Source organism: Centroberyx affinis, unplaced genomic scaffold, assembly GCF_046629955.1.
Source record: "Centroberyx affinis isolate AG114_WGS23_722 - 3 ecotype Tasmania unplaced genomic scaffold, CSIRO-AGI_Caff_v1 ptg001263l_1, whole genome shotgun sequence".
Taxonomy (NCBI): domain Eukaryota; kingdom Metazoa; phylum Chordata; class Actinopteri; order Beryciformes; family Berycidae; genus Centroberyx; species Centroberyx affinis.
The window spans coordinates 2,877-74,965 of NW_027279774.1; the positions used below are offsets into that span (position 1 = coordinate 2,877).

Sequence of the window (72,089 nt, forward strand, 5' to 3'; positions counted from 1 at the left end):
TGTTGTCATCACTATATAAACGTGTTGAAAATAGCATGTTAATAGGCCTAGCACTGTATCTTTAATGCATGCTGTGTCATTTCAATTTTCCAGACATGTATGTTTAGCTACTCCCGGTGTTGGTACAATATCTCATGTCACCAGCAGCATCTTCTCAGTTTCAGCATGTGGCACACAGTTGATCCTTTTAAGACTGATTACACAGAGAAAAATCAAGGTTTGTGTTATTTATACACACACACACACACACACACACACACACACATCATCATCATCATCTAATAGAGAGAAGCTGGAGTCTGTTCTCGATAGCGTTTCATTCACAAGCCTTTTAAGATCAATGGGTCATTTCAGTGATCTGAATAGATGAATAAGAGTCTGGATGATGTACAGTATAAATAGATGACTCCCACTGAGCGCTCTTATTCTTAGACATCTTTGTGTGTGTGTGTGTGTGTGTGTGTGTGTGTGCTGCGGGTATGCTATGCAAGCTTTCAGGCTCCCTGCTGTGCTACCGGGGTTCACTGTGTCTCTGATGGTTTAAATAACAGCAGCTATTTTAGACCACACACACACACACACACACACACAACCAAACACACACACACAGACACAGACAATTACACTCAGGCACACAAACAAGCATGCGCACACACACACACACACACACACACACAGAAGCTGTTGGAATTGATGCCTTTTGATGACAGACAGCCCCACATGCCTGGAGGGTTGAGGTGAGTGTGTGTGTGTGTGTGTGTGTGTGGAGGGGGGAGGAGGGGGTCCAGGGGGGGATAGCTTACAGTAGGAGACGGGGTCGAAAGTTTATAATTCTCTCTCTCTCTTTGTCTCTTAAACACACTCACACACACACACACACACACCTCTCTCATGTAAAATCAGCCAATCAGAAAACACATAGAACTGGCGCTCATCAGCCAGTTGTGCTTAAGGAGCCAATTAAGCGGCTAATGAAGAGCCTTGAAAACAAGCCAGGCAGTCATTCTCGCCAGTCTCCTCCACTTTTAACAGTCGTAAACGGCCCTGCTTATTGTCTCTTCCATCTGCGCTCAGGTCAGCGTTTAGGATAGTACAACCGTATCCTGTGGAGCAGTGGTTCTTAACCTTTTTCATATCGAGGACCCCTAATTTAGTCCACATTAGGACCACGGACTCTTGGACCCAAATCTGAGATCAGATATGATTTTGTCCAGAATTCCCTAACTATCTGTATTGTAGGTAGAGAGATAACAGTGAAACTAGGATCAAAACAGTCATTCTAAAATTACAAAATAATGAGGTTTAACAATTCATTCAGTTTGCCGGGGACCCCCCGGAATGCCCTCGAGGACCCCTGGTGGTCCCCGGGACCCCACGTTGAGAACCGCTGCCGTGGAGAAGAAGAAAGGGAAGAAAGCCTTACCGGACTGGATGCAGGTCAGACTTAACGGTGACGTTTCACCATCTCGAGCAGCACACTATAGACCCAAAGAAAAAGGAGGGTTCTTCGAGGATTCTTTGGGTCAGGGTTACGTGGAACCATAACGACCTCAAACAAGCCTCTGATTTGCTAAAGCCCCCGGGAAAGTGGATCCGAATAGGCTTTGTTGTTCCCTGGTGTCAAAGTCGAGTATGTTTTTACCTATTCACTGAGGTTTGAAGGAGCAGAGAGGCCATTTGCTGGAGATAAACACCGGTTTTTTGGAGAGGTAGCTGAAGTGTCCTTAGCTTTCAATCCAGAATCCCTTATTTGGCAAGTGAACCTGTGATACATCGAATGTGAACAATCCCTAATGGATAGTCTCAGCTTCAGTAAGTGACTTCAGTGACGTTTAGTAGTCGGACGTCAAATTCAGTGGCTTCAGAGGTCTTGTTTGGTGAAATTCAAAGACTCAAAACTCCAAAACATGACATTGATCAAAGTTAGACATCATGGAGGACTCGTTTATTCCTCATGAGCTTGTCAAGTCGAAACTCATTCATTTCCAAACTGCTGCTGTATCGACACGAGAGGCTCCGGAGGCTTTTCCTCAGGATGTGAAACTGTCGATCCTATAGCGGTGGTTCTCAACGTGGGGTCCGGGGACCACCAGGGGTCCTTGAGAGAGTTCCAGGGGGGTCCCCAGTTGTTAAACTTCAGAATTATTTAATTTACAAGAAGTTACCACGATTAAAGAATGTAGAAGAATGACTGTTTTGATCATAGTTTCTCTGTTATCTCTCTACCTACAATACAGATAGTCATGGAATTCTGGACAAAATCATATCCGACAATAAAAATATTCTCAGATTTGAGTTTGAGAGACAAAATCTCATCAAATGGGGGTCCGCGGCCCTAATGTGGACGAAATTAGGGGTCCTTGATATGAAAAAAAATTGAGAATCACTGCTATAGGACAGAGAGAGGAATGATGGATTTGGATGCTACATTTTAATAATAAAAAAAAAAAAATTCACTCATTTTCAAACGCTAAACCTTTAGGGCCTTATTGTATTCTTCCCAAATCCGCAGACTTTCAAGGATTTTGAAAGACAGAGAGACAAGGAGGAAGAATGACAGAGACAGAATTGCTCGGTGTTCAGGAGTCACTTCACCACACAGAATCATGAAAACACTCCCATGCACACCTTCAAGGATGATAAGCTGTGTGTGAATATATATGAGGTTTATTTCCCCCGCAGCCCTGAAATATAAATCACGCCATTTGCCTGAGTGTGTGTGTGTGTGTGTGTGTGTAATGTGAGCAGTAAATCACCGTTTTTCAGACGCTACCCGACCTGTAAACCACAATAACCCTTTCCAACATTTGAATTTTTCCATGTACTTACCGTGTGAATTTGTTAGCTGTCAAACTTTGACATCATCTGCCCCGTGCTAAAGAACTGTAAGAAATGTACTCAAGTAGAGAAGAATATTAGGGCCATTGTAGGTGAATTTATTTAGGGGGTAATTTTCTGAGTAAAAATGCAGAAATTCTGACATTAGTTCGAATTTGCGAGGGAAAAAAACCTCAGAAATGTGTGAGAAAAAAAACCTCAGAAACTTGCTAGGAAAAACCCTGGAATTTATGAGATTAAAGTCAGAAATTAGCACAAAAACAAATCTGAAATTTGCTAGAAAAAGCTCAGAAATTTGTGAGAAAAAGCTCAGAAATTTGCTAGAAAAATCTCAGAAATTTGCTAGAAAAATCTCAGAAATTTGCTAGAAAAAGCTCAGAAATTTGTGAGAAAAAGCTCAGACATTTGCTAGAAAAAACATCGAAATTTAAGAGAAAATTTTCCGAAAATTGCTAGGAGAAAAAAATGAAATTTGCGAGAAAAAAATGAAATTTGCGAGAAAAAAACTCAAGACATATAAAGAAAAAACTCTGACTCTAATCTCAAAAAAAACATTTTTTTCTCACAAATTTCTGGGTCAGTCGGTTAGTCAGTTAGGTTTAGACTGACTGCTATCAAGTGACCTTTAGTGTAAAAGAAAGAAATCAAAGTCTACAGGTAATGTTTATTCCTTTGGGTGAATGGGTGAGCCAGAGTCAAATGGGGATATACTGCATATACTTTAGCCTAAGCGAGTCCACATTTAATCTTTCAGTTTTTATTATTATTATTATAACGGAGCGCAAAGATCAAGTGAAAATCCCTAGAACTCTACTTGGAAGCCAAAAAAATGAAATCCCATCAGGGGGGCATCGGGATCAATGTTCCCTCTAAGCTGACTGGTTTGGTGACCATGTTTAATAATATATCATACTGACCAAAATAATAAATCTCATCAGTCATCAGTCAGAAATATAGTGGACATAAGTTGGTTTGGAAGTTTTGGTGGTAGATGATGTTAGATCCAGAGACTTTGCCATATCTTAGGGTTTAGTGGATTGCGACCCTTGAGTACTACTAAGTAAATGAATATAGTGGAACATATATACATAGACTTAAAAGTATCAGTGTTTGTGTTTATTGAATATTCATATTCACATGTATGAACTGAGAACTGTGCTTGGACTCCACAGTCAAACCAACATAAAAAACACAAAAAAACCAAACTTCCTCTGTTTCTACCTTTGCCGCCTCTCTTCCCCTTTATCCCGTTATCTTCTCCCTGCTCTTCCTCCTCTCCTCCTCTTCCTCTCTCACCGTTTGAACAGATAGCCAGCGTGAAACAGAGACAACTAGGGTTAGACCGATATATGGGGGCCGATATATTACAAATCAGATCTGGTCCGGTCAGTGTGCTCCGCCTCTGATATGATGGATATGATGCAGTTTGATTGATTACATATTTATATTGTAGAACTGATCATTACTATGCAGGTTGTCTATGGGAAGCCCTTTACTTTAACTGTATGCGTGAATATGTATTATTATTATTTCAGTGGAGAGTTTTAGTGTTCCATGATGGACTAAATGTTGTTTTCCACGCTGATAAGAATAAAATTCAGGGTGGAACAACTGAATACTTTGAATTTTTTACGTGAAAATTGTCAAATTTAAAGATACAAATAAATAAAATATTGAATACTGGCTATCAGTGGCTTCCATCCAAAAATATCGGTAATCAGTCGAACCCTAGAAACAACCAAAAATCTCCCTAGCAACAACATAAAGCAGAGCTAACCAAATAGTTGACTTAAGGCTGGCCATCATTCATTCACACACACACACACACACACACACACACACACACACCCCACCATTACACAACCTCAAGCTATAGATATCCCTGTCCTGAAATAGACCTGAGCCACGCCATGAGTTAGAGCTCACATTACTGGGGGGGGGGGGGGGGGGGGGGGGGGGGATAGCAACTCTGTCATTAGAGAGAGAGAAAGAGATAGGAAGTAAAAACATCTGCTTCGATCTGTGTGTGTGTGTGTGTGTGTGTGTGTGTGTGTGTCCCCTGTCAGTCTTTGTGTCATCGTTTCATGTTGTTGAGTCGCACTGCTTTTTCCAACTCAAACTGTCGGTGGTCGACCCGCTCCAAGAAGTTCTTCCGCTCCACGTACCTAAACACACACACACACACACACACACAGAGAGAGAGAGAGAGAGAGAGAAGGAGAATATTAGACCTACTTTCATCATCATGAAGTACATACACACACACTGACTAAGGGCACAAAAAGAATACAGAAGGAGTGCTCTCTCTCTCTCTCACACACTTTTTCCCCACCACAAAGACCACAGGAAGTAGTTGCACAACCTTTCCTGTAGAGTGTGTATGTGTGTGTGTGTGTGTGTGTGTGTGTGGAGTGATTTGATTTGAGTACCTGATTTGGCCCCCGTCCCTCTGCTTGGTTTCAAGTTACTGCATGACAACGCTATGTTCGCTAAGTATGCCATCAGAGGGTGTGTGTGTGTGTGTGTGTGTGTGTGTGTGTGTGTGTGTGTGTGTGTGTGTGTGTTAAGCAACGGAATGACAATGAAGGAGCAACTGATAAAATGCATACAGCGTAGAAACATGTTATTTCCCCCGGGGGTAGCAGGTCCACCCCTCTCCGGCTCCATCGCCCTCCCGCCATCCATCCACACTTTACCGCCCATGATTAATGCAGTTTTCAGCTCATATGGGAATAATGCTGCCTTCCATGTGTTAGTCGGAAGTTGTGAAATTCACAGCTGGTCGGTCCTGATTACAACCTCGTTTTTTTTTTTTATGGCGTGGAAAAAACGGACGAGAACGTAACTTACATTCCCGCGCAACGGCTAGCGTCATGCTAACGGTAGTTGCAAGGTTATTATAGTTTTGCATTTTTCGTTATTTTTTATTTTTTATTTTTTATTTCGTTTTGACTTTTTGCTTTCAATTTCAGTTTAGTTTGAATTCGTTTTTAAAGCGGGTTTGATAGTTTAGTTTAGTTGTTATTTTTTGAAAATGCTTAGTTTTAGTTTCGTTTTGAATTAGTTTCAGAGTTAGTTTTAGTCTTTTTTTTTCGTAATATGGGGTATTCGTCAGGGGCGAGATTCAAAAAGGTTAAAAAACATTTTTTTAAAAATTGGAAGATTTCATATCCGCCCAAAATACTAGGCTTATGTATGAAATGAATTGAAAAAGACGAAAACTACAGACATTTTCTCTATAATTTTAGTTTATTTTAGTTAGTTTTGTAAACACACAATACAGTTTCAGTTAGTTATAATTTTTTTTGTAAAGCCTCGTTTTTATTTTTATTTCAGTTAACGAAAACGTTTTTTCACACCTCGTTTTCGTTATTTCGTTAGTTTTCGTTAACGATAATAACGGGTAGTTGGGAACGTTAGCTAGCTAGCTAGCGAGTGTGCCATGTTAGCAACCGTATGCGCATCTTCGCGACAGATTTACATGTTCTAGCATTTGCACAGGTGTTTTGATAGATTTAAGGTCAGGGAATGCTGGAAGTCAGACAGAAATGTATTTTGAAGATTATAAACTTTAAAAACAACACTACCGTTACAGAGTGCGCTGCCATATTGAAGTGACGTTATTTCTGTGATTTCTTCCCCCCTTTCTACCCTCTTCTTATCTTCCACCCCTTTAGCCTCTCTTTTCCCACTCTCTTGAACTGACAATGACTGAACCTCTCTTCCTAATATATCCTTCCCTCGCTCCATTCATCCCTCCCAGCCCAGATAAATCAGGGCTAAACGTGGGATCAGATATTTCGCCCCGTCTTGCAGCCTGTAACTTGTAGAAACCGAGACCGCTTCACTCTCTAATTCAACTGCTATATCTGCCTGCTTTCACCGCTGTCTGTGGTCTCTGTGTGTGTGTGGGACTGTGTTTTGCTTTGAGGCCTTGTAGTCAAGAGGGGGAAAAAAAAACTACAAAGCGTATGGTCTTGGTGTGTATTCCCAAACCAACAGTGGTAGGAACTCCCACTGGGGAAGAAGATAATGCCAAAATAATGAGTTCATTTGACTTTACAGCTTTAGCCAGCGCAATTACCTGCACATCCAACATCTCCACAGTAGTCTTCACGGTTGTGCTAGACAACTGTTGAATAAAATTAACTAGCTTCTGGCATTACTGCATGCCTTTTCCCCATTGGGAGCCTCTATTCACTTCCATCACATGGCGGCCATGTTAGGTCGTACTTGGGAGCGGGAACTCTACCCGGAAGACGTCGAAGCAGATGGAAACAAAGGCAAACTGAACTGCTGTTTGGATATAAAATCAAATCGACACCAAAAATGATATGGTGGAGAGATGATGTTAGTTCATAATGTTGTGATAAACTTATGTTAGCAGTCACTTTATGTTGTTAATGTTAAATTTAGCTCCAAAATGATCTCTAAACTATCTAAAACTATCTCTAATCATCTAAATCCAAGGCCTTAAAAGGTCTTGAATACAGTTAAAGCATTTCAGGACTTGAATTCAGATTTAGAAAATTGTAAAATTCTTGTTTTATTTCACTCTAACTGGCATTAAAAGGGTCTGAAAACCCTGAAATAAAAATTCAGTCATTATCTACTCAGCCCATTTCTGTTGAACCTCCATTGAAGTTGGTAGGACCACCAGACAGGGCGAGTTAGCGCTTGTTGTTCCATGGAAACCATGTTTTTACACTGGTGCTCCAAAAATAGCATAAAATGTCCATTTATGTCCAAACAGCTCGTGCTGCATAATGCAAAGGGTTTTGTAGCCCTGTGGGTCCACAGTCCAAATATTTACCTCATTATCTACTAGATTTTCCTCAGACAGTGCTCTGGTAGAGAGTGCACAAGCTGTTTGGAGAAATTTGTTGGACATTTTATGCTTTTTTTTTTGGAGCTCTAAAAAAGATGGCCCCATTAACGTCGTTAATAGTTTAGGAGAAGGCTGAGATGGAACTATGGGGGCTAACTTGCTGTGTGTTTGGTGGTCCTACCAACTTCAATGGAGTTTCAACTGACATGGGGCAAGTAGACAATGAACTATTCTTTAATATTTATAATATTTGCAGGTTTAACTGGATGAAATTTGCAGTTGTAGTGGACAACTAGTTAGTCACATAGCGCTAGCTAACAGAGAACAGCTAACAGAATTTGACTGTCAAAGAAGCACCACTATGGATATGAAGCATGGCGTTAGCATAATACTGATGATAAAGACTGTTTAATGTCGACAGTTAGTAGGGCTGGGCGATATGGACCAAAAATCATATCTCGGTATTTTTAGGCTGAATGGCGATACGCGATATATATCTCGGTATTTTCTACGAAGTGGGCTAAATGTTCAGTTGTAAGTAGGGCTGGGCGATATGGACAAAATCAAATATCACAATATTTTTGACCAAATACCTCGATATCGATATTGCGCCAATATTGTAGGGATGACTATTGGTGATTTCACAAAATATTTACACAATGAGATTTTTGATAAATAATCATCAGTAATGTGGATATAATGACTAAGTGGGTAAAGGCAAATAATAGAACAGCTAGAACAGTCTGGTAAGTTCAGAAAATGACATCACTTTACTGTAATGCAGCCTTTAAAACCAGCAAGACAACACTTATGCCATATCACAATATTACGATATCCAAAATCTAAGACGATATCTAGTCTGATATCACGATATCGATATAATATTGATATATCGCCCAGCCCTAACAGTTAGTAAGAATAAGACCTGGTTTCATTTGCAGATAAACAACATGAAGTAGATGGCTAACAGTAGCTAGCGTCATAGATCAATCCAGTTGCCATTTTCTCCAGCTTTGCTCATATCTCCACCATATAAAAGATAGATTTTTTTTTTTTTTTGTTTGGTTGAGTTTGTCTCCGTTTCCATCTGCTTCACTGTTTTCCAGGTAGGGTTTCCTTCCCTGAAAATGAGGCAAATCAAATATGGCTGCTGTGTAAATGAAGTGAATTGTAAATATGTAATGACTTAGAGAGCAGATGGGATAGAAGACTGAAGGAAAATAAGTCCAGGAATAAAACACACAGAGAGAGAGAGAGAGAGAGAGAGAGAGAGAGAGAGAGAGAATGGAGGGGTGGAGAGTTGATTATTTAATTTCAGCCTAACAGAGGACAATACATAATAAATTCATAGTATACTGTATGTAGTATACTATAAACCATACGCCCATAAATATGTTCTTGTGCGTGTATGAGTCTTTGTGTGGGAGAGAAGGGGAGAGAGGGAAAGAGAGAGGAGGAGGGATGGAGAGGAAAAAAAATTAATTACCAACAGAAGAGAAAGATAGAGGGAGAAAGAGAGGGGTGTGGAGATAGAGAGAGGGATGAAGGGGGAGAAGAGGAGGAGAGGAGAGAGAGGGAGGGAGGGAGGGATGGAGACGAGATTACAAGGTGGAGAATAATTTCACCCTCTCCTGACGATGCTAATTAAGCATGACATCATCGTTTGGTTGCCAGGGGCAACCCTGGGCCACACACTCAGACTGTTAACCCCGCCAACACACACACACACACACACACACACAATAACGCACAAACACAGTTCAAGTGTTACCAAAATAACATACTACAGTTTGATTGATATATGGGGCCGATATCATCCTTTTATTAAATATCGGATATCAGCCAATCAGTGTGGTCCAGCACTGATATGATGCAGTTTGATTGATTACTTATTTATTGTAGAATTGATCAATACTACACTACTATGGGAAGCTTCCAATTTCAAAATTTTGATCAGATTTCATATAAGCATGCATGAATATGCTATTATTACCACTATTGTTATCATTAATTAAAAAATGTCATTGTTATTAAAGAATTTTGAATCGTTATTATCCTGGGTTTCAATGGAGAGCTTTAGTGTCTCATGATCTGTCAAATTTAAAGATATTGAATATCGACACAAAATACCAGTTATTGTAGGCTTGGGCCGATATTCGGTAATATTGAATATTGCGATATTTCCTGAATATCGCGATATTGTCTGCGGTATCGAATTTCAAATGTCATCAAATATCATCAAATTTCTAGGCTTGCTCTCTTCTCTTTTGTGTTGTATTATTACTTATTGTTTACCTTTTGCATTTGGCTCCTTGTGGATTTTATGTATATGTAAATTATAATATCATTGCATTTGTTATAAATGGATTTATTTTATTTTACTGTAATTATCTTGTTTCAAGTATGTACCTCTGTTATTGTTGTTAAACTCAAACAAGTCGTGCTTTTGGTTGTAAATTGTGTGTTTTCATTTCAATAAACATTTGGTCGCAAAAAAAAAACAAAAAAACACACACACCCACACACCCACACACACACACACTATCTATCTCTTACCCCTCTCTCCCTCTGTTGTGGATGGCCAGCTCCTCGGTGATGCCCTCCTCGGACTTGAAGGCGTCCCAGTCCATCTTGGACTTCTCCAGCGTGCTCATCTTCTGTTTCTTCCCCCCGATGCGACCCAGGATGCTGGACATGCCGCCCGGCCGCTTGGCACTGGGGGGGGGGGGGGTGAGAACCAGCATTGCATTGAAAACACTTCAAACCAAGGTCATCAGTTCCAAGAAATCCATCAGAGAAAAAAAAAGTGCAACAATGCTTTTTCTCGCACTGATGATGGGGTAAAACCGGAAAACGGAGCGGAAAAACAGTGAAACGCACACAGAGGCAGAGGCTGGCACTTCCCCCGGGGGGCCGTGGAGAATGTATTCATACACGGCGCACTTCCAAGTAAGCAAAAACATGGAATTACGCATCGTGAAGGGATCAGAGAGGTGTTGCGGTGGGTTAGTATCGCGCGGCCCCGGCCACTTCGGCCACAATTTCGTTTCGGTTCGGTTTCTTGCTTTGTTGAAACAGGACGCAGCGGAGAGAGTAGGGTTGCAAAATTCCGGGAATTTTCAAAGTTGGAAACTTTCCATGGGAATTAACGGGAATTTATGGGAATTAACGGGAATTTATGGGAATAAACGGGAATAAACCAGGAATTTACAAAATTGAAGGTATGCTCTTAATAGGGGACTTAAATATAGTTGGGGAAAATATATTTTAGCATAATCCTGACTAAAACAACCAGATATCATGCAAGTACAGTTGAATATCTATGCTATTCCTCAATCACATGCACACATAGCACACTGCTTACTGCAGGGCTATTGAGACCACGCCCCCTACATGCACTGTGCATTCCTGTGCATTTTTGTTAATTTATGAATGGGTTGGGTCGGGGGGATGAGTAATATTTAACTCAACATTCATGTTTTTGTTCTTCAATGAAAGAATTGATTGTTCAATAAAATATTTAACACTTGATAAAGTTCTACTTACAAATAAATCTGTTTTAATTGTATTATTTTGGATGGATGTCTGCTTATAACAAAACAAATATTTATGCTTGGATATGATACCTTTCCATTAAATTACCCTCAATTCCCAGTTAATTCCCATAAATTCCCATAAATTCCCATTAATTCCCATAAATTCCCATTAATTCCCATTAATTCCCATGGAAAGTTTCCAATTTGGAATATTTCCAAAATTCCCCAGCTTAACTTCCCATGGAAATTTACCGGAAACTTTCCGGAAATTTACCGGAAATTTTCCACCCCTTTGCAACCCTAGGAGAGAGAGACGGGAAAGTTGGGAGAGAGAGAAAAAAGAGAGAGAGAGAGAGTAAGAGGGTTGAGGGGAAAGTGGGTACACCGAAATACATTTTCATCACAAAGTAACTCCGGAATGCGTGAGGGGGAGTTTTCCTTTAATGTCCACACACATGCATACAAAAAGCACACACACAAATCAATATCTCATTGGTACATACGAGACACCAAACACACACCCAGGCAACAAATAAACAAAGCAATTCAACATACACACACACACACACACACACACACCTCATGAAGCCTTTGATTAACGATCCTGTTTATATGGTGTTCCACTCCATTGACAGGCTGGTATGACAAGCTGCTAATGCAATGTCCCGTTTTAGACACACACACACACACACACACACACACACACACAAACAGGGTCATTCATCCATTGTATGGACAATAATAAATGCAATCAGTCAGGTGGGTTAATGTTGAAGGCTCACTTCTCTTTCACATATCGAGTGAATGAGATGCTGTTTTAAAGCTGACTGAGGCCAACATGGCCTGCAGGTAAGAGTGAATATATGATTGATTATCTCTCTCATATGCAGGGGATGTCAAAAGTCCACACGCCTATTCAAATATTATATGTTTATTGCCTCGAGGCCTGAAATTAAAACCCAGCAACCAGCAAAATCAAGGTAAAAACAAAAGGCTACTGACAATCTATTACAATGGAAAACTAAACTACACACATATAAAAGAGAGAGAACAGGATAGAGTAGAGTGGAATAGAAGAGAATAGAAACTACTGATCCCTGACTTTATGCATTTGTTTTTCCAATTCTTGTAATCTTAGAAGGTTGGTACTTTTGAATTTTCTTTTTCCTTTCATATCGTTTACTATTTTGTAAAAAAAAAATTCTGCTGTTATTGCTGCTCTCGTCCTGGACAGTTTAAGCGAGGCTGGGGTTACACTACACGACTGGACCAGATCATCCTAAAAGTTGTGTAGTGTGTCTGCAGCCTCGTGAGTAAAAACAAATTAGATAGTAGTATATAGAAAAGTATAAAGTACACACATTAAAGCACAGTAGAGTTGAAAAATGAAGCTTTAATCGCTGTGAACTGTGCTTTTGGACACATGTGGACACCTTCACCCTGTCTCACTCCACACACACACACACACACACACCTGCTGAGTGACCCATGGTATATAAATCCCATGATTCCATGCAGCCCACTGCCAGCTGTGAAACCGACACTGTTCCCACCACACTGAAGACTAAACAGAGAGAGGGGAGTTTGTGCTAGAACACGGGAGATGTAAAGAAATGGAGAGAAAGAATCTGAGAGTTGAAGAACATGATGAACAGAAACAACCATGAGAGAGAGAGAGAGAGAGAGAGAGATAGGGATTAAGATGCAGAGGAGACAGACTGAATCAATTATAGACACTTAAACAACCCCACCAGACCATAAGGAAATCAACAGTCCATGCTGCAAACTAGCAGACTGTTTAGTCAGTGTTGTTTGTTTGTATGTTGATGTGTACCATGACCAGCGTCTGTCCAGACTAGGGTTGGACCCGTATATGGGGCCGATATTTAGGTATTGTGTTTGCTGGAATTCTGTCTTTCTTTCTTTTTCTCTGCTAAAAGTGTCTGCGGGAGACTAAATAGGAGTAAAAGGGTCAAAATTAGGCCAAAACTTCTTAGGGTCTTTGCAAATGTTAGAGATAAAGTTGACTGCCCACTTCCTCCCTCAGTATTTCTTCAATTTCTTCTGTCACCAGACACACACACACACACCCACTCCATTATGTAATAGTTATGTTAACGTTAATATGTTATAACTGTTATGTGAGTCCGAGTCTGTGTTCAGGTCTGTCTTAATGATAATGACATTCTAAATTCTATGGACTCTGCTGCATTCTGTTTACATATGGTTTGTAACCTAAACATGATTAAAAAAAACCAAAAAAAAAAAACCGAATTGAATATTTGGAATTTGTATTAAGATACCCTATTTTTTATGCAGGAAACATCTTTGACTATATAATTGCTCATTCCTATTGCATTCCACTGCTTTAAGTTAGCTCACTCTATTCTTAGAAGTTTCAACCTATAGAGAGCAGTGCAGCAGCAATTGCTGGCCCATGTGATTTAGTATTGATTTATTTGTTAATGGAGAGCACAACAAAGTTGTATTAAGTGGTTTACACTGTCAATCATAGGCTGCAGTATCACAATACTTCTCCCTTTAGTTAGTTTCTCCTCAGTAAGCCTGTAACAGGAGTGCGGCTCAGTAGGTAAAGCTTCCTTGCATGTGGAAGATTGTAGGTTCAAATCTGGCCTTTCTGGTCCAATCAGTGTGGTCCAACTCTGATATGATGGAGGTTCCTCCCTGATCACAGCTAGTCAATATGTTTCATTATTATTACTATTACCATTTCTATCAGATGTCTGACCAGAGAAATCATTCCAGTGTGGTGTGGAGGACTTTACTCAGCAGTCTGTAAAACCTGCAGTGAAACCTGTCTCACTCTGCCTTAAGGAACTGCTAACACACCTGAAACTATTTAATTAGTCTGGCTTTCAATGAATTGGAAGTTTTGGGAATTATTTGGGATGAAAACAGCTGAATTTAAAACCTACAAACCCACGCACACACACACACCAGAGTATATGCATGCTAAATTAAGCCGGAACAAGGCAGAGAGGGGAAAAGAGACGAGGGAGACAGAGTAAAAGAAGACAGACAAGGAGAGAGGCCAAACAACACAAAGTCCAGTTAGTGAAGCTGATGGACTCGAACAAGACAAACTGCTTCCATAGATACTAATCTCTACCACAACATTTAAAGGGAAAACAGCAGTTTTTATAGGAAGTGGTTCCTGAAGGTGGTGACACCATTAGCTTGTTGGTCACTGCAACAAAGACAAGACAGAGATTGAAGCTCTCTTATACACCACTGTCCAGATCTTTCCTTTTTCCTTTTGATTCGGTTCTTTTGATTCTTCTTCTACTTGTAGTGAGGATGTTGCTCTCTTTCTCTCTCCTCCTCCCTCCCTTGCTCCTCTCTTCCTCCCCAATGCCAAAAGGAGAGACTATAGCGACTGATGTATTGCCAAGTTAGCGTGTGTGTGTCTGAACCTCTAACGCTCCAAGACTCACCATCCCTCTTTTTGATCATCAAAGGTATGGATGAGGAACGCAGATATAGGCCAGGTGTCATCACCCCCCCCCCCCCCCCCCCCCCGCCACCCAAACACACACACACACACCATAACGCTTAGGGTATTTTCAAACCTCTCGTCCTATCGCTTTAGTCCGAAATGTTGTTCCCATGTTGCATTTTCACAATGGCTTGCGCAGCAAAATTTCAAGCAAACCACAATTTATCAACTAAAGTCACATGGGAGCAGTCATTCTTCACTGGTGAGAAATTTGGTGCAGGAAAGGACTTTCTTCCAGGGTGAGACTTGTCCTTGACCCACAGTCGACAGCATGTTCATCCCATAATGCACGGCGCGTCCTGTAGCCAGGTGGGAACTCTCCAAAGGAAGCTCCAGGGTCGGTTTGGAAACGTCATGAGAAATCTCCCTCTCAACAAGGTCTCCAAGTAGCAATTGCTCATTCTTATTTTTTATTAGCATTATTACCTCCGCCAAGTTTTTGTTTTCGGTGCCTGTTTGTTTGTTTGTCTGTCAGCAGGATTACGGAAAAACTACTAGCCCAATTTTCACGAAACTTGGTGGAAGGGTGTAGCATGGGCCAAGGAAGAACCCATTAAATTTTGGAGTGGATCCGGATCCGACTCACGAACAAGCAATAATAGCACGAACCTTGGCGGAGGTCTGCGCTCTCCGAGTGCCCTCCTAGTTATAGCAATTATTTTCATGGTCGCCGGGAGGCTGGAGCATATCCCAGCATGCATTGGGCGGAAGACAGGGGTCACAGGGCTAAAGCCTGGCTCATGCTTCATGTAGAAATGAATGCAGCAGAGCGCGCACAGTCTAAATGAAGTAACTGCGGGGCAAAATGACGAGCCGCATTGGTCGTATTTGGGAGTCGTGCACCACCTGAAATCTGGATCGATGCGGACAGCGTCGCAGTTACATGAACAAGCCTCCGTCAAAGATAGGCTGAAGACGAAGACAAATTGGAACCACAGTGACCCATTCTGGTGTTTTCAGACATGCGGTCATTGTGAAAGCGTGAGACATGCGAATGTCAACGTTCACAGATGACGCATCCGTGTACGTACGAACCTCGTGCACGCCGAGCCGCGCAGAGAACATGAACCAGGACACAGATTCACAGCCAGACTCTCACATACCCCTTTTTAGACCAAAGCAGTTCGAGGGCCGGATGGGAGCCGGTGCCTAATCTCGAACCAGTTCTTTGCGTTTCGACAGCCAAAGAACCGGCTCTCGGCCAGGAAAACTGGTTCCAGAGTGGCACCGACACTTTGCTGGTCTAGAATAAAGAACCGCTTACGTCAGGGGCCGAGGGCGGGATTATTGTAACCGACCAAAACCAACAAGACCAAGGAGACCGCCATTGTTAAAAAAACAGAGCTTCATGGACATGGACATGGATGTGAAATCGTGTTTGGATGCCAATGAAGGCTCGCAAAGCCAGGAGCAACACTTGTAAAGAGACGTAGTCCGCCATTTTGGTTGTTGTGCTTGAAGTTGGCGCTAGTGTTGCTGGGAAAGCGGAGACGTATACAGACGTACACAGTGACGTAATGACGTGGCTCTCTAGCCAGCTCTAGCCCGGGGAAAAGCAAACCGGTTCTTAGAAGGTTCGCAAGTTGAACCAACTGCGAACCGGCACCAGCACCAGCCCAGCACCAGGTTCCAGTTGGTGGAAAGGGGGTAACATTCACACCTTTTGGTTATTAACAGTTTCCAATCCACCTTGCATGTCTGTGGACTGCGGGAGGAAACCCAGGCGAACATGCAAATTCAACACAGACAGGACAAGGAATCAAACCCACATCCTTCTTGCTGTGAAGCAGTAGTGCTAACCACCTAGACACCATGGTGCCCACAATCAAATTTCCATCCAAGAACATACTGTAAATAAATTAGTGAAGAAAGAGAGTAAGTAAGAAAGAAAGAAAGAACCTGTTTGCCTACCACCCCCACTACGTTTCTGTGTATTTTCTTTAAGCCACAAACTATTCCATGACCTGAAAAATGAAATCCAACACTCACTATGGTTCTTTCAATGCTTGGCGCCACCAGCGGTGTGTAATTTCACTTTGCTGCAGCGGCCCCCCAACAGCTGGAAAACGACCCCCGCAGGTAGAAAAATGTAATTATGATGAAAATTCATCCTTTGGCCTGCTCAGCCTGCCTTAAAAAAAAATGCAATTACAGCACAATTGTCCATATATCATGATATAAATACCCAAATAATAATGTTTCTGTTGGAATTTAGAAATTGCAGTTAATCTCCTGAGGTGCTCTGTAGCTGGCATGTGACTGTGATATGTGAATTCATAGCACACATCGTGGTAAGTAGTATCAAATGAATCCTTACCTGAAAATGTAATTGATTTTCATCTCTGTTGGTGGTTGTTTGCCTTATGATGATGACTGGAAACCACAGTTTACCAACCTTTTTATTTACTTCCCTATCATTGGTTACAGGTTGTTAATTGCTGTTGAGCCATTTAAATACCAGTCGTTTTTGGTATTTGAGCCATGAGGAACTCACTTTAACGCACTGCCTTGAACCGCGGTTTGTTGATATTTGGTTTGCTTGCACGGTTACATGTGGCAAAGTGCAACAATAGGCTGAAATTACATACTTAATTTGGCTATTTTATGTGGAAACATTGCGGTGATTGGGGAAAATCGCGAGTAAATTCCTCTGATTGCAAGATCCTGTAGGGACTGACTGATGTGTAATGTCTCTCCATCACTAAACCTCTCCCCATACCTCTTTCCTTTCATTTTGCCCTGTTAAATATCGTTCCTCCCTCTGAGTCTCTTTCACACACAGCCAAGCCAGCTGCTGAAGGGTTCCTGCTTTAAGTGTGTAACTCATATGGCAACTATCCTGTTTGTGTGTGTGTGTGTTTGTGTGGCGATTCCCTGGAGAGAGTGGAGGGGCTCCAGATGTCTGTGGCTATGACACGTGCACACACGTCCACACACACACACACACACCTGCTAACCCTTCTCATTCAGCGGACCAGGACCTCCTTCCTGCTCATGAATAGGCCAATCACTTCCCTCTGAGCTTCTGACCAATAGAAAAAGCGCAACTTCTTTTTTCCCCATACATGACACATGCATCGGTAATAAAAGCCTTAATATCCTAAAGTGAAGCTGCATCCATCTCGCTCCCTTCACCTCCTTCCATTGACTTTGCATGCATTCCATTCTTTGCATGATAGAGTGTACAGCTCTTCTGAACACAACAACCAATATGGGTTTTTGAAGGCCAATAATAATGTTAATATGTTTAGACTTATGTCACTTTGAATGTAATGTTTTTGCATGAAACCGGTCAAATTTAGTATTTCAAGGTGGAAAAGCCTCTGAAACAGAATTTAGCCCAACATGGGACACTAAAACTCTCCACTGAAACTCTTGGGATGGATTAGGCCTTAAAATGGAGAATTAACTTACAAAAAAACATAACTGAACAATGCAATCAATCAATAAAATGTGCAAAGAAAATCAAATTCCATTGCAGGTTTTACAGACTGTGGTCAGGGTGGGAGGAACCTGACTGGCCGATATCTGATATATAATAAAAGCCCAATATCAGCCTGATATATTGGTCTAACCCTTGTGATCCCTGTATGTTTCTGTGAAATCTACCCTAAAGGAGAATTCATATGTTATCCCTATACTCTTCGAGAGTTAAATCAATACTTGTGAAGAGGAACAACCCTCTGCCAAAGCTAGAAACCAGAGAAGCAGGACTCTAAACGGAAAATGTGTCACGATGACATCAATTTCTGGGGTGGATTTTCACTTCCACTAACACATTTATAGTACGTGTGTATCGTATTAAATCTATATTTAGACCGGAGTCAAACTCTATGGGTTACAATGGGTCACATGCACATCTGGAAACTATTAGACTGGACCGGGGAATATGGTGGTGGAAATTAGACTGCGACCGGTTTTTTCTCACGCCGTCTCGGACTGCGTTTACATGCACACAGCATTCTGGAAAATCACTAATCCCATGGTCTACTACATCTATATGCTGTACACTATCATAGTGTTTATCATAGTGAAATGCATGGGTAAATCTTTTTGGGATCATTAACACAACACATACTCTGTCATTTTATGATAAATCCCATTGTTGTACAGGCAGTGCTTCTATCTACGGGTGTTATAAGGTATGGTTGTTAACGATACTATATTCCAGTGGTTCTCAACCTGGGGTCCGGGGACCACTAGGGGGTCCCCAGCAAATTGATGAATTGTTAAACTTCAGCATTATTTCATTTACAAGAAGTGAACACAATTAGAGAATGTAGAAGATTGACTGTTTGATCATAGTTTCTCTGTTATCTCTCTACCTACAATACAGATAGTCATGGAATTCTGGACAAAATCATATCTAACATAGAAAATATTCTGAGATTTGGGTCCAAGAGTGGGGGTCCATGGCACTAATGTGAACTAAATTAGGGGTCCTTGATATGAAAAGGTTGAGAATCACTGCTATAATCTACATAGAGGAGATGAAGTCAGCTGATCAACTATAGAGCCAGAGAGCTGAGATCACATTCAAATAAAATGATCACTGATTAATAAAAGTCTGGACTTCTGTTTGTCTCTCTCTTGATAATCTTGCATTCTCTCTCAACACACACAAAGGGAAAGAAGGATTTCTGTGTGTGTTCATGTACATTGCTCTATACTCTATGTGTGTGTTCAGGCTCAATGTCATGTCAGCCGGTGAGGTAACTGTGGTGATGCCGCGTGATCAATAAACCAATCAGCATCAGCCGAAGACCTCTGTGAGCCAACGATCAATAACACTTAGCAGGCTCTCTCACACACACACACACACACACACATGTGCACACCCACCTCACTACTAACCAGAAAGCGTAAACACAGGTCAATCAAATCAATGCCTATACTGCTCGCCAGATGTGTGTGTGTGTTATTCAGTATACTGTATTCACAGTCCAGATGGGGCAGATATTGTCCTTTAATTAAAAGTGGGATCTGGTCCAGTCAGTGTGGTCCACCTCTGATATGATGGATATGAAGCAGGTTGATTGATTACATATTTATAGTAGAATTGATCAATACGCTGGTTGTCTATGGGAAGACCTTAACCTGAACTGACTCTAATGAGACATTTTGATCATATTACACACAAGTATACATGCATATGTTTGTTATTATTACCCTGGGTTTCAGTGGAGAGTTTTAGTGTCCCATAGGCTTTTTCAGAGGCTTTTCCACCCTGATGAGAATGAAATCCTGGGTGAAAACACTGAATGGTTAAATTTAAAGATTGGCACCCTTTAATCTTAAAATATCAGTATCAAACTGCAAAAATCCACATCAGTCGAACCCTAGTTTCCAGACCGAGACAAACAAAGGATGAGTGAGTACTAACTGTGAGTGAGTAAAATTCCCCATTCCTAATTTCAGGACAATTATGCCGTTAAATAGAGAGACTGTTTCTATGAAGAAGTCAGCAGAACAGAAGTGGCTGCTGCATTCAGTGTGTGTGTGTGTGTGTGTGTGTGTGTGTGTGAGACTGTACCGATTGTCCTGAGTCAGCAAACTGCGAGAGAAAGGCGGATAGGAAAACTGCTATTCTCCGACAGAGCAATGAGGAGAGGAGGAGGTCGGGACGACGGAGGGAGAGACGGAGGGGAAAACGAGGACAACCGAGAAGTGGGGCTGGAGAAAAGGGAGGCAGAGAAAAAAAACAAAGGCAAAAAGAATAAAAGAGGAGATGAGAAGGGGGGGGGGGGGGGAAGAAAAACGAGGGAGATAGAGTCAGAGATAATAAGCTGGAGAGAGAGAGAGAGAGAGAGATAGAAATGAATGGGTACAAAGGGTGGAGGGGTCCAGGAAGACGTGATGATGGATTGGAGGATAAAAACGAACGACAGAGGAAAAGGAGTGGAGTGGAGCAGCTGTAAACCTGCCTACAAAGCACTACAGAGCTCTGCAGTATAGGTCTGTTGAAGCGATGCCCTACTTCACTGTGTTCAGGGTATCTGCAGGGTTCACAAAGCCAAATGTAAGACTTTTAAAAGGCCTTTAAATGATAACTGGAATTAGTTTCAAGGGCAATTTAAATACCCAAATTAAAGGTCCATTATATTTTATGTCTTGAGGTCCATTCAAAGCTGTGTGTGTGGTGTCATGAACCAAAAACACTCTCAATCCATTTTTCCATGTTCATTTTCCAGCATCTCGCTGAGCCTTACCAAGAACAGGCTGTTTCTGTCGCCGTGTCTTTAAGGCTCATTAATATTAACGACCTTCTGCTCTGATTGGCTAACCGTTTCAAGAGTGAAACGTGAGACGCCGCGGCCCGGCGGCTACAGGTAGGGAAAACTCTCCGGTTAATAAACAATGACAACCGCTCAACCGCTTTGAAAAAAACACTTTGTTAGTCTATTATTTCTTAGAAAAATGATAATGAGCGAACCTTTGTGACGCCACAAAGTTACGGAAGTCCAAACGGCTCGTTTAGATGCTCGCTTTTCTAATATGGATTGTATGGATTTAGTTGGCGACCGTGTGTTTTGATACTTTCACCATGTTTACAGAGACCATCCAACTCCTTTAGAATCACAGAGGCAAGGGGAATCCAGTTTTCCACAATATGGGACCTTAAAAAAAATCTAAAAGCTGGCAAAACCAGCCTATTGCTGAATGAACACAGCTAATGAAAACTCTGGAAGTATAAATGAGCCACACCTGGTCTCAGGTAGATACAGACCAGGTGTGGCTCGTTAACTGACAGGGAGGAACAAAAACCTGAGGACCAGAGTTTCACCGGTCTTTCCTTGTTTCGTAGAATGTCTTGGCGGTAACCTCAGAACTTAATGGATAGAACGGTCCTTCCACTGTTTGTCATGGTAATTTGGCGAGTACAACACCCGAGTTGACCGCGTTCCAGTACAACAAGTCAGAAAATCAATTTGTTTTTTTTATTTCACGGGGTGGGGGAAGTGGGGTTTGCTCTAGCCAGGTTAGCCATTGATAGCAATACCAGTTGATAACAATGCATTACGCGGTATTTTGCGCATACAAACACCGTAGCAACATGTCCACAGATAGAAGTTGGACAGTACTGTGTGGACGACTGATTTAATGAGACACAAATAAGACAGAAGTGCTAATAAACAGTATATTACTACAGCTTGAGGCACGGAGCAGCCATCTTAGATTTTGAGGTCAGGGTTGGTGAGGTTCTTCCGACTTTCCGAGTCAGAAATCCGACTTTAGGGGGCGTTCCAGTTGAAATTTCCGACTGGGAACTCGGAAATTCCGACTTCCCAGTTCAAATGGAACGCACCATAAGGCTGTAAAGTCTGTCACACTGTGAGAACTGAGCAGATGAGTCTGTTAGCAAACTGTCAGAACTCAACTGAAAGCTAGCGTTAGCGACGAGGCTAACGTAGCTTTATCACAGACTGTATTTCTCTCTCGAGCTCTTCTAGTCAACATTAGCATGTTAGCAATCCATAGCAAGGAGACAGAGAAGCTGCTTTGGTTCTTGCTGTAAAACCTCTCAGCTCAGTGACTTGCTGTAAGTCGCTTTATACAGAAGCTAGACCAACCGTTCACATAAAAATGCTCCGACTGTCCAGGAACATCGATTTGAATGGGAATGACCGTTTTATCCATTCAAGTTCCGTGGTGGAAACCTTGCGTGATAAGAAAGGTTTTACAAAAATTCTGTATTGGAACACATTCAGAACCCTTATGAATGGAAATGATACTAAATACATTAGGCAAGGTGAATCCTGGAGATAAATCCAGGTAAATAGTGCCTGAATAAACTCAAATAAGTTTGTGTATGAACAGAGCGCGTCTCGAGTGGTTCAATAAATACCAGAGCGTTTTCAAATCTCTCCATCTGTTTTTGTTGTGGAACTACGGATCAGTCTTCGTCTGTCCGTCACGTGTGATATCTCAAACACCACTGATTGGATTTTGATGAAACTTGGAAAAACCTGAAAACTTGAAACTTTGGCATTTTCAAAACTGTTGGCACAAGGGGGGTGCTACAATTATAGGTCAGAATTAAACATTTTAATAAGCGGTCATATCTCCCACACCACAACTCTGAATGACTTTGTTGGAATTCGGTGGACATATCCAGCCATTTTTCCTGGACTATCAATGTACGCCATGTTGGATTTTCCTTGGTTTTGAGATTCTTGAAAGACAGCTTTCCCCTTTAAAGGAATAGTTCACCCAAAAATGAAAATTCTGTCATCATCTCCTCACCCTCATGCCAGTTGAAACACAGGTGAAGTTTGTCCATATAACACACAGGGAGGTTTCCAGCACAACTCCATAGCAGCCTTCTCCAAAACAACTGAAGTCAGTGGGGACCAGTTCTTCAGAGTTCCAAAAAGACCTACAGTATATTTACACCATCATTTAGTGCAAATCTTAACTACAGCTGATTGAGTTGCAACAAATAATGGTGTATAGGTCTTTCTATTCACAGTGTGATTGTTTGGCTGTTTTTGTTTTGGAACTCTAAAGAACAGGTCCCCATTGACTTCAGTTGTTTTGGAGAAGGCTGCTACCAAGTTGTGCTGCAACCTCCCTGTGTGTTATATGGACAAACTTCACCTGTGTTTCAACTGGCATGAGGGGGAGGAGATGATGACAGAATTTTCATTTTTGGGTGAACTACACCTTTAAGTCTCTACTCCAAAACACTCAGTTAACCTGAACTAACTGTTAGCTAGCTAACTTGCCAGCAGGCTCATTTACTACTAATGCTAGCTTCTACATTGCATCATAGACGTGAGAATTTGACCTTTTTCATGTGTTTAACTTGTTACTGATTGGCCAAGGGGGTGAGTGAGTTAGTGAGGGACGCCATGTTGACTGCTGGCTTGTTTAAAGATGGAAACTACCTCCATCCTTCTTTGGTTGTACACGGGAAACTGTAGTAAACATAGCACACAGCAGAGAACTGAACTGTTGCATTACATAACGGCAATACTGTTATCTCAATCTGCAACAAAAACACTAACAAACTTCAGAAGCTGTGTGTGTATGTGTGTGTGTGTGCCAATGTAATGAGGGAGTGGCGCTGATGGCCCTTTCCTGTTGTGCTGGGTGTCCCGCTCTTCTTAAACACACACACACACACACACACACAGGACTGAGATACATAGGAAATGGCTTGTGTGGAGGACATACTGTACTTCCTGTCTGTTGGAAGATGATTTCCTGTTTCCTGTCTGGGGTTTTGGAGGGAAGATGTGCTCATCCCCAAGCCATTTGTTGCCGTAGCAACGAGGGTAACGAGAGAGGTGGGGAAAGGAAAACACACACACACACATACACACACACACACACACACACACACACCTAGGGAAATTCCATTATTTTGAAATCTGTGTGACAACACAGCTCATTCTGAAGGGAGGGTGAAGCAGAAAATTAATACCCCGGTAAACTGACATGTACACACTTGTGTACACACACACACACACACACACACACACACAGAAAAAGGTGAGCTGTATAATCTTATTACTTGCCTGTTTGGTTACTTGAGTGAGTGTGTGGGTGTGTATTTTGTTATTTGTATGAGTGTGTATGTGCACATCCATTACTCTGTGTGGTTGTACAGTATGTGCGTGCATGTGACTATCCACTAATTGTGTTTAGGTGCGTGTGTGTGTGTGTGTGTGACTAAGGCTCTGCTGTTGGAGCTGTCAGAGTCAGTGTAGGATTAATCTCATGTCTCTCTCTCTCTCTCCCTCTGTCTCTCACACACACACACACAGTGTACACAGAGGTACTGATATTTACCGCTTGTGCTCTCATAGAAAGAGACAGACTTCACTTCAAAGCCTTTCAATGTGTGAACATGTACCTTTCATCCATTAAATATGAATACTAAACTAGCAAACTGTAACTGAGCCTTGTTACCTTCATCTTTGTGTTATTAGTAATGGGGTTCAACCAATATGTGTTCTTGCAGGCAAGTAGCAGATATTCAAAATATTTAAATCGGACCATTTTCATGTCCAAAAAAAAAAAAAGACAAGTATTCAGTGTTTCCCCCAGAAAAGCAGAAATGCATCTGAAACAGCATTTACACCATGGGACACTAAAAGTCTCCATTAAAACCCAGGAAAATAATAAAATAATAAAATAATAATAATAAAAAGATATCAGTGTAAATAATTTCTATGTGCATGGATGGTTGTATACCTGGGGCCAGGGAGCAGCGGGTTGGGGGACGACGAGCTCTCTTCTTCCTCTGCTTGCTCCTCCTCTTTTGTATTCTGGCTCTTCAGATAACCCTTCGCCTCTCTGGAGTCCGCTGATACCTCTTTAGTTACCCTGAAAGAAGGAGAGAGAGAGAGAGATAGAGAGAATATTATATATGTGAAGATAATGATGGATGGGAATCGATGTCTGGGGGAGAGAGATGACTTCAATGGGCTTCGTTATAGGGCCAGACTGATATATGGGGCTGATATTGGTCTTCAATTTCAAATCAGATGTGGTCCAGTCAGTGTGGTCTGACTCTGATATGATGGAGGTTCCTCCCTGATCACAGCTAGTCAATATGTTTTTATTATTATTTTCATATCAGATGTCTGAGCAGAGAAATCATTCCAGTGTGGTGTGGAGGATTTTACTCAACAGTCTGTAAAACCTGCAGTGAAACCTGCCTCACTCCTTAAGGAGCTGCTAGTCTGGCTTTCAATGGAGAGTTTTAGTGTCCCATGATGGTCTAACTGCTGCTTCAGAGGCTCTTCCACCCTGACAAGAATACAATTCTGGGGGAAACACTGAATAATAACTTATATTTTCCCCTGCCTCTATTTTTACATGACTTTTTAACTTGCTCTGATGTAAAGGACAAGGCATTTTTATGTACAAAATGTTCTATATAAATTAAGCTTGATTGACTGATTGATTGATATAAGTATCGCCTTCAAGCACCTACATCAGTCAAACTCTAATACTCTAATACAGTGATTCTCAACCTTTTCCATATCAAGGACCCCTAATTTTTTTACACATTAGAGCCACGGACCCCCATTTCATGAGATTTTCTCTCTTGGACCCAAATCTGAGAATATTTTTAATGTTAGATATGATTGTGTCCAGAATTCCGTGACTATCTGTATTGTAGGTAGAGAGATAACAGTGGAACTATGATCAAAATAGTCATTCTTCTACTTCCTATAAATTGCGTTCAATGAAATAATGCTGAAGTTTAACAATTCATCAATTTGCTGGCGACCCCCTGGAACCCCCCTCAAGGACCCCTGGTGGTCCCCGGACCCCACGGTCTCTAATAGTTTTATCAAAAGACACCTCTGATGTTAAAATCCCCACTTTCGACTTAAAGAAACCCATATCAGTGGAACCTGACTGTACATGCATGTATGGCGTCTTGGGTTGCTCCAGGGTTTTGTCAACGTTTTTCATCTTGAAACCCATCCTGTCTTATCATTGGACCCAGGCTCATTAAAACATATTACCACTCTACAGGCGTGCTGAGCCCATTCTAGATCCAAACCCCATAGTTTAAAAAAAAACAGGATATAGGCTAGCCTCTCCCACTACAGACATGCTATATAAAGGGCACCCACACACACACACACACACACACACACACATCTATGAGATACATATCTGTCGGCCCCTCTAGATTAGTGTTGGAAGAGTCGGGGCTATATGAGGAACAACCGCTGCATCCTCTGGGAACATCAGCATTACACGTTAAAACTCCCCAACCGCTCGCATCCATCACGGCGGTAGTGAAAGGCTTCCGCTGCGATGTATGCTAATTATATGCGGCCATAATTACACAGAGCAGACGGCTCCATACATAATGAGGCAGAGCGTTTTGGGAGAGGACGAGTGTGACGGTCGCAGACAAGAGACGGATATCTGGGAATGAATTGGGAAAAGAACGCAATCGCAGATGATTTTCTGGGCCGCGGCGTTCACTTTCTAGTTTGGGACCTTATTGGACGTAAATGTTCAGAGAAATATCGTCTATAATGTTCAGGTTGTACGTTAAGAGCCACCGGCATCTGTCACGGCTGTGGGGATGGGTTACCACTATGAAATATATCCTAATGATATGCTTTCGTAATTACACAGCACGTCGCTACGTACATAACGAATCCGAAAACTTGTACCCAGGATGATATTCTGGTTCTTGAATAAAGCCTAGTCGGATGCAAACATTTTGGGGCGGGACGTCGCATATTGCTAGCTAGCGTCCGTCATGGCTGCGGTGATGTGGCTTCCTGTGTGATATATGCTCGTCTTACGCTGTGATAATTACATAGAGTTTTGCGTGGGAAATATTCAACGGCCCGTTAAAGAGACGGTACCGGCGAATGAGAAGTCTCGCTCGTTCGGAAGAAACGTTAATCACGCGCTGCGGTAATTACGCGGGGTTTTTGTCGTAAAGATATGACTGCGAAATGAGAGCTGGTAACTATTCAGATTGAGAACTATATTAAATTAGCACAGTCTCGGCATGGGACTAGTGTGACGTTATGAGTGCCATTTTTAGGGGCCAATCAATAGGTTAAAACATGCTGGTCAAACTCATTTAGAACCTTTCGACCTCAGCATGGGGCGTATTCTGATTTCCCTGCATGACTTTGCGCGCTATTTATTCAGAAAATGTGAATGCAGACCTCTCAATGTGTATTTTATGCTGAAAATGTCCAGTTCCCTTGTGATTTCACCACAAGTTGGAAAAAATGTAATATTGCAGATTCCCAGTTCCATTGCTCCCAGTTGTCTCCTTTTAACTTTCAAGAGCAAACGGAATGCTTAAGGGAGATAACTGAACCGATTAAAAATGACGTTACTTTTAAAAGATCCCTGAAAGTTTGCGGATCTTCGCGTGTAAATTAGCCGATCTTTCCATGAAAGTCGTTCCGAATGACCCAAATCCTGCAGTTGCCGGGCGACCGTCTGCTCTGCCGCGGCGCCCTGCCTTCCTCGAGCGAGTTCGCCTTTGATCGCGATCCAAACATCCCTCTGTTTGTATTTGATTTCCTCCAAATCTCTTTGACACCGGGACCCGGCATTAACTTGTTCCAACATGTAATCCCGGACATCAGCTATCCAGGCAGGATTCCCACTCACCTTTTATTCGCAATGCATCTGGCAAGACTTTCTAGGCAATGCTTGAACCTTTTTAGCGCGGGTAATTGGGTGACATCTGAGCGTAATTGGGCTAAAATCCTACGCTGACCCACCTGTTTAGTCAACCAACTGGTGAGCCTAACATGTGAAAGTGGAGAATCAAGGATCAATCATAATAAAATACGCCAAATTGTGGCCAGGCAGCAGTCAAAACGTGCAACGTTCGGCCAAACTGTTACAGATCTTCATCATAAATTATAGTGATTAATAGCTGAAAGTTTTATGGAGTTGGTGTCTGGATTGAGATGATACTGTGGGTTATATGCAGAGATGAAAAAGCTTTAGAATCAAATAAATTGCTTGAATCATTTTGCGGCCAAGTGCCCGAATGGGCCAGATACATCTTTCATCTGCCGTCATGATAACTCCTCATTTCACAGATAGTGATCTCCTGTAGTGATTGACTATATCTTCCTTTCCCAATTCACTCCACCAAAATACAGTTCCTGATTCCACATCTGAGGGGCCTTTCAATTCCCAACAGTGTCATAAAGTGTGGACACCTGGGGGTGCCATCCCCTTTCATCCCCTTTCAAATCACCCAGTCGTTTCCCTTGATGATGTAAAGAATTCATTTCACTTCAATTCACCCTTTAGTTAAGACAGGAGAAAACATTTCACAGCTTCATATGGTGCTGCAAAGTCTCTTCTGCGGCTATTCTCTCTGATGAAGAAGAACCATCATCACCCATTCAGTTGGCTTTGGCAAATAATAATAGAGCTGAGGCACCGTTTTAAAGCCTTGAATTGATTGAATAGATTAAATTGCTGCAATAACATACTATTACAATCATTCATACTGACTGAGTAAAACTCCCAAATGGATTTGATTATGGAGCTCTACCCCCATCTAGTGTTGGGGATTGGGATAGTACCAGGCAGTGTTCGGCCTATCCTGATGTCCGCATGCTCTTTCCTTAACCACTGTTTGTGGCAGGATTTCAGTCTGAACTAGAATGAGCATTGTCTCAGTTGATAATTGTGAGATTTGTAAAATCTTTGTCTTAACAGTCAAAAGTTTTCACAATAAATGGTAAAATCCTGAGCCAAAACTTCTATGTAACCTGTATCAGAACTGAGTTATCCACATATTCATGATCTTTGAATGTTACTGCATCCTTGTGTGATGCTTTTTTAAAGAACTGTTTGGGGTTTATATAAAGAAAATAACAGTTTTGCCAGATGGTATGTCAAATCTTTGATGCTCAGGATCTATCATCCTGTTAGAATGTGTTATGTAGCCCAATAATCCTGCACATAGGTTCTGTGAGCTGCTTTCTATTGGCATCCATTCATTATTTTCTACCGTCTACCGGTCTACCGTCTACCGGTCTACCGTCGAGCAGAAAGTATTTTTACAGGGAATCAAGCCTGAGAAGTCTCAACATGTCTCTTGTTTAAGATGCCAGGCCCTACAAAGTACCTACTGCAAACCTTAAATGTGGTGAGGATGAATTAAAAGCCATACCTCACTTCCTCTCCAGCGAAATCAAACACCTTTGTGATGGTGACTTTAGCAGGTTGTGGCTCTTTAGTTTCTGCACACGGCCGAGAAACATTCGATACTGAAGAATCGGCCTGGAAGAGAGAAAAAGAGAGACAGACACACACGTTTGTATATCACTCTTAAGTTTCAATTTGTCACTTCCAGTGTACTGAGAAGATTTCCCCCTAGAGATCATACCCAACACCAGAAATTAAGTAGCCTAATTAAGACCGGTGGGGACTGGCTCACTATGTGGTGTTCAGTCTGCCATACACACAATGCCGCAGCAGCCAAGAAGGGACCCATGCAATTTCAAACTAGAAACAATGAAATATCATGAAAACAACTTGTGATTTTTCCATAAATGTTTACATGTATATAATTCTAAAGCATGATTTACCTTGTTAAACTTGAGCATTACATATACCATACTGAGCAAGTAATAATAAAATATGAAATTGGCAAAATGCATTGTTTATGCATGCATGTCGTTACATGATCTGCCTCGTTACACTTGAATTCTCATTGACACTTGGCTAGTGCCCAAAATCCTTATGTTACACCCAGGTGTTTGGGTTGAGAACATAATACCTTCTTTATGTTTGTGTTTAGAACATAATAGCTTCTGTATGTTTGAGTTGAGAACATAATACCTTCAGTACGTTTGGGTTGAGAACATAATACCTTCAGTACGTTTGAGTTGAGAACATAATACCTTCAGTACGTTTGGGTTGAGAACATAATACCTTCAGTACGTTTGGGTTTAGAACATAATACCTTCAGTATGTTTGGGTTTAGCACATAATACCTTCAGTACGTTTGGGTTTAGAACATAATACCTTCAGTACGTTTGAGTTGAGAACATAATACCTTCAGTATGTTTGAGTTGAGAACATAATACCTTCAGTATGTTTGAGTTGAGAACATAATACCTTCAGTATGTTTGAGTTGAGAACATAATACCTTCAGTATGTTTGAGTTGAGAACATAATACCTTCAGTATGTTTGGGTTTAGCACAATACCTTCCGTATGTTTGAGTTGAGAACATAATAGCTTCAGTATGTTTGAGTTATGAACATAATAGCTTCAGTATGTTTGGGTTTAGAACATACTACCTTCAGTATGTTTGGGTTTAGAACATAATACCTTCAGTATGTTTGGGTTTAGAACATAATACCTTCTTTATGTTTGTGTTTAGAACATAATAGCTTCTGTATGTTTGAGTTGAGAACATAATACCTTCACTACGTTTGGGTTGAGAACATAATACCTTCAGTACGTTTGGGTTTAGAACATAATACCTTCAGTATGTTTGAGTTGAGAACATAATACCTTCAGTATGTTTGAGTTGAGAAGATAATAGCTTCAGTATGTTTGAGTTGAGAAGATAATAGCTTCAGTATGTTTGAGTTGAGAAGATAATAGCTTCAGTATGTTTGTGTTTAGAACATAATACCTTCTGTATGTTTTGAGTTGAGAACATAATACCTTCAGTATGTTTGGGTTTAGCACAATACCTTCAGTATGTTTGGGTTTAGAACATAATAGCTTCAGTATGTTTTGAGTTGAGAACATAATACCTTCAGTATGTTTGGGTTTAGAACATAATAGCTTCAGTATGTTTGAGTTGAGAACATAATAGCTTCAGTATGTTTGGGTTTAGAACATAATACCTTCAGTATGTTTGGGTTTAGAACATAATACTTTCAGTATGTTTGGGTTTAGAACATAATACTTTCAGTATGTTTGGGTTTAGAACATAATACCTTCAGTATGTTTGAGTTGAGAACATAATAGCTTTTGTATGTTTGGGTTGAGAACACAGTACCTTCTATATGTTTGGATTTAGAACAGAGTACCTTCTGTATATATCTAGAACATAGTACCTTCTGTATGTTTGGGTGAAGAACTCAGTGAAGTACTGCCCTGTGTATGTGTAGAAAATAGTACCTTCTGTGTGCTGCTAGACTGTGGAGCAGGTGTGGGGGCTTTGGGTTTGGATCCAACGTCACTCAGGAAACTGGCCCACAGGTCATCTGATTTCTTCTTCTGTTTCACTTCTTCATCCACCGCTTTCTTACCGGCTCTTTCCACCATCTCCAGCTCTTCCTGCGGCTGCTGCTCCTCCTCCCCCTGCGCTCCGCCTCCATCCTTCTCGTCCATCTTCAGACCTCCTTTTTTCCTCTTTCTGGAGGGATTTTCGCAAAACACCGTTATTATCAACAAAATTGCCATATGTATCTGCACCCAAAAGCCAAATGTACACACAGTTTAGTTTAATGGTTGAAACAAGGCAGCAATTTCAGCTACCTGGGTGGATACTTAACAAGTCAAGCTAAGAAAAACCTGGATTTTGAATGATTTTGATGATAGTGGCTACTGGTAAAATGCTGGATTTAGCCCAGTGGCTGGAGCTCACATTTTGTTTCAGGCCTCATTGTCACAGTGGGAAAATTGGGGGTAGTTTCAGTGTAGGAAGCAAGGTTTATTCTAAGACAGAAATGTCTCCTATTTGTTAGTTATTAGGGTGAGACCGGTATATCAGACCTATATTGGCCACAGCCAGTCAGTGTTGTCCACCTTTAATATGATGCAGTTTAATTACATATTTAATGTAAAATTTAACAATATTACACTGGTTGTCTATGGGAAGCCCTTAACCTCAATTGATTCTATGTGACATTTTGATTGCAATCCACACAAGCATGCAAGTAAATGTTTTCTTCCTCTTCTGTGGCTGTTTCAGAAGCTTGCCAAGAATCAATAATAAAACTGAGTACTTGGCATGAAAATGGTCAAACATCATAACATTGACTATTGGCACAAGATATTAGCTACCAACAGCCAAAGCACATTGGCCTTCAAAAAGTCATATCGGTCAAAGCCTAGTTATATCACAATATATATCATAACTGTACAGTCACAGCCCTAGTTGTTTGTTTTGGCTGACCAATGAGCCCAGGGGCATATTTGTTTGTAATACTGTGTTGATCTGAGGTGGATAATTCAGCTTTTTGCCCTCAACACACTTGTCACACATGTCACATAAGGCCACTTCCCACCTCATGCTGATGTCATTCCCTTTCCTCTTCTTCGCCTTCTTCTTGGTGGCATCACCAGTGTGCGGCACACCGTCATTCTCGTCCAGGGGGTCTTCCTTCTCACACTCATTCATGTCATCCTCGCTGAGGTTATCATCTGAGGGAAGCATGGATGTCAGGTGGGTATAACATGATGTGAAATTCAGAAACCTTTGCCTAAGTGAGTTCAAAATTGAGCTTGTAGTTTTGATCACTATGATGGAGAAAATCACCAAAAATCAAGGAAAATTTCCCAGAAATCTATCTGGAATCAGGGCCAATTTTCTGATACTTGCTGATACTTTGGTAACATAAATCTAATTATTTATCTCATTGATCAAACAATAATATCATGTTAGCCATCATCAGTCATTGTTCCACTTACTCCACAAATTTAATGGATATGACAGGGGAGAAGTTCTGGTGAGAAATTATATGGAGAGAAAGGCACACCAATCTCCATTCAAAAATCCTGAAGTTGAATGCTTCTTCACTTACCGGCAAACGTACACACTTTTTAAACTTTGAGTTAAGAGCTTTTAGGATTCAATAGCACCCACTCTTCAATTCGGCGTACACCCAAAACACCAAACCGCGGCTACTTCGTTAAAATCGCAACTTTTACCATCGGTTAGCCAGTTATTCCCGCATCTTCTCCCACCAAAACACACGGCTGGGGCGGTAGCGAACAGCGTGAACCAATTCTAAAAGTTGACATTTTATTAAAATAAAATGCTGCTTGGTGGATCAGTAAGCATGCCGAATTTGCCAAAAGACTCTAATGTTTCGTCCAAGGTCTTAAGTTATGTTCTACGAGATGTACGTTGGCTGATACGCAAGGCAGTATATTTGTTTTTTAATGACGTTTGGCGTACAGTTCTCTCCATACATAACATACATCACATCCATCAACATACATTCATTTTTTAGTAGGGAACCTTAACTCGGAACCAGACTGGTTCACTAGGACATATAACCCACCAGATATCTCCCTGCGAGCCTACGTGGAAGATAGGCTATTATAAACCTCACCTGAAGGGACGTAGTCTGCATCTTCATTAGACGAATAACCGTCGGAATCATAGTCGGAGTAGTTCATCATTTTAGAGTCAAAACTTACAACGCTAAACGGCGATAAAGCAGGGCTGCACAGCACCGGTGTGTATCCGAGTGCTGCTTTCACAATGTCAACACTCGCTGGCTACAATTCACAGCTTTGTATCAAAACAGTCGAGGTAAAGTAAAATGTAACGCTTTCAATTCTATTTCATTTACAGTCAAATTCAGCGTGGGGAACGTATGGAACAGCTCAGTAGCCTGTCCTTTGTATTTTCTTTTTTTACATGGGAACACCGGTACCTCACTTCCTGCAGCGACAACGGCAAGCTCACATGCCCAAAATTGTTCGCTTAGTGCGTCTGTCGTATGGTCGTCAAGTTGATTCTTCTTCTTCTTACAGAGGTTGCGGCAGCTTTAATGCATCTCGGCTTAATACTGCCCTCCACAGGATGATAACATGTCCAGCATCCTCAGTCTTGCTTAAACTTATATTTAATTTCTTTTAACAATATGTTAACAAAGGCATCTGCATCTTCATTCCCTTCTATGCCAGTATGACCAGAAACCCAAGAGCAACCTTTTTCTACCAAGTTGATGTATTCTAGTATGTACAAGGAGCAATGCCAATTCTTATAAACTGCAGGACTCAATACTGAGCTTGAGGCAAGACAAGAACCTTCCCACTTCCCCAATAGTCACAAGTAAATAAATAAATATGTGTCAGTAGAATAAATAATCACATAAATAAATACATAAATACATAAATAAATTAATAATTGATTGATTGTTTTCCTTTAATAAAAAAATTATGAAATATTATTTCATAAATATTGTTTTCATGATAACATGACTATATTTAATTGTAGTTCACTTCCCCATCCTGGCAGCTGCCAATAGCTCCCAGCACTTCAGCTACACTCATCTAACAGGTAACAGGTAATTGTAGGGAAATTGTTTGCTAACTCTAGCTATGTTTAGCATGCATTCCTACCTATGATTCCTACTATGGATGTGAATTTTGGGTAATTGTTCTTGGCCCAACATCTGTCATCGTACTAACAGTTAACTAGGGAGATTATTAGGCTACTTCCTGGTTCTATTGAGCGCATTGATTCTTGTATTGATTAATACCTTCTACCATGACAGACGTTACTGTCTACTGTAATTCCGTTCTATTCTGCTACAACTCTCGTATTTTTACTGTAGCTCTAGTGTCATATAGTATGACTCTACCCCACTGATGTTGACCTGGTTTCTTCTGTGTGTATGTGTGTGTGTGTGTGCGTGTGTGCGTGCAGTGAGCTAGAGGTTTTTTGTGAAACCTCCTGGAGATCTGTCCTCTCTGTCCTGTCTGTCTGAGGAGCCCAGATCCAGACCGAAGCCCCCAGTCTGAGCAGAGCAGAGTGCTGAGAGCTCCTGTTCTTCTCCAGCAGAACCTGATGGAGCCGGTAGGAAGAGGGACCAGAGCCCCGTAGGCTTTGTGGAACCGATTAATTCAACATTGATTTGTATGGCTAACTCTAGTCAGGATTTTCAGAGTAATCCTCAGTTTTTTCAGTGTGACCATGGCATCCCTCTCTGTGAAGTTCTCAAGACTATTCTTGATGAAACTAGCTGCTTAAGCCTTCGTTTGACATTTAGTCAACTGAGAGTTGCCTGTCTGTTTTACCATCTCAAACCAATGAATGGAAATCACGATCAAAACAAAACATTTAATTCATGCATTGACTTACCTGCTATAATCACACTTTAATCACTGATCTCCTGGTAAGTGAATGTCCACTGGCTGCAGCAAGGATCCTGTCTGTGTGTCACTACTGCCTGGTTTACAAGCCAATCATGGGACATTTGGCATCTGTCAAATTCAGCTGAAACCACCTAGGTTTAGGCTAGTTACTGTGGGTCGGAGTCTCGAAACATTTTGAAGCAGTTTACCTGATCACTAGTTTGTTTACCTGGCCTCTGTCAAAAGTCCTAAACTACTTTTTTAACAGACTGATATTTTCACATACTGATCTCTATCAATCCATGCCATCCAGCAACACACAGGTCTCACCCAAGTACATTCATAACTAGTAATTTTTATGTAGTACAAATGTACATGTGATCGCCACCATATTGCGGCGTAAAGAGCGCGTACCGTAATACCGTAGCCTCTGACTTGAATCCACTTGGATCCATGGAGCTAGTGGATTTTCTAATAAACCATCTTCCATATTAAATTCTTAACTACCTGTACTATATGTGCTGCCTTGGAATGAGAGGGTGTTACATTTTACTGTTACTTTAGTGTGCCACCTTTGGCTCAGGATCTTTTTAGAACTGCCTGGGGGATGAAACCTTTCTTAGCTTTCATGTGCGGACTGGGCGAAGAGCTTCATTTTTGTAACAAAACACTGGGATCGGGTTACTGGTAATTAACACATTAATGATTACACAACTTTTTGGGAGGCAATATATGAAAATCATCTCTGTGTCTCTGGTGCATAAATCTACCTTCTGCGCTTGCTAACGCTTTAGCATACAATATGTTAAAGGACAACTCCAGCGTCATTTGAGTTTTTGCTAATTTTTGACTTTTTTCATCCCTTTAATGTTGACTGTTTTTACATGCATGTGCCACAATTATTACAAATATTTTAAAATCAGCTTTGCCATACCACTCGGGCTCATTCATTCCCATTCAATTCCAAACAGCATAGAAAACAACAAGACTTAATTCAGTCAGTAAAGGTAATCCATCACTGTGAACGAGAGGCTGCCAATCGCATTTTGCAAAATTGCTTCAGAACGATAATATCAGGCTATAAACTTTTTTAATTTTTAAAGAAATTCCGTTCACGGTTTCATATTAGTGTTCAGGAACACTGCAAGAGCTAAGACGAGACAGATTACCACCGTCTTGTACTACTACTACTACTTGTAAACAAATATACCGCCTCCGTTCTGCATGGGCCGAGCCTCCATGCAGAACATTTCAAGATCCTTGATATTCTTAGGTTTGCGCTTGTGGACTGCCCTCTTCAATTCAGACCGCAGATTTTCACTAGGGTTCTGGAGACAAGATGGCCATTGCAAAACATCTATTTTGTGTTCTTCGCAACCATTTCTGTGATGGTTTTGATATATGTTTGGGGTCGTTGTCTGGTTGAAATGTCCTTCCACGGCCAAGTCTCAACCTCCTGGCAGAGGCAACCAGGTTTTGGGCTAAAATATCCTGATACTTAGTGGAATTCATTATGCCATCGATCTTAACAAGATCTGGACCACTAGCAGTAAAACAGCCCCAAAGCATCAAAGATCCTCCCCCATATTTTACCGTGGGCATCCGGCGCTTTCCCTTGTATGCAGTTGTCTTTTGTCTTTTGTTTTTGATGGTGTGCATGGCCAAAAAGTTCCATTTTGGTCTCATCTGACCACAACACACAATTTCAATTGTAGTTCCAGTAATGCTTGGCAAAGTTCAGGCGCTTCAGTTTATGGGTTGCACTCAGTAAGGACTTCCTTCCTGCAACCCTTCCAAAGAGCTTGTTGACATGGAAGAGGCGTCTAACTATTGATTTTGACACCTCAGCATTCCACTCAACTGTGCAACTTTTTGATTATTGCCCTGACTGTGCTTAGTGGTATTTTACTATCTGTCTCCTCTGAGTTGAAAGCTCTTTGATTTTCCACAAAGTGATGGATGACAAATGGATTTTACATGTGTGCAACCTCATATTTTGACCCCAGTGAAACAGGAAAGCAATACAGTTTCTGGATTCTGAGATCAATAAAAGAAAAATATAATTTTATGTATTTTATACAATAAATGTTGCTCATTTTCAATAAGGGTGACAATAATTCGGGAGTTGACTGTATATGTATCATGCAATTCCTGTATGATAATTTCAGAATTTTACAATGCATCAATTCACAGTAAATGGAAAAAAAAAATTTACTGACATGGACTGATTGCAATGCAACACTGAATTTATTTTTTTGCAGTAGGATTTCAGTCCCTCTCCTCAGCTGTTTTCCTCGGTGTTTTGAACAGCCGACGGAAGAAGCGCCAGACTCTGTTCTTCTTCTTCTTGGTCTTTTTGATCTCTGAAAAATAAAAGAGGACAATCAATGCCTCAGTTCATCTTGATGGAAGTAGACATGAGCTACAGTGTGAGCAGACCTGATGAAGAACTCCTACCTGATGTGGTGTCAGAGGATAGTTGCACCTCCTCCTTCTCCTCAGTGCCAACCAGGCTGCTGGTCAAGCCTTCCTGGACTGGAGTAATGGCAGGAGCTTCAGTAGGGAGGCTCAGAGGAACCACAGAGGCTTCAGTAGGGAGGCTCAGAGGAACCACAGGAGCTTCAGTAGGGAGGGTCAGAGGAGCAAGAGGAGCTTCAATAGCGAGGGTCAGAGGAACCACAGGAGCTTCAGTAGGGAGGCTCACAGGAACCACAGCAGCTTCAGTAGGGAGGCTCAGAGGAACCAGAGGAGCTTCAATAGCGAGGGTCAGAGGAATCAGAGGAGCTTCAGTAGCGAGGGTCAGAGGAACCATAGGAGCTTCAGTAGGGAGACTCACAAGAACCAGAGGATCTTCAGTAGGGAGGCTCAGAGGAACCACAAGAGCTTCAATAGGGAGGCTCAGAGGAACCACAGGAGCTTCAGTAGCGAGGGTCAGAGTACCCACAGGAGCTTCAGTAGGGAGGCTCACACGAACCAGAGGAGCTTCAGTAGGGAGGCTCACAGGAACCACAGGAGCTTCAGTAGCGAGGGTCAGAGTAACCACAGCAGCTTCAGTAGGGAGGCTCACAGGAACCACAGGAGCTTCAGTAGGGAGGCTCACACAAACCAGAGGAGCTTCAGTAGGGAGGCTCACATGAACCACAGGAGCTTTAGTGGGGAGGCTCAGAGGAACCAGAGGAGCTTCAGTAGGGAGGCGCAGAGGAACCACAGGAGCTTCAGTAGAGAGGCTCAGGGGAACCACATGAGCTTCAATAGGGAGGCTCAGAGGAACCAGAGGAGCTTCAGTAGTGAGGGTCAGAGGAACCAGAGGAGCTTCAGTACGGAGGCTCAGAGGAACCAGAGGAGCTTCAGTAGGGAGGCTCACAGGAACCACAGGAGCTTCAGTAGGGAGGCTCACACAAACCAGAGGAGCTTCAGTAGGGAGGCTCACAGGAATCACAGGAGCTTCAGTTGGGAAGCTCAGAGGAACCAGAGGAGCTTCAGTTGGGAGGCTCAGAGGAACCAGAGGAGCTTCAGTTGGGAGGCTCAGAGGAACCAGAGGAGCTTCAGTAGGAAGGCGCACAGGAACCACAGGAGCTTCAGTGGGGAGGCTCAGAGGAACCAGAGGAGCTTCAGTAGGGAGGCTCAGAGGAACCAGAGGAGCTTCAGTAGGGAGGCGCAGAGGAACCAGAGGAGTTTCAGTGGGGAGGCTCAGAGGAACCAGAGGAGCTTCAGTAGCGAGGCTCACAGGAACCACAGGAGCTTCAGTAGCGAGGGTAAGAGGAACCAGAGGAGCTTCAGTAGGGAGGCTCAGAGGAACCAGAGGAGCTTCAGTAGGGAGGCTCAGAGGAACCACAGGAGCTTCAGTTGGAAGGCTCAGAGGAACCACAGGAGCTTCAGTTGGAAGGCTCAGAGGAACCACAGGAGCTTCAGTAGCAAGGGTCAGAGGAACCAGAGGAGCTTCAGTAGGGAGGCTCAGAGGAACCAGAGGAGCTTCAGTAGGGAGGCTCAGAGGAACCACAGGAGCTTCAGTTGGAAGGCTCAGAGGAACCACAGGAGCTTCAGTTGGAAGGCTCAGAGGAACCACAGGAGCTTCAGTAGGGAGGGTCAGAGGAACCAGAGGAGCTTCAGTAGCGAGGCTCACAGGAACCACAGGAGCTTCAGTAGCGAGGGTCAGAGTAACCACAGGAGCTTCAGTAGGGAGGCTCACAGGAACTAGAGGAGCTTCAGTAGCGAGGGTCAGAGGAACCAGAGGAGCTTCAGTAGGGAGGCGCAGAGGAACCAGAGGAGCTTCAGTGGGGAGGCTCAGAGGAACCACAGGAGCTTCAGTAGGGAGGCTCAGAGGAACCAGAGGAGCTTCAGTTGGAAGGCTCAGAGGAACCACAGGAGCTTCAGTAGGGAGGCTCACAGGAACCACAGGAGCTTCAGTAGGGAGGCTCAGAGGAACCAGAGGAGCTTCAGTTGGAAGGCTCAGAGGAACCACAGGAGCTTCAGTAGGGAGGCTCAGAGGAACCAGAGGAGCTTCAGTAGGGAGGCTCACAGGAACCAGAGGAGCTTCAGTAGCGAGGGTCAGAGTAACCAGAGGAGCTTCAGTAGCGAGGGTCAGAGGAACCAGAGGAGCTTCAGTAGGGAGGCTCAGAGGAACCAGAGGAGCTTCAGTAGAGATGCTCAGAGGAACCAGAAGAGCTTCAGTAGCGAGGCTCAGACGAACCACAGGAGCATCAGTAGGGAGAGTCAGAGGAACCAGAGCAGCTGAACCAACAGCAGAGTCCATTTCTGGGCTTGGTGTTGTGTCCTCTTCGCTCAAATCTCCATCACAGGGGGTGGAGTTCACGGCGCCATCCACTGTAGCTGGCTGGGTGGAATCATCTAGTTCCACCTAAAGAGGGAGAGAAGCCGTTTGAATTTTAGAACTTTTTTTTTCTTTTTTACTATACAGTATCTTATCCAGCTACTCGATCATACATCTGCTCAGGTCTTCTTACCTCTTTGGTGGTCAGCACTTGTTTCTGTGGCTCGAACATCACACAGATTTCCCCCACTGTGACGTCAACGATTCTGGTCAGCAGCCCTGGCTCAAAGCGCTTCAGCTTCTCCAGCAGGACGCCTGGAGTGTACTTCTCTCTGACCTTGTTCTGGATAGTAAGGACCTTCTCATCCCGGATGGAGCGGGAGAAGGCAGCCAGATGATCCGTGGAGGTCAGAGAGGCAGAGAGCTTATCCTCAATGGCCTTCGTGACTCCTACGGCCAGGTCGCTGAGCTGCAGCGGGGGTACGGACAAGACGATCGCCGGATTAATCCAGAAGCCCTGCAGCACTTTGGGCACAACCAGCATCACCACCTCCTGGGGGCCGAGGAGGCTGGAGCTGGGCTGCTGCTTCTCCATCAGGCTCCTGATGGCTTTGTCAGCCAGACGGATGATCTGAGGGTCTCTGTCAATGAGAGTCGCTCAAAATGAGTTGAAATACACATTTTCTGAAAAGACACAATTTCCCCAAGGGAATCATTCAAGTTTCATCTTATTTCATAACTGTGACTTACTGAAAACAAGGACTGTTGGCTTCAGATGAGTTCAGCACGATTCGGGCTAAAAACTCAATAACCAGCATTTTCATGCTGATGTTCACCTCCCACATCTGAAACATGAAATGGGATGCACCATTAAGATTTGACATATTTACAGGATCAATCTAGTGTTATGTGATAATTTACTCCAAACTGAGTCTTTTCATGATCTTGGTGGTCTTACCAGCGTGAGGAGAGGCTGGACACTCTCATCAAAACCCTCAAGATCAAACCTCCACAATCTTCAAATGGAAAGAAAACAGAAGGTTCATCTTAACTGCTCTACTTTCTTCTCATTAGTAACAGACTAGCTTAAAGGAATAGTTCACCCAAAAATGAAAATTCAGTCATTATCTACTCACCCCCATGCCAGTAGAAAATCGGGTAAAGTTTGTTAGTCCATACAACAGATGGACAGACAGACAGAGTTCAAAAAAAATAACAGAAAATAACCATAAAATGGCTCCATGCAGCTCTTACAGCATAATCCAAGTCTCTTGAAGCCAAAAGATCCCAAAGTTACTTGAAAAGACCGACCTTTACACCATTATTTAGTTGAAATCGCCACTCTAGCTGTTATTTCAAAATATGTCACGTGTGCGCGCACCCCGGTCTCGATAGGTAAGACTAGCTCGAATTAGCAGAAACATGGCCATTTAGCCTTCACAATAAAATTAAATTTAAAATAGAAATACTGTTTTAAAGCAATTACTTTGTATTTAATTGTCAAATTCAATAAGTGAGCACCCGTTAGATGTCATAATAATAATGAAATGGGTTAGTGCCATGTTTAACTATAAACGCTGCATATATTACACTGTGCAGAATACATACAGAACAGAGACTAAAGTGGACATCAAACATTAAACCAATTTTCTACTGGCATGGGGGTGAGTAGATAATGACTGAATTTTCATTTTTACTCAACTATTCCTTTAACATTAGCAGAGTTGATGATAGATTGAGTGGTGGACTGTCTCACCGCTCCCTGAGAGATTTCTTGCCCTGCTCCACCAGCCAGTCAGTCATGTCCTCAGCTGTCAGCTCAGATGGGACCTGCTTTTGTTGCTGACGCCTCAAAAACTGCACCATCATCTTTTTCTACGAGACAATAGAAAACATCAGATGTTCTCATGTATAATCATAGGAGACACATTACCAGAATTTGTCAGGTGTTTTATTTTGTGCGGGCCTGAAACAAAAGTGGTTCTTACTTGTACTTCATAGTACTTCCACTCCCAGCAGAGCTGTACAGTGTCTCTGTACACCGGTACATTGAGCAATGCCTTTGAAGGAAATGCGATAATGTCACTCAAAAGCCTCTTATGCTACATTTAATGACAGCTCAAAATCTTTACAATTTAACTGCAATAAACAATCCTCACATACCTTGATGGGTCTATAGATGACCCTTTCTCCTTCAATCCAGTCCATGGATGTTTTGTTACTGGATGACAAATCAACAGTGCAGAAACAACGACACAATAAAACCAACTACCAAACTCACAACTACAGAAGAGATGTAAAAGCACTCAAACACAGTTGATACTGGTGGCTGAAATGAACAGAAGGTGTTCAGGGAGAAAGTTTCTGTGGGAGACGGAATGGACTTATTGTTGAGTCACTGGGAGTAGAATTCTGCTCTTAATGACAGACAGATTGTGTTTTGGTTCAACTGTTCAGGCAGAGATGACCAGGGAAAATACATGTCTGGGCAAATATGATGATCAAGATCGATCAATAGGTTTTTATATTTAATTGCACAGGAATGTCTTTTTGCAAGGCAACACTTGAATAGATGTTAATCCTGTGTTTTGACTTGGTTAGTTGGTTGGTATTGGGAGTGTAGGCTACATTGCCCTAAAAAACAGCCAGGTCTATCTGCACTTTTATATCCTTGATACGCATACTGTGGAACATTTTGCTCAACATTACAGGTTTACACACCCCAAATAGATGGATAAACACTTTCACATTGTCTACATGGCAACTTCTATTGCTATGGTATTATGCTGCAAGTCTGACTTCAGTTCCTGTTGACCGACACGTTGCCTTGTCATCTTCTCCAAACTATTGCTTGTTGTGTCACAAGGTTTAGGTCCAAGATGCACAAGCAACATTTTGAAGCTGTGGAGAAGGGAAGTATTGCTTACAACAGGGATGGGATTGACAAGCAGGACAAAATCAATGTAGAAAGCACACTGGCTATAGGAGAATAATGAAAAAATACTTAGATACTTTACATTGCTTCACAACACTTCCCATGTATCATGACCCTTCTCCTCCCTCTAACACATTACACTGAATTGATTTATTATTATTGAGTATATTTTAAATGAGCGTTTACACCAGTGATTTTCCTTCTGCTTAAGTCAAACTTCAGCAGACGCTTCCACAAAATTCAGCGTCACAGGGCTGTTAGACTCTTAGTCTTGTTATGCTATGGCCTGTAAATTCATAACTTATAAAAACAAAATCTCAATCTTCATCACTTTAGCGTTCTGGCTAACTCTGCTAACTTCAGTATGTAAACAAATCAAGTTATGCTTGAAGTCTCACAGGAAGAGAGATCTTCTGCCATTGAAAGTGCATTATATTAATAGAATTTTAAGCCTGTTTTACCAATCCCCTAAACAAGCCTGGCAGGTTTACATGTGTGCCATTAAAATTAGCCAGCGCTAGAGCTGACACAGGTTCTCATTTCCTCACTTTTAGGATAATGCTAGTCACCTATAATTACTTAACATACTGTATGCTAAAGCATTAGCATGTGCACCAGACAGAGCTATCTACCAGAGGCACAGAGATGATTTTGGTGCTAACAGGCTACTCTCGTCATTTGCATGTTGCAAGGCCACCAACTCACTTAAGAACTGCTGCTCAGGGATTATGGCTGAAACTAGTGCCTCTAGATATACATAGACACTCAAATCATGCATGTGTTCATGGTAGATTGGCACTTTAGCATACACTAGTGATAGAGTGATAGTAGGCTTCTAATAACACTACCAAGGCCAAGCCACCGTCAATTAACTCCTGTTTCGAGTTTTAGAACTGAAATCTCTCAGCTTTCTAAATGGTAGACTTTCAAAATCATGTAAGGAAATAGTGGTTATGCTTTACTTCCTTCAGTTGGTTAGACCAGTGGTTTTTCCGATCAAGAAATGGCTGTTGAACAGAACAACACCAGACTCTGTATCGCTCGACCAAATCTGAAAAGTGAGCAGGTCAGAGGTCTGGAACCAGGCTAGGACTGGATGCTTCTTAATCACAGTATATCTAATCCACACTCATCTGAGCCACACATACTTAAAGCCACACATTCCTAAAGGACTAAAAGTGAAATTTAGATTATATTATTCTTGTGCATATATTTTACGATAATATGTGCATTTTGCAATGTATTTCATTTTGGTACATGACTGCATTTCCTTTGCTAAGTTTGACAAGAGGATTTTATTTGCAACCTGATTATTCATGTAAAGAATACATAATAGGGATTTCTGTGCACTCCTACCACTGACAATGTGGTTTTCAAAGTATGCTGTCTAATGTCACTTGAATGACACTTCAGTGATAGATATTCTACACCTGTACGGCAGGTGGCACACTCCTACAAATTTTAAGTGCAACTATCTGCCACTTGAGTAGGAGTTGAGTATGAAACTTGGAATTTCATGAACATTCGCATTTTAACACTCAATGATTTCCTTTTAAGTAAAACCATTTTCCTGCTTTTATTTCAGCCCAACTTTAAAGGCCACATAATCACCACTAAGAAATGGCTGCCCATCAATAGCTGTGGGTTTTAACGTTAACTGCCTTGACACAAAGACAGTAAACTGTAAGTACGCTGAATCTATCTGCAGAGCTGTAAGCAACAGAGAGAGCACTGCACTAACATTGTCAAGTGGAGCCAAAAAAACAATCTATGCACTGTACTGTAAGGTGCTTTGGACAGAAGCGTCCACTAAAACAGTGGTTCTCAACGTGGGGACCGGGGACCACCAGGGGTCCTTGAGGGGGTTCCAGGGGGTCCCCAGCAAATTGATGAATTGTTAAACTTCAGCTTTATTTCATTTACAAGAAATTAACACACTTAGAGAATGTAGAAGAATGACTGTTTTGACCATAGTGTCACTGTTATCTCTCTACCTACAGTACAGATAGTCATGGAATTCTGGACAAAATCATATCTAACAATAAAAGTATTCTCAGATTTGGGTCAGAGAAACAAAATCTCATCAAATAGGGGTCCATGGCCCAAATGTGGACTAAATTAAGGGTCCTTGATATGAAAAAGGTTGAGAATCAATGCACTAAAAGGTACAAGCCAAGCCCATTTCCACTCACACTGTTGATCCAGGAGATGTAGGTGCTGACGCAGGTGAAGACGGAGGGCTTCTTGGGGTAGTTGCAGAAATTGTACATATATAATAACCATTATGGCACTGTGTAAAACTATTCTAAACTGTAAGGCTGGTATATTTTCACAGGAACTCCATTTCTATATTACATGAGATTGTAGAATAAAATGTAGGGGTTGGGGGAGATGAATGTGACTCACGTTGCAGCTAGCCAGCTGTCCATCTCCTCCAGCACAGATCATGTTCTTGGTGACCAGGCCGTCCCACCAGTCAGGCTTGGTGCAGTTGGAGTGGCTGACCACAGGCAGGACGGCCTGCTGCAGGAGGTCAGCGATGGGACCTCCAGCTGTGGAAAAGAACAGGGCATTCAAATTTAGCACTGTAGTCAAGACCACCTTAATGGAGTCCAAGTCAATTCCAAGACCAGGTCCAGTTGGGTTTAAGTCAAGACCACGTCCAAAGGGTGTTGAGATGAGACCAAGATAGGCAATAAACAGTGTACATGTCTTTCCAAATGTAAAAATAAAGCTTAAGGAGTTTCTTAAGGATCAACAGAGATGATAGCTCTGGACTATACCCTTCAACATCCAACTAATTCATGTATTTTTTAATGTCATTTGGCCCATGGGGCAAGACCAGCCTCAGAGCCAGGAAAAATAATTGATTGCAAAGGATTACCCAATCAGCAAATAGATCCCGCCCCATTCACTTTGACTGACAGACGGCTGAGACAATATGAAAAGTGACATTATGAAATGAAAAGAGTCATTATGAAATAAAAAAGAGGAGCAATGAAAAAAAGAAAAAGGGAAATAAAAGAAGCACTTTGAAAAATGTAATTCTGAATAATATCAATATCAATAAATATCAATTATTAAATTATTTACTGATATTATATATTTCTGTCTTTATTTATGTAATTATTTATTTTACTGAAGCTGATCCTGTTGCATGTTTCTGGATCTTTTGACCCATCCTTGTAGTTTTTTTTATTTTTTTATTATTATTATTTATTGAACAATTTCCATGTACAAACATCATGGCTTTGAAATCTTCACAATATACCAATAGGATCAGGTGCATACCAAAAAGACAGAAAAAAGACAACTCAAAACAGACAAGAGATTGAAATAATATTAAATATAACAAAAAGACAAAAATAATAACTTAAAGGGCTAGGGCTTTTTTTTTTGTAAATCATATTCTTCTATTATACTAAAAAGTTTCATTGCATTTTTATTTACCATGACTTTAAGGGCTTTTATGTAAGAAAGAAACTCATTATGAAATACACTAAACTTGTACACATGTACATCAAGCCATAAAGCTTCAGAATACATTGGACATACATACATTGGAAACATAAATGATCAGTAGTTTCAGTATCATCACAAAATACACAATTATTGGTTTCAATTCCAAATCGTTGACCCGTCCTTGTAGTAGTATTTATCACCTGAAAGCTGAACTGTCATTAGTAGGAAGCTCGTGTCTTCCAGCTTTCCCAGGGGACGGGAATGCAGCATTTTGGCGGAACCGTGACGTCAGACCAAGTCGCGTTGACAGCTAGCTTAGTATTAGCAACTAGCCAGATGCTAGCTAGCTAGCCTAGCGTCAACATTGAGTCTTGGGCAAATCCGCCATCGACTCTCATGGTTTTTACACGTTTTTTCCCCGTCTTTCACCCATGCATGGTCCAGCCTCCGTGTAAGACATGCAGGACCGGTATAACGAGATAGGCTTTGTCCAGCAAATACTCAGTTTGAATTTAGTGCCGAGGAAAGGTGGCACCGACCGAGGCAACGACACATCTCTCAGCGACTTCTCAGGTAGGCTAATGTTTGTTAGCGTGTTAGCCGCTCAGACTCGGTCTCGTATTGCTGTAAATACCTGGCTGAAATAGGAATGAAAACTCCAAAAAGTTGTGCCCAAAGAGTGTTTTTAACTAACAAGGTAGATAAGGTTTAACACGGCTGTTCTCGCGTCTCTACACTATTTTGACGCTAGTTTGGACATTAGCACTGTTTTGTTTTGGTTGCAGTCGCTAAGCTAACTTCCTGCTCCCAACATGATTGTTGCTTTATTAGTCATTTTACTGAGCCTCTATAAAGCAATGGACAGTAAACGTATAGGAGAGTATTTTTTATTTTAAAGAGTATGTGAAATGAAAATTATACCCGAAAACTGTTAGACAGATTTGGGTTTAAATAAGTTTGCCTTGCATGCTTTGTTAATTTTGGCCTGTACTTTTCCATGTATTTACACATACTGAAAAATTGGCTTATGATATCCTTTGCTTGTGTAGAAGGAATTTGTAATAAGTAAATTCATAGTACAGTTGCTAATCCTCTGTCTTAAACTAGCCTTCTAATTTGGTTAGAGAGGCATAGTAGTTGTGCCAGTAGAGGAGATTAACATTACTCTACAGATTAGCGTGTGTGTGTTTTTTTGTTTATGTAAGGGGGAAAAAATAACAATACATGAATATCGATTATATTGGATCTTTCTTCAAAAAGGAAAGCCTCCAGTTTGGGGGAATTCTACTTCCCATAAAGGTTCATTGACGCTTAGTTCTGCTGGCTGGGGCCATGGATAGAGTTTGACTTCATCCTGCTGTTCAGGAAACTATTATTGGAAGTTGTTTAGCAGTGTGTGTGTATGGTGACATTATCATCTTGGGAGCATCATGATGGAACAGTGTTCTCACCCAAGGGTGCTCCTGGTCCTGTAAAATAGCCTTGTATATCTTGTCTGTTACACAACCATGCAGATCAATCGTCTAGTCTAGTCTAGTTTATTTATATAGCCCTTTATCACAGTAAAGTCTCAAAGGGCTTTACATACCATTGTATATATGTGTCATATACTATCATACCCCCACTAAAGTGTTACATATGTACAAAATAGGGGGAAAAAATAGATTTATAAAACCGTGCGTACGCTTTTCATCACACAAGTTTCCCTTTATAGTGGGCAGTGAACTTGTAATTCTTGCACACATGAATGAGTCTCACGCCCCCCCCCCCCCCCACACACACACACTAAATCCAGCAATTAGCCATAAATGCTTAATACCCGTCATGAATATTGATATGCATATAAACGTGCTTGTCATTTGATTCTCTTTATGCGAGAAAGTGGCTTGACGCCAAGGAGCAAATTGCTGCTCCCCGACAGTGTCAGTGTCATTATTAGAAGTCTGTGTCATTATTAGAAGTCTGTGTCATTTGATATGAAGCATAAGGAATTGAGTAAAAGGTCATCAGCACATTTTACTTTATTTCACTGCTTTGCCATTGGAGTTCCCATTTCTTAACGTGTGCAAAGTGTGCATATAGGGCTGCAACTAACGATTATTTTCATTACTGATTAAGCTATCGATAATTTTTTTTGATTAATCATTACTCTCTGGATGGGGTGGGGCTGACAGACTCATCAGACCACATTACTTTTTTCCATTGCTCAGAGCTCCACGTTTTGTGCTCTTTGTACACCAGGTGCCTCAAACTATATGTAGATTCCCCACTGAAAGAAGAGGGAAAAAAAGTGTATGGCAAAAAAATAATAACTTGTAATTCTTGTACACGTTAACGATTAGCCTAATCATTTAGTCTGTAAAAATTTCGAAAATGACAAATGTGCAATTGCTTATTTAGTCAGCCAAAAAAACCCAAAACAAAGTATTCAAGCAAATCTTAGCATTTGTGAAGCTGTGACCAGCAAATTTTTGGTGTTTTTAGTTGATGAATGCTTAAAACGATTAATCAATTATCAAAATTATTATTAAGTGATTAATGTTCTGCAAATCGATTGATCGTTTCAGCACTATGTGTGTACGCAGCGGTCAAAGTTTCCATAGAGGAACGCGCATTCTCCCGCCAAATTTGTTTTTTTTAAATCCCAACATTTGCGTGGAAAGTGGCGTACGCATCTTTCAAGCACCGATTTGCACGTAACGTTTCTAAATGAGGCCCCAGGTTATGCGTTTTTGTGTGTTGGCCTTGTGGAGGGAGTGTAAATAGGAACGAGAGAGGAAAACGAGTGACAGCGAGGAATGACCTATATGGTGCGGTATGGTTTTGTTTAATAACCGGTCAAAGCAGGTGTGTTTTTCCCGCCGAATCCCCACATAACAAGAACACTCGAAAGGTAGAGTTACCCGCCTCCGACCGAGTGGGAAACCGATGAAGCTGATGAAATGTGAATGACCTAAGTGAAAGCATCTGAACCCCAACACCTGTGTTTGTCCAGAGATGTGGTATGGAGTGTTCCTGTGGGCGGCCGTCTCCTCCCTGGTCTTCCACCTCCCTGCGGCTCTGCTGGCCCTCGCCACCCTGCGCCAGCACAAGGTGGCGAGGTTCATGCCCATCGCCATCCTCCTCATGGGCATAGTGGGACCGGTGTGTGGAGGAGTCCTCACCAGTAAGTCTTCTGCCTGTGTGTGTGTGTGTGTGTGTTTAATCTATTCAAATAACGTACATGATGTTGTTTTTGTTGTGTGTGTATATATGTTAGTAGGCTGTCTTTTAGCTGCAATGCATTTATGAACGTTTCAATTACTAAACTTGTGTCTTAGGTTAACCACTTAAGTCTCATACTCTATGAACTATAAGTAGCTGACTATTATTCTGCCATCTGATTATCGCTACTTTGGTGAAATATAACAAATATGGCAAACAGCTGATTACAAATACATTTCTTCCTCAACATACAACATCAAGTCCATGACTCGGTTCATGCCGGTATTGCCAATACCGACTGTTTGACCAGTACAATGCATAAGCACAATCAATCATGGTCATTGTAGTTCACTAACAAGTTTTTTTTATATGAACTACATCAATAAGAAACACCAGCTTAGCGCATCACAGCATGCAAAATGAATTTAAAAATAATTATTTACTTGGGTCGCTGTTAATTTCCCCATGGTAGGCTGCCCAGATGTAATCAGTGTATTGGACTCTTGAGTTAAGGAAAAATCCACTCTAAAACAGAAAAAAAAAATAGCTATTGGAGATGTACCTTTCATTTCTGGGCCCTTTATTTGTTGTATTTGTTAGGTGTTTTATTGTTTTATTAGGATCCCCATTAGCTGGCAAATTAATGACAGCCAGTCTTCCTGGGGTCCTCACAAAAAGCAATACAATACAAATAATCAGTAATAAGATAAGAGAATACTTAAGACAACAACAATAATAATAAATATAAATAAATGTCAGGTTTTGGTGTCAGTCCCTCAGAATCAAAGAGCGAGGGCTTCTTTCTAGAGCCGCCATTTTGCACCAAGAGACGTTCAACAATCATACAGGGAGAAATCCATCGCAGAAGAGGAGAGAGACCAGTTTCTCCACTGACAGGGGCAGGAACTAGACCAGAATGCAATCCAGCCACAAGACATGTTGTGTGTTGAGTAAGGGGTATGACTGCAATCAAAGGCACGCCCGAGTGTCACAAAGTAGTTGGCTATGTCTCTATGACCATACACCCAGCTTTGAATGAAAGCAACAAGTTAACGCCCCTTCTCTGGGGGTTATCAAAAGGCATTCTGGGAAATGTAGGAAATCTCAAACTGAATTAGAAGTAGAAAAAACTAAATTACAATACTTCATCATAAAATAACCCTGGAATGAGAGTTGAGGGTGATTTTTTTTTTCTTCCTCTAAGTGAAAAATGACTGAACTGGACACACAACATATTTTCGCTGAAATGCTTTATACTACATACAGTATAACAGTGATATTTCACCAAATGTGTGGATCAAGACTTGGATCATGCTGCAGAATTTGTTCCTCATGCCAATTTATCATAGAGATTGGTTGGACTGATCAGTGATGCTGTTGTTGATGCCATCTGTTTTCAACCTGGGCTTTATTTTCCTAGTTTTTGCCATCATGATGATTGATTGTGTTAAAAATTTTGTCACTTTAGAACTTTACGTATCTTCAGTTCTCTGGGAGCGCTGCACACCCTGAGGACCAAAGCAATCTCCAACAGTTGAACCCGAAAAGTGATTAAAACTCGTCCTTTCTACACAACACACTGCATGTTTTTAAATAACCGGATCAAACAATTATCATACAATATTTCAGTTATAATAGTCCATTTGATACTTTTCAGCGTCGCTCACACACTTCCTTATTGTCTTTTGCTGTGCTCACATCATATCAGGATTTTGTTGCTTCAGTTTGAAACCGTTCTTAACGTGTTGGAATGCCCACATCCAAAATCATTTGTATTTCTGAATTTAAAATCAACCATGAACTTACTGTAGCAGATTCTTCTCACTTTTTGTAAGTACAGTTGATTGTATTAGTATGAATATAACTGATGAATTTCTAGTACTTTGGGCTGTCAACATTGGTGGATTTCCTGCTATGTTTACTGCTTGCGTTTACACACTTCTGTATTTTGAAAATGCCATATAACATGAATTATATAGCATCACGTTAATACATAAACACAATCACCATGATGTCAGAAACTGGTATAATAAGGCCCAGACTGAATATAACCAGCATTATCCTTCAAGCGAAGTGGACATGATAGATGGACATGTTATGAAATATTCTAGATAACAGTCAATTTTTTCCCAATGTCATGTGGTTTTTGTGTGCAGGTGCAGCCATAGCCGGCGTGTACAAGGCGGCAGGGAAGAGGATGATCTCCCTGGAGGCGCTCGTTTTCGGTGTGGGGCAGTCCTTCTTCGTCCTCATCATCTCCTTCCTCAGGGTACTCGCCACCCTCTAGCAGTGGGGCGTCCTGCCTGGTTGGACCTAACGCTACCGGGGCAGTTTTACCCCCCCTGACAGAGCTGCTGCCGACGGGACCCGAGATTCACGTTTGCGGTACAAGACGAGAACCCCCCCCCCCCCCCCCCCCGGCCAATCGCTTCACTCCTGGGATACGTACAAAACAATGGGGAAAGGCCCAGGAAATGATGTCATTATACGGAGGGGCCCGGGACCAGAGCTGTTTAAATTCAGAACAGAAGGAACGAGCAACATTCAAATTGAATTAGAACTGCTGCCTTGGGCACCGAGCCCATGTCAGCCTGTTGAGTCGGTGATGTTATTGACTCATCCTTATGATGCTCAACCTAGGACAACTTAATGCTACATTCACGTCATATGGCAAGTCAGTAGAAAATACCATTCATCTCAGCTTTCAGGTGGTATACTCGGGAACTCGGGGTTTGGCGATAGACCCCGATGTCTCCAAATTCCTGAATACTGATGACAAAATGAACCCTTTTCATTAGGGATGGGACGATATGCTTATCTCACGATATGCAATATGGGGTTCACGATTCAATACAACCACGATACGATGTAATAAATAAGTTTATTGACAACAAAGTCTGACTGAGCAGAATTATGTTTGTTTCTGAGCCACAACTCTTTCTAGCAATGCCTTTGGCTCACTAGAAAGTAAGCAACAATTTAGAAATGTTTTTACAAATTAGCAAATAATATAATTTGGATGGAGAGCTTGTGAAACTGTGATGGTCAAGCCGTCTCATTTGTGATTACTACAGCAGAATAAAATGGAGCTAATAACGCAATTCATTTTTCCGCAACACGATACGCGTTTTTGTATCGCGATATATATTGAATATCGACATATCGTCCCATCCCTAATTTTCATCTCATCGGTCATTTTCTGATCACAGCTTAAAACGCCACGGCAGGACACGGACTACTTGCTGGGTTTTTGGTTTGTGTTTGACATCGCAGTGTTCTTAGTTTGCTGTACAACATGAAGTACAAACGTCTCACCACTTTAAGTGCATGTGTGTTCAGTGTGAAAAATGCTGATCAGGCGCAAACCAAAGCCAACAGAAAAACGTGCGAACCGCCTCCCCAAGTTGTTGTCTTTTAAACCGCCGAACGAAATCGCTCGGGACGCTTCTTCTTCCCATGTGACGTGAATGGCGGGTCGGGGGGAGGGGGGGGGTGGGGGTGACAGTGGCCTCTCAGGGGCAGTGCAACCATCGGAAGACTCTTCCCTCTTCTACGCGTCTGCCGCTCTCTTTCACTCTCTCTGGACTTAGTCTGGCAAACAGTGAACACTCCCGCCAAAAGACTACATGCAAACGAAAACGGAGAGACGGAAAGGCAGGCGGGCGGACTGTTGGAAGACAGGAATAAGACGGATATATGCAAGATTTTGGCTTTTTTCCTAGAGGCCTTAATTTATATTTTATAACTTCCAAAGTGGTGTTTATTATCTTCAGGGCTCTCTCTTTCTTTTACACTCTCTTGTCTCTCGCTGCTCCCCTTCTTTCCTCCTCTATCTAGCTTTCTCTCTGTGTAATTTGATTTTTTTTTTTTTTAAATCTCATCGTTGAAGTCTGATTGTCTATTTATTACCGCTGATTTCAAATCAGTCACCAGCCCCTACCGCTTAATTCCCTTCTTGGTTTTACTGAATCATTTTGGTCAACGGACACAACTTTTTTCCAGGATTTAAGATAGGGGTATTTTATTGCACACACAAGTCCCATTTATTTCTTATGGAGATTCCAATTTCCCCTAAATTCCTGCTTTTTTTTTGGTTTTATCCTGATCACATCCTTGAGATCTAATACAGTCTAGATTGTCTTTATCGGTTATTCAGCTCATTTAGGTTTTATCAGGTTGTGTCCAGAGGGAACGGAGCAGAGGGTTGAACATGGGACACCAGGATAGTCAGATTGGTAAGCAATCATTAAAGAATCATAATTAAAGATAGGACCTTTTGCAGGTTTGGTAAGGTATATTTTTGTGATGGTGTACCGATTTGTGCGCATTCTAATTTATTTTGGGTGGATACAACTTCACTCTGGGTGAAATGAGAAAACTAAACTATGCTAGATACTGTTAGCCGGTTACTCCAGGTCTTAGTTGGTTTCCTGTCATTATGACCAAACAAGAATTACAAATGATTACATTTGTGTAAGTTCTTGTAATATTTATGGGGTATACAAATTCACAAATTCCTGGGTGACTGCTTTTGAGTTGCTTTAGCTAGCTGATATGTGCTTTTGAATTTGCATTGTGCATATATACTTAGAACTTATATATACAGATGTGGGCAAAATGGAAATTTAATACGCTTTGTTGTTTGAAAAAAGATGGAGCGTTTGATTCACCTTGCAAGTGTCGTGTCCACTTGTGTCCACAGCTGCTCCTTAGTAACTACTTAAAATAGCTGAAACCATCTCCAGAATAGAGATATATATACGTCCACGTATGGATTCATGCCCATATCTGTCTGGGCTCACTTCTCAAGGTTATTTTATTTGATTTGATATTTAATTTTTGTGTCTTTGTTTTGTCGGAAAAGCTGCTTTTGTCAACACTGTATCGGGCAGTTTCCCAAAAGTATCTTGACATCAAGATCTAGAAATTGACTTCGGCCTGAGCTGCCCATATCTGTCCAGTCAGTTCCATCGGATTTGGGTATAATGTCAACCTCTACCAAAATCATCTTCTCCCATTGATGTTTTTTAACAGCAGACACTGGGAAATCCAGGCAGAATATGTGGAGTAGAGGTTAAACTCAGTTTAATTTATGTTAGACCCAGAAGTGATCAAAAGCTTCAGTACAGCTAGGCTTGGGCCGATATTAGGTAATATCGAATTCACAAAGTACTATTTTCCGCGATATCGGGTATCACGGAAATTGTGTTTTTTCCCCACCGAATGCACTAAAGCCTCCTAACTTCCTGAATTTCTATATTATTATTATTATTAATAATAATAATAATATATAATAATTATTATAAATAGCCTAGAAATTTGATGTAATTTAGAAGAAATTAAATAAAATGTAAAAGAAAAAAACCTGGGGGGAAAAAATGTCTGATAATATCGTATATCACGATTTTGGTGGGACAGTATCGTGATATTACATTTTGGATATCGCCCAAGCCTAATTACAGCTTCATCCTGTTGCAAGGTTTTCTTTTGAGGTTAAGATTTCAGGTTTATTTGGGCATGACACTCCCATTCTTTTCCAATGGAGATTTCTTGTTTTCCCGTATTTTCCTCTGTGTTCCCTGCTGCTCTGCATCACCCTGATCACATTCTGGGTTAAAACATGCCCAAATACTGTTTGTAATGTTTTTTCCCCCACTGAATGCACTAAACTCTCCTAACTTCCTGAATTGCAGCTGAAGAGGTTTCATCCCTGATCTGTTACCTTTCACGTTTTGTATTTTATTTTATTCTTCTTCGTCAAGCACTTGTCAGTTGTGCCATTTTGGCACTGAATGACCCAAGAAACAGCATGTTAGCATTGTTAGCCATTCCTCATTGAAACCAGAAGGTACCAATACCTGAAAGCTAGTTATTCAGGGAGTGTTCTGGTTTGGGTTTTTTTTTTGGGTTTTTTTCTGTATCTCCCACAACGGGACCAGAGCTTAGTGGAGAAAAATAATGGGCTGAAATTCAAAAGAGCAAGATATCGCTTTTAACATCAATGATCAAGGCAAAAGTAAAGAGAGAGAGGGCGGGCAACGATGATTGTGAACCAGATTTTCTCTCGTAATTCCCCTGAAGACAATTTTTGAACCTTTCAAACCAAAGAGAGCTTACAGCCTATAGCCTACTCATGTGCCCTGCACTTCACTAGCTACAATTAGAGCCATCTATCTAGAAAGCCTTCTGTCACTGAAACAAAGCAGAGCCCCAGTAGTTCCCGATGACATCTGAAAGAATGTGTTCACTAAGTGAATGTAATTAGGCAACAAATAAAATCCCAGCTAGAACATAGTGTTTTGACTAGAGTTTAAGTTCTAGGAAGTTTAATACTATAATCCAGGCAGGGGCAAGGGCTATAGTGTATCAGCAACACAATCAAGTTGGCAAGACTAGAGACGTTCAGCACCCATGGGACCAACAGTGGGACAGGAATTCTTTATTGACCAAGCAGATGGTGTAAAATGCCGGTCACCTGTCAAACCATGAGCTCTTGTGCAGATTGTGACTTAAGTCTGGTCATTTATAGACCTTGGAGAGGAGTAGGAAAGGATGTTTTGGGTTTTTTTTTTTTTTTTAAAAGAGCAATGGTTCTCAAGCTTTTTGGTTTGTTTTGAGGCACAAAATGAGAAAATTCCACGGCACACCAAATAATAACCCGCTTTAAAATGTTGTGATTTCACTGATTTTATTTGACTTTGATTTTCTTGACATTCAAAAAAAAAAAACTGCCTCATTCCACGGCAAGCCAGTGTACCTCGCCACGTCTGTTGGAAAGTGCACATTTTTCGCCGCGGTTCACCACTTTGGGGCTTGAGATGGGAACGATTGCGTAGCCCATTGGCATATATTTTTTTCCTGTATAGCCCCGCCTCTTTATGTGTATCGCTACAAAGGCTGCTTATCACAGTGGGACACTAACAAGGACTTAAAGGGTGACTAAACACCAAACCCAAATCTGTGTAAAGCCTGACATCTAGTGGTAAAAAGCATGCTACTGAAATTGCCATCTGCTATTTAGGCTGATCTTTGGTGCCAGGTGATGTCAGCTACTCTACAGAGGGTGATGTCACCTGGCAGATCAGCCAATAGCAGATGGCAATTTCAGCAGCATGCTTTTTACCACTAGATGTCAGGCTTTACACAGATTTGGTGTTTAGTTACTCTACGCCTTCTATTAAGTTAAATCTTCTACTGGGTTGGATTTGTAGAAAGTCGTGTTGTCGCTCTGTCTACCCCTGGGCCTTGCTTTGACGCTGTAAATTCCGGAGAATGTTTATTTTTCTATGGTTGTGTCATTGAACTGTCGTAGCATGTCTGTACTCTGCGGTTCTGTTTAGCAGCAGCAGACATGGGGAGAAAAAAAAGTAGGAGTTAACGGGATACCTTGACATTTCTGATTTTAGCATTTTTTAATCATTCCTAGTCTGTTATTTTCCTTCCACAGACACATTTGTCCCTCAACTACCCAAGAAATAGCATTTGTCACATAGCATTGAAATGAATGGGTACCCTAATAACAGCGAAATTAAAAAATGTCAAGGTATTGCTTGAACGACTACTGTATTATGTATCACCATGTGGTTTGGTCTGGATTCATGGACTGATTTTGTTTAGTTTTTACAAGATTCAAAGGTTGATTTTACTACAGTAAATTAAGTGCCAATTGTTAATATTTTCATGTAATAAAAATGTTTGGATTATGATGACGTGTGTGTTGATTTAAACAGCATCATCCCTTCTTTCTGTGGCTAATCGCCCTGCCCCTCCCTTCTCCTCATATCTGTGGTACCTATGGTGACTTCAGCCACCCTCAGTACACCGGCCATATGTTCAGTTTCCGAGCCACCTTGGGGTTTTCCCATGCAGCTCCGCTCCATCTCGCGGCTTCCTCCCGTTCTGGCCGGTCTGCTTATGAAAACACGATCGGGTGAGGATTCAGATTTTTTTTCTCCCCCTCCTGTCTTCCTCACTCCCTTCATCCCACTACAATCCAAAAATCTCCACTGTATTCGTCGACGGCGTGGAGAAACGTGAGGCTGTTCGGATTCAATGATGCAGGTTGTTGTTTCAACCCCTCATAACCATTTATATACTCATTGATGATAATAGGCAAGTTGTCCTGACTGAAATGGAACATTCGTCTTCTGCAGCTTATCAATGCTATATAAAATTTAAAAAGAAATAGATTTTGTCATTTTGCCTAGTAGGTTGCACTAGATAGTATATTCCAGTGGTTCTCAACGTGGGGTCCGGGGACCATCAGGGGGTCCCCAGCAAATGGAATTGTTAAACTTCATTATTTTGTCATTTTAGAATGACTATTTTGATCATAGCTTCACTGTTATCTCTCTACCTATAATACAGATAGTCATAGAATTCTGGACAAAATCATATCTGACAATAAAAATCTTCTCAGATTTGGGTCCAAGAGACAAAATCTCATCAAATGGTGGTCCGTGGCTCTAATGTGGACTAAATTAGGGGTCCTTGATATGAAAAAGGTTGTGAACCACTCTTCTCGATAGCCTAGTCACCATAATGAATTTGCATTCATTCTCAATAAAGTTTTACCCTAACCCGAGTTGTCTGTCTGAAATACACTTAACCGTGCATTCACACTGGTAGCAACATGATCAGCAAGTCACCCAGTCATCATCCTTATACTGGCACAAAAAAAATCAGATTTTTAAGATCTGATATTTTCATGACCACATCAAATTTCTCCTTGTTTTGACAGCAATGAACAGGCTAAATGTGTACCTACAAAGAGTTACATAACACATTTATTTGTCCTGTGTAAATGTAGGTGATACTGCCTCCAAATGTTGACCATGTGTCACAAGCCTTCAGGTAGAGTGTATTTACTTGTAAGCTCACCCAGTCGCATCATTACCACCCACATACAGCACCAAAGACAATAAAACGAGAATACTAATTATGACACAACTCAATCAACTTTTTAATAATTATTAACAAGTATAGGTATGGATTTACACTCTTTTTTTAAAACATTTTGTTCATAATTTCTGTTGTTTTGTTTTTATTTATTTCTTTTTTGTTCCCTTTATGTAATTTTTTTGTACATATTCCAGCTGGCGTGCAAGGCAAAAGATAGACATGACGGTAGAAAATAAACTCTTACCCCCGGGGGGGGATGAGAAGGAAGCTCGGGTCAGTGACATCACCAGGGAGCCCAACTAGGGGGGGGGGGGGGGGGTGGTTGGGTTAGACATAGGCTACTCTTACAAAAAGTGTGTCATTTTCAACAACGACCCTGAGTGTTTTTTGTTAAGAGAAAATATCCTTGCGTTACTTTTTCAACACAACATGCGGTACTAATATCGGGGGGGTGAGATCGATATATCGGTTTTGCTGATATATAACCGTCCTTTAATTTAAAAAAAAAATCGGATCTGGTCCACCTCTGATATGACGGATAACGATGCGGTTTGATCGATTACGTATTGATTGGAGAATGGGGATTCGATACTACGCTGGTTGTCTAATGGTGGGGGGGGGGGAGACCTGAACCTGAACGGAGTGGCGTGTTGTGTTGAAACGTAACCGTGGCGATGAACTACACTCGCAAAACGTGTTGTAAAATGAAACACAATCCGTTTTTTTTTTTTTTTGGAGAGAGAGAGAGAGAGAGTGTGCGGTGAGGATTTCCCCCGAACCATGTAGCTGATGTTCAGAGTAACATACAGTGAATGAGGGTGGAGGGTGGAGGGTGGGGGGGGGGGGGGACTTGGGACCTGGGACCTTCTACTTAACGGGACAGACTCCTTCTCCTCCACCGCTCCTTCCATTACACATTACCCCTCCCAGTTCCTGATCTCAAGTGATGTCACGGACCCCCGCCTTCCTTTTACTTCCCCTCCTAGGTCGTCTCTCCTCGGGTTAGTCCGTGTGTGTGTGTGTGTGCGTGTGTGTGTGTCACTCAGAGAGGGGGGGTTTCAGTTCTTTGGTCTGGTGGTTCTGCCTTCGCTATGTGCCGTCTCAAGACCGTCCCTCCCCTCTCCTGCGTGCCGGTTCCCGGGTCGGTTGTGCTGGGGCTCTTCTCTCGGGACGGTGGCGGGGCCGGGGGTTTCTCTAGGGTTTGGGACGGGGTTGTGCTCGGTGGGGTCGGAGGGGGTTTTTCTAGGGGCTGGGTTGTGCTAGGGGACTTTTCTTGGCACGGCGAGGTCACCGGGGGGATTTCTAGGGTTTTGGACGGGGCTTGGGTTGTGCCGGGGGCCACCGGGGGTTTTTCTAGGGTCCGGGGTGGAGGTTTCTCCTGGGTGGGCGGGGGTTTCTCCGGGGCGGCCGGACTGAAGGGCGGGGGCGGGGTCGTTTCTCCACGGGCCGGAGCGGTTGAGGGCGTTTCCTCCTTTGCCTCGGCGTGTCCCGTCCTCCCTCTCCGCGCTTTCGTCTCGTCCCGCTTGACCTTCTCCTCCTCCTCCTCCTCCTCTTCCCGCTCCTCCTCGCTCTTCTTCTTCCCTGCTTCGGCGGCCGGGCGGAGGCGCAAACGGAAGAGAAGAACAGATTAAAGAAAGAAAGAAAGAAAGATATTGGGCCATGCCTCTTCTCTCTCCTCCCTCCTCTCTCTCTCCTCTTTCCCTCCTCACCTCGGTCGGCGCCCTCGGGTGCTTCCTCCCCGGCGGGCGGGTCTTCGGTGCACGTGGGCAGGTCCCCTCGGTTGCCCCGGAGACGGATGGGCGACCTCTGCAACACTGCCTTCAGCTCTGAGAGAGAGAGAGAGAGAAAGAGAGAGAGAGGCTTGAGACTTGTAAGATTAAATTACATGAAACTTAAATGAGCCTTATGAGGCAAATAATTATGCGAGACTTTAAATTATTTCATATCAATTAAAAAAATATATATTTCAAAGTATATTCACACTGCAGAATTGTGGCTCAGTTTGTTAGTCGGTGAACAAAATTTTCTGCACTAAAAATGACTTTTTTTTGTATTAATTAAAACATAAAGCAGAATTGGGTCAACAGTGTTTCAACAGGTGGCGCCATATTGCAATCATGGATTGGGGCGTTCAGACTGTATAATTAGTTAAATGATACAAGCCATAATTGCACACATACAAATTGTGTAATTGTACAATTTTTCCAAAGTTTGGATACCTCACATCGGACCTTCAGGGCCCCTAGACTAAATCTAGATCATCCTTTAAACCACTTCTTAAAACTCACTTTTATTATGCCTTTATGTAATGATCTTTGGTCTTTATGGTTTTACTTCCATTATTGGAGGGTTTATGAAATTAGTTAACATTCTGGTGAAAATCTGACATGTGGAACTGGCATATATTGACAATTGCATAGCTTTTGGTGGAGGTGCACTCTACCAACTGCCATCTAGTTATTATTATTATTCTTCTTATTACCCACCTTGTGTCATGGCCAGAGCGTCCTCGTGTACGGACATGGCTCGGCGTTGTGGGAGGGGCTTCATGCGTGGGCGGGGCTTAGGAAGACTCTCTAGAGAAGCACACACACACACACACAGGTACACACATTAATGACAGAACACACTCATAGGTTAAAGGTACAAAGGTTCTAGCAGTGTTTTCTTATTCATTTTTAGCACAGAGATTTCATAGAGGCTGGTTCTAAGTGTTGTTTCTCCTTTCATACTATTTGCTTTTAAAACAACCACTGTTCATAAGGTAGACCAGTGGTTCTCAACGCGGGGTCCGAGGACCACCACGGGTCCTTGAGGGGGATTCAAGGGGTCCCAAGCAAATTGATGAAATGTTCATCTTCAGCATTATTTCATTACAAGAAGTTAACACAATTATAGGATGTAGAAGAATGACTGTTCTATTCTCAGATTTGGGTTTGAGAGACGAAATCTCATCAAATGGGGGTCCGTGGCCCTAATGTGGACTGAATTTGGGGTCCTTGATATGAAAAAGTTTGAGAATCACTGAGGTAGACTATGAGGGTGGGGTAGGCTACAAGCTTTTTCAAGATTTTTTCCTCTTACTTGTATTTATTTACATATACACTACCGTTCAAAAGTTTGGGGTCACCCAAACAATTTTGTGTTTTCCATGAAAAGTCACACTTATTCACCACCATACGTTGTGAAATGAATAGAAAATAGAGTCAAGACATTGACAAGGTTAGAAATAATGATTTGTATTTGAAATAAGATTTTTTTTACATCAAACTTTGCTTTCGTCAAAGAATCCTCCATTTGCAGCAATTACAGCATTGCAGACCTTTGGCATTCTAGCTGTTAATTTGTTGAGGTAATCTGGAGAAATTGCACCCCACGCTTCCAGAAGCAGCTCCCACAAGTTGGATTGGTTGGATGGGCACTTCTTGCGTACCATACGGTCAAGCTGCTCCCACAACAGCTCAATGGGGTTCAGATCTGGTGACTGCGCTGGCCACTCCATTACCGATAGAATACCAGCTGCCTGCTTCTGCTCTAAATAGTTCTTGCACAATTTGGAGGTGTGTTTAGGGTCATTGTCCTGTTGTAGGATGAAATTGGCTCCAATCAAGCGCTGTCCACTGGGTATGGCATGGCGTTGCAAAATGGAGTGATAGCCTTCCTTATTCAGAATCCCTTTTACCCTGTACAAATCTCCCACCTTACCAGCACCAAAGCAACCCCAGACCATCACATTACCTCCACCATGCTTAACAGATGGCGTCAGGCATTCTTCCAGCATCTTTTCATTTGTTCTGCGTCTCACAAACGTTCTTCTTTGTGATCCAAACACCTCAAACTTGGATTCATCCGTCCACAACACTTTTTTCCAGTCTTCCTCTGTCCAATGTCTGTGTTCTTTTGCCCATCTTAATCTTTTTCTTTTATTGGCCAGTCTCAGATATGGCTTTTTCTTTGCCACTCTGCCCTGAAGCCCAGAATCCCGCAGCCGCCTCTTCACTGTAGATGTTGACACTGGTGTTTTGCGGGTACTATTTAATGAAGATGCCAGTTGGGGACCTGTGAGGCGTCTGTTTCTCAAACTGGAGACTCTAATGTACTTATCTTCTTGCTCAGTTGTGCAACGCGGCCTCCCACTTCTTTTTCTACTCTGGTTAGAGCCTGTTTGTGCTGTCCTCTGAAGGGAGTAGTACACACCGTTGTAGGAAATCTTCAATTTCTTAGCAATTTCTTGCATGGAGTAGCCTTCATTTCTAAGAACAAGAATAGACTGTCGAGTTTCAGATGAAAGTTCTCTTTTTCTGGCCATTTTGAGCGTTTAATTGACCCCACAAATGTGATGCTCCAGAAACTCAATCTGCTCAAAGGAAGGTCAGTTTTGTAGCTTCTGTAACGAGCTAAACTGTTTTCAGATGTGTGAACATGATTGCACAAGGGTTTTCTAATCATCAATTAGCCTTCTGAGCCAATGAGCAAACACATTGTACCATTAGAACACTGGAGTGATAGTTGCTGGAAATGGGCCTCTATACACCTATGTAGATATTGCACCAAAAACCAGACATTTGCAGCTAGAATAGTCATTTACCACATTAGCAATGTATAGAGTGTATTTCTTTAAAGTTAAGACTAGTTTAAAGTTATCTTCATTGAAAAGTACAGTGCTTTTCCTTCAAAAATAAGGACATTTCAATGTGACCCCAAACTTTTGAACGGTAGTGTACAGTAAAGATACACAGTGACAGTCTGGCTCTATTTTATTTTACCTGTTTGGAAAATTATTCATCCAATGTTGGGTTTTCAAGGCTGATACCAAGACAGATATTTCTGGATTGAGGCTGCTGATAGCCAATTATTTTGTGCTAATATCATTCAATTTGACCATTTTGATACCAAGTAATTCCCAAAAATTACAAGTATTCTGAGTTTCCCCAAGAATCCTATTCTTGTCAGGGTGGAAAAGCCTCTGAAACAACATTTAAACCATCATGGGACACTACAATTCTCCACTTAAATCCTGGATAATGATAATAATACAAAATAATAATATTGTATAAAACATTCATGCATCGATCTGTGGAATCTGATCAAAATGTCTCATTAGAATCAATTCAGGTTACAGTCTTCCCATAGACCAGTGATTCTCAACCCTTTTCATAGCAAGGACCCTTAATGTAGTTCACATGAGGGCCACGGACCCCCATTTGATGAGATGAGATTTTTGTCTCAGACCCAAATCTGAGAATATTTTTATTGTAACTGAAATAATGGTGAAGTTTAACAATTTCTGAATTTGCTGGGGACCCCCTGGAACCCTCTCAAGGACCCCTGGTGGGCCCCGGACCCCACGTTGAGAACCACTGCCACATACAATCAGTGTAGTATCGATCAATTCTGCAGTAAATATGTAATCAATCAAACTGCATCATATCCATCATATCAGAGGGTTGAACCACACTGCCTGGACCAGATCTGATACTTAATAAATACTGTATGTGGGCAAACCAAAAACCCTCATCCGGATCCGAACTGGTTTCAAACGGGTCGGGTTAACGGTTACCGTCAGTGACTGATTGTGCTTTCTCGGAGCGGTCCTGTGCGCTGGGACCCCTCCGCGGCGACGGGGCTGGAGGAGGAGCCTCTTTCCTGGGGGAGGGAGCCGAGGCCGCGCCCCGGAGATCCACATCCTGGCTTTCATTCTGAAGGTGGAGATCAGAAGAACGTTGAGTGGAGGGGAGTCTTGGGAGCTAGAAGGGTTTGACCGATATGCGTTTTTTGAAAGCCGATAAGGATATTTTTGGTTTGAAGCTGCTGATATAGACCATAATTTGTGTTTATATTCAGTAGGGGTCTATCTGTAGACCCACTACAGTAGGGGTCTATCTGTAGAGCTGATCTCAGGCTCTGGAACTTCCTCCCCCTACACATTTATCAGTCAGACATCATAACAACATTCATATCTCACCTCAAAACCCACCTGTTTAAGCCGGGCCTACTCACTGTGATATTTATGGTTCCCTGCCCTTACTGTGTCATATCTGTCCCACTGTATGCGTTGTGCTTTTAATATTTCATCTGACGGTTTTATGCTTTTAGTCACCGCTCTGTAAGGTGACCTTGAGTTGTCTTGAAAGGCGGGCCACAAATAAAATGTATCATTACTATTATTACAGCAGTTGACGCATAACTGCGCTGGCGTGGCATCATAGTGAGGCCTCGAAATTTACATCAGTTTCCCTGCTAATATTTCAAAACAAAAAAAACAAACATTATTATTTAGGCGTTTTAGTAAAATACATTTGGACATGATAGAGATTTCTATATGACAGAAGACATTGCAAGGGAGAGTTCTGTTAGTATGGAATAATGCATAATTCAAATGGAAATGTAATATGTAAAATGGCCATGTAATCCTACGTTTGAATTTAAATTTGCCACTTGTATGTGCAGTTTTTGGCTCAAAATGAAAATTCAAATTCAATAATGTCATTTGCATTTGACAATTCCTATACTAGTATTGACATTGACACACATTTTAATTTTCCAATTTGCATCATCATTTGAATTTAGCTAAAAAATAAAGCGTTTGAAATGAAAATATGAAATGTCAGTACTAGTATAGGAAACGTCAAATGCAAATGACATTATTGAATTTGAGTTTTCATTTTGAGCCAAAAACTGCACATACAAGTGGCAAATTTAAATTCAAATGTAGGATTACATGGCCATTTGACATATTACATTTCCGTTTGAATTATGCATATGATACGCTTCCATACTGTTAGATCCAATCACAGTTGAAAGACAAAACAAATTAGTCTCAGATCATGTGAAGGAAGGTGATTATGGAAGTTTGGAAGTTTTGGAAGTACATTTTTTTCTTTGCTGTATGAGATGGAGTAAAATAGCTATAACTCTACTATAATAACTCTGAGGTCACAGTATGCGTCTACTATAACAGCAGGTACAAGTTCAAACACTTGCATTGGATAAGAGATGTTATGTAACAACTCAAACACCTCCAAAATAATAATAGTTTACTTTGTGAGGATTGATAAAGAACAGATAGGATCGATAAAGTCTTGCCTTGAGGCTTGACATGTGGCCAGCAAAATTTCTGACAATATATTAAAAATGTACAACTAAAATAATATCTAGTGATGTATTGGCTGAATACAGTGATTGAACAGAAAACAGAATATACTTCGTGTCCTTACCTGTGCGTGTGTTGGAGTCTCTCCCGCCTTCCCGTCATGTGTGGGGGGTCTGGGCTGGACCCCCCCTGCTGTGCTGGTGGGGGGAGGAGCAGAGGAAGGGAGGTGCGGAGGGGGAGGACGACCTCCTCCTCCTCCTCCTCCTCCTCCTCCTCCTGCAAGAGCAGCCGGGGTGGGGAGAGGAGGCTTGGCGGCGATGGCGGGTTTGGGCGGCAGGGGGCCCACGGGGCGCTCGGGGACGACGGGTTTGGGGTGAAGGGGAGGGTCCGGGTGGAGGGGGTCCAACACTCGCATGGGACGCCTGGTGTCTGGCGGGACAGGGGGGAAGAGAGATGAGAGTAAGATAAAAACGAGCCAGTGTATTCAGTTCAGTATATTAGTTGGAGTAATCCTGTTATTGATTTCAACTTTATGGAGGTAATCAGTGATCTGTAACTCATTTAAGATTGAGGTAGATAATACCTGATGAAGTGGACATGGTTCTGGGCTTCATAAATGTGGGAGGTGGTTCGGGTTTGTCCAGGATAGCACCTGAGAGAGAGACAGAGAGGGAAAGATACAAATGATTGATTCTACAAATGATTCTAATCAGATCAATTAAAACCAGGATTTCACTGGTGGTTTCTGTGTCATGGTGTCTGTCATTGTGCAGAGACAATGGACAACAAGGAGCTAACACAAGATCTTCCAGATGTTACTGTCAAAGGGTTCAGATGAGAAGAGGGACCTTCGATCTGTCCCGGGACACAGTGAGGACCGTCATGAAGAAGAGCAGGAAATACGGCCGCAGCAGCACCTCGTCTAGATCAGGGGCCGGATTCACAAAACCCTCTTAAGAAAAAAAAATCTTCTCAAGTGCCATTTTTTTCTTAACTTTAGTCTTCAGAAAAAAAAAAGGAAAAAATGCTATTCTCAAAAGCAGTTCTTATATATTTTCTTAACTTTCTTCTTATGTTTCTTCCCAAGAAAAAACTTGGTGGTATTCTTGAAAGTTCTCAAATTTGTTCTTGATTTTTTTCTTAACTTTAAGACGGCCCTTCACCTGTCTTAAAACTCCTACAGTGAAAAGGTAAGCCTCCAATGTCATATATTTAAACACATTTTAGGTTATAGTTCAAACTCTTCATAGGTTCCCCTACACCTAACATTAAGATGAACATTTATTGTAAAGCTTTATTTGGTGTAGGGCCAGGTAGGCCTCTGTCTCATGTCTGTTGAAAATAAGCTGCAAATTTTACAGCTACCAACAGCAACCAATGTTTAAATCTTTGCCCTAGTTGCCTTAAATAGGTTTTTCCCCAATTGTTTTGTAGATGGAAGCACTTTGGGTTGCCTCCTAGCCTCCTAGCCTTGTCTCCTAGCCTCCTAGCCTTGTCTCCTAGCCTCCTAGCCTTGTCTCCTAGCCTCCTAGCCTTGTCTCCTAGCCTCAATGGCAGTAAGCCTAAAGTTTATTAACCAGAATTAATTCAGGCTCTATTTTGAGAAGTTCTTAAGTAGGAAAATTGAAGATATTCGTAAGAAATTAGACTGTTACTAAGAAAATATTGAGGAATTGCACTTAAGAGCCTTCTTAAGAACTTCCTGAAATTTCCTCTTATGTCATTTCTTAAGATCTATCTTAAGAACACATTGGTGAATCCGGCCCCAGTCCAAGATGGACGACAATGAGGAAGCTCATCAGGAAGCTACCAAGAGGCCAGCAGCTTTAAAACAACTGCAGGACTCCATGCACATAACAACCAAGAACATCTAGTCTGTCTTATGGAAGAAGACAGTCTCCTAAAACCATGTGAGGAAAATGTCTTCTGGTGTGATGAAGCCAAGGTAGGACTTCGGTCTTAATTCAGTGTTTGGTGCAGAGCCTGAAGAAGACAGCAGCAACTGTTCAGCTTGTCGATGCAGCAGATAGTGGAGCAAATAAATAGCTCCAGATAACAAGATATTATGGGGGAAAATCCATTTCATCCTTCAACTTGACAACAATCTGAGGCACGCAGCCAAATGAACCAATAAATGGCTTAAAAAAAAGGAAGACAGCATCCTGGAATGGACCGGTCAGAGCCTGGATCCTCAATCCTATAGAGAATCTGTGGACTGAAGTTCTGAACAGAAGGTATTTCCATCTGTGTGACCCCCCCACCTCTCCCATTCACACCATAGGCATACACTACTAGCAGTGATGGAAAGTAACTAAGTACATTTACTCAAGTACTGTACTTAAGTACAATTTTGAGATACTTGTACTTTACTTGAGTATTTCCATTTGATGCTACTTTATACTTCCACTCCACTACATTTCAGAGGGAAATATTGTACTTTCTACTCCACTACATTTATTTGACAGCTTTAGTTACTTTTCAGATGGAGATTTGACACAATGGATAATATAACAAGCTTTTAAAATACAACACATTGTTAAAGATGAAACCAGTGGTTTCCAACCTTTTTGGCTTTTGACGTCTTACAAAAAGCAGTGTGTAGTCGGGTCACATTTCAGATGTCTATGAGTTGTTAACAGCTCCACCAAATAGTGATTTTTCCCTCTAAACCTCACATGGTTTCATTTCAATAAATGCTCAAATGATCCAATATTTCAGCAAAAATCAAAGATTAGAGAAAAAGTCCAAAAACTGAAAACAGATTTGTGTATCAGAACTTTGTTTTTTCTTCTTTCCTCTCCCATTAATCATCTCACGACCCCTCAGATTTATCCGGTGACCCTTTGGAGGGGCCCGACCCCTAGGTTGGGAACCACTGGACTAAACTAGCTAACTGTATATAAAGTAGTTCAAACTAGCTCCACCTCCAGCAGCTACAACAGTAACATGCTGCTTACACACTGATGCTTCAGTATTAATAATCTAATGATGTCATATAAAATAAAATATCAGTCAGAGGGACCAAACCACTACTTTTACTTTAATACTTTAACTACATTTTGCTGCTAATACTTATGTACTTTTACTTAAGTAGAATTTTTCAGGCAGGACTTTTACTTGTAATGGAGTATTTTTACATTGCTGTATTGCTACTTTTACTTAAGTAAAGGATCAGAGTACTTCTTCCACCACTGGCTACTAGTGTTCTATAATCATAAAAACACATTCAACGGTAGACAAAGGGTTGAAGACATGATGTCCCTTGAGCACAGCGGCCTGGACAGACATTATTTATAGTCCGTCCACTGCTGAGCATTGAAGAAGATACATCCAGATCGTTTTGCAGGGACAGAGAAGGTCACAGACTAAAACCACTGGGTGTACGCAGCATGGACACATATTTATCTTCGTTGTGTGAGATAAACAGCTGGTATCTCCAGAAAGCCCATACTTCAGGAAATCAGAGAGAGAGAGAGAGAGAGGGAGAGGTCAGCGGGCTAACAGTATTACAGTATACCCAGTGGATGGCTGCAGTGTCCACAGACAGTCAGCAGGGAGAGCCAGAGGAGCTGACACTGTGACCCCTGACCTCTCATCATCATTCCCCCACCACCACACACACACACATAGACACAGATGCCTTACCCTCAGAGTTGGCCTTCCTCAGCTCCTCCTCTTTATTCTACAAACAAGACAGATGAAACAGCATTAAACTAAAACACATTTGATCAGGACAACACAGAATACTGAAGCTGGACACACTGTTTGATTGACAGCTGATCTCTGGGAAGAGCAGTGCAGAAACACCACAGCAATGAGGCTGAGCACCAGGAGATGGAGACAAAAAAATGAGGAGCTCATGGATTACCACTTTTTAATACCGTAACAGCTGATACATTAAATACATACTGATTTTTCACCACTAAAGGCCAGGAACCTGTGTTAAAACACAGATAAAGCCTGTGCTTTTCAGACTTCCTTTCAATTACAGCCAGGCAGATAAGACGGAGTTAAGCTCAGGTTAATCCTCCCAAAACTTCCCACTAATAAGATTGGGATATCCACAGCTATTGTGCTTGGGTATCAGCTTAATATATCCATTTAACATCGTACATTATGCCTATTATGTTGTAGATAGGAGGCTGTGTATCACATTAACATCTGATGCAAGGTCTAAATCTGCACTATGCTCCATGGACTTTGACTATTAGATCATGTATCTGATGATACCTGTGTTGTATTAGACTCAGTTCAGGTTAAGGTCTTCCCATAGACAACCAGTGTAGTATTGATCAATTCTACAATAAATATGTAATCAAACTGCATCATATACATCATATCAGAGGTGGAGTATTTCTAATAAAAGGACAATATCCGCAAACCCATATATTGTCTAACCCTATTGCATGCAATCAAATATATTGTGTGCATCTACACACACACACACACACACACACACACACACACCCTACCTGGTTTGTCTTGGTGTCAGCAGGTGGTGTTTTGGCCACACCCATTCTGTGCAGCATCACCTGAAGCCTCTGTTCAAAACTAGATGTGCTCTCTGATGCATGCTTCTGGAAGAATATACACACACATTTTAGTGCATATGTATAGGTGCATGCACACACACATATTAAGACACGTACCCAAATATTCACACATAGTCACAAATAGAGAAGGGATACAGAAAAGCACCAGCAGTGAACTTTTTATTGCAGAACTGTAAAAAAAAAATAGTACAGTTTGACCATGATACCACAAATGTAAATCAAAATGACAGTAAAATTGGAACTCTGTGTGATGCTGAGCTAATATTTTGATGTTCAGATACAGAAAGTGTGTTTGTTCAGTTAAGAACCTTATCTAAAATGAAGCTGTTTTCATCATTCAGCAATCTGGACTTTTATTTCCTCTCACCCAGACGACTGCAACTCTCTTTATTGCTGCCTAAATCAAAAGCCTCCAGTGTCTCCAGCCTGTACAGAATGCAGCAGCCAGGATTTTAACTGGTGCTGACAGAAGAAATCACATCACCCTAATTCTGGCGTCACTTCAGTGCTTACCTGCTAGTTTCACAATTGATTGTAAGATTTTGCTGATCACTTTTAAAGCATAGAACAGGGGCCTTCTGTTCATGTTTAAATCTAGACCTAAGACTAAAGGAGGCCGGGACTTCTGGTCATGTTTAAATCTAGACCTAAGACTAAAGGAGACTGGGCCTTCTGATCATGTTTAAATCTACACTTAAGACTAAAGGAGACTAGATCTTCTGGTCATGTTTAAATCCAGACTTAAGACTAAAGGAGACCGGGCCTTCTGGTCATGTTTAAATCTAGACTTAAGACTAAAGGAGACCGGGCCTTCTGGTCATGTTTAAATCCAAATTTAAGACTAAAGGAGACCGGGACTTTTGGTCATGTTTAAATCCAGATTTCAGATTAAAGGACATCAGGCCTTCTGGTCACGTTTAAATCTAGATTTAAGACTAAAGGAGACCAGGCCTTCTAAAGGAGACCGGGCCTTCTGGTCATGTTTAAATCCAGACTTAAAACTAAAGGAGACCGGGCCTTCTGGTCACGTTTAAATCTAGACTTAAGACTAAAGGAGACTGGGCCTTCTGGTCATGTTTAAATCCAGACTTCAGATTAAAGGACATCAGGCCTTCTGGTCATGTTTAAATCTAGACTTAAGACTAAAGGACATCAGGCCTTCTGGTCACATTTAAATGTAGGCTTAAGACTAAAGGAGACTAGATCTTCTGGCCATGTTTAAATCTAGATTTAAGATTAAAGGAGACCAGGCCTTCTGGTCACGTTTAAATGTAGACTTAAGACTAAAGGAGACCTGGCCTTCTGGTCATGTTTACATCCAGATTTAAGACTAAAGGAGACCAGGCCTTCTAAAGGAGACCGGGCCTTCTGGTCATGTTTAAATCCAGACTTAAAACTAAAGGAGACCGGGCCTTCTGGTCACGTTTAAATCTAGACTTAAGACTAAAGGAGACTGGGCCTTCTGGTCATGTTTAAATCCAGACTTCAGATTAAAGGACATCAGGCCTTCTGGTCATGTTTAAATCTAGATTTAAGACTAAAGGACATCAGGCCTTCTGGTCACATTTAAATGTAGGCTTAAGACTAAAGGAGACTAGATCTTCTGGCCATGTTTAAATCTAGATTTAAGATTAAAGGAGACCAGGCCTTCTGGTCACGTTTAAATGTAGACTTAAGACTAAAGGAGACCTGGCCTTCTGGTCATGTTTACATCCAGACTTAAGACTAAAGGAGACTAGATCTTCTGGTCATGTTTAAATCTAGATTTAAGACTAAAGGAGACCGGGCCTTGTGGTCATGTTTAAATCCAGACTTAAGACTAAAGGAGACCGGGCCTTCTGTTCATGTTTAAATCTAGACCTAAGACTAAAGGAGGCCGGGACTTCTGGTCATGTTTAAATCTAGACCTAAGACTAAAGG

General features: G+C 41.6%; 3 protein-coding genes across 5 annotated transcripts in view; 1 reads left to right on the forward strand and 2 right to left on the reverse strand.

Moving 5' to 3' along the window:
- Window positions 1-4,803: 4,803 nt before the first annotated feature.
- Window positions 4,804-33,789, reverse strand: cfdp1 (craniofacial development protein 1). Its single transcript, XM_071525079.1, has 7 exons — window positions 33,498-33,789; window positions 32,448-32,583; window positions 31,336-31,573; window positions 29,367-29,476; window positions 24,920-25,051; window positions 10,223-10,381; window positions 4,804-5,003 (listed from the first exon to the last, which is right to left on the reverse strand). The coding sequence occupies exons 1-7, from the start codon at window positions 33,565-33,567 to the stop codon at window positions 4,913-4,915; spliced, it is 936 nt and encodes a 311-aa protein (XP_071381180.1). The 5' UTR covers window positions 33,568-33,789; the 3' UTR covers window positions 4,804-4,912.
- A 12,108-nt stretch (window positions 33,790-45,897) lies between these two features.
- Window positions 45,898-51,957, forward strand: tmem170a (transmembrane protein 170A). 3 transcript variants are annotated; one of them, XM_071525082.1, is made up of 4 exons: window positions 45,898-45,904; window positions 46,875-46,991; window positions 49,414-49,584; window positions 51,779-51,957. In XM_071525082.1, the coding sequence occupies exons 1-4, from the start codon at window positions 45,898-45,900 to the stop codon at window positions 51,907-51,909; spliced, it is 426 nt and encodes a 141-aa protein (XP_071381183.1). In that variant the 3' UTR covers window positions 51,910-51,957. The 3 variants fall into 3 exon arrangements, with proteins under 3 accessions (XP_071381183.1, XP_071381184.1, XP_071381181.1); XM_071525083.1 differs by lacking the exon at window positions 45,898-45,904 and adding an exon at window positions 51,458-51,461 and having other exon boundaries at window positions 46,784-46,991; window positions 49,414-49,511; XM_071525080.1 differs by lacking the exon at window positions 45,898-45,904 and having other exon boundaries at window positions 46,784-46,991.
- Window positions 51,958-58,610: 6,653 nt separating this feature from the next.
- carmil2 (capping protein regulator and myosin 1 linker 2) overlaps window positions 58,611-72,089 on the reverse strand; it is a gene marked incomplete at its 5' end in the record, with an annotated part of 29,893 nt that continues 16,414 nt past the window's right edge. Inside the window, 8 exons of the mRNA XM_071525084.1 lie at window positions 58,611-60,107; window positions 60,233-60,349; window positions 61,010-61,099; window positions 64,084-64,222; window positions 65,741-66,045; window positions 66,200-66,268; window positions 69,262-69,298; window positions 70,089-70,193. Of these exons, the coding sequence (XP_071381185.1) occupies window positions 59,566-60,107; window positions 60,233-60,349; window positions 61,010-61,099; window positions 64,084-64,222; window positions 65,741-66,045; window positions 66,200-66,268; window positions 69,262-69,298; window positions 70,089-70,193 (1,404 nt within the window). The remainder of the gene's footprint in view (window positions 60,108-60,232; window positions 60,350-61,009; window positions 61,100-64,083; window positions 64,223-65,740; window positions 66,046-66,199; window positions 66,269-69,261; window positions 69,299-70,088; window positions 70,194-72,089) is intronic.

Coding starts and splice junctions, on each gene's coding strand:
- cfdp1 (XM_071525079.1), bottom strand. CDS start 33,567: ATGATGAACTACTCCGACTATGATTCCGACGGTTATTCGTCTAATGAA. Junction 32,584..33,497: donor TGCAGACTACGTCCCTTCAG/GTGAGGTTTATA, acceptor TGCTTCCCTCAG/ATGATAACCTCAGCGAGGAT. Junction 5,004..10,222: donor CACAACAGAGGGAGAGAGGG/GTAAGAGATAGA, acceptor GTGTGTGTTTAG/GTACGTGGAGCGGAAGAACT.
- tmem170a (XM_071525082.1), top strand. Junction 46,992..49,413: donor ATCTCTCAGCGACTTCTCAG/GTAGGCTAATGT, acceptor GTGTTTGTCCAG/AGATGTGGTATGGAGTGTTC. Junction 49,585..51,778: donor GTGTGGAGGAGTCCTCACCA/GTAAGTCTTCTG, acceptor TTTTGTGTGCAG/GTGCAGCCATAGCCGGCGTG.